The sequence below is a fragment of the Drosophila navojoa genome, chromosome 5 (assembly GCF_054131105.1).
Source record: "Drosophila navojoa isolate 15081-1374.11 chromosome 5, UAZ_NAV_1.0, whole genome shotgun sequence".
Classification (NCBI taxonomy): domain Eukaryota; kingdom Metazoa; phylum Arthropoda; class Insecta; order Diptera; family Drosophilidae; genus Drosophila; species Drosophila navojoa.
In genome coordinates this window covers 26,375,128-26,447,216 of record NC_142893.1, presented here as the reverse complement: position 1 = coordinate 26,447,216, position 72,089 = coordinate 26,375,128, and the positions used below count along the sequence as shown (strand labels likewise).

Genomic DNA, 72,089 nt, shown 5'->3' with positions numbered 1-72,089 from the left:
GCTCTTTCTGAAGCATAACAGAACAAATCAAATCTATTAGCAAATGTTGATAATTTTATTTCTTTTACATATGTATATGTTTCTGACAAACAGCTATCTTTATAAGTATTCAAAATGACATCAAAAATATATAATTAATCAAAGAATATAAACAAGTTACTATTCATTACACAAAACAATAATTATAAGTAATACCTACCTTATATATTACCTTTAATAAGAAAATTAATAACAACACAGAATTCAGGAGAATTCTTATTTAAATGAGGGAGAAGTTATGTATGTAATTATGTAATCGATATAAGCATAATTTTAAGCGATTTGTCATCACTAAGAGAGAAAGTCCATACCTAAATGTTGCATGTTTGTGATGATGAAATGTCTAGCAACATTGTGTAATTAAAATGATGATGAAATGTCTAGCAACATTGTGAAATTAAAATTATGAAGAAATGTCTAGCAACATTGTGAAATTAAAATGATGAAGAAATGTCTAGCAACATTGTGAAATTAAAATTATGATGCTATGTCGCTCGGATAGGCTAGCAGCATTTGAATAAAGTCAGTTCTAATCTGAGACTTAACTGAAGAAGTTGAACCATGTTATTTAATTTCAAAAATAAAGAACTCAAAACAAAATTCGCGCGCTGTTGCTAAGGGCGCATACACTGCAGGTGGGTACTGCTTGCACTTGCACTGCTTTGTTGTTGTATCTGTGCATAGTGCATTGCACATGCACTGGCAGCTAAGTTTTTCGGTGCAGTACTGTACACTGCTTGCTGTCGTACGCGATTTATAGTCTTTCACTATACTTTATATATCTTTAGATACACAAGCACAATAAAACTTAATCACTGAAACAGAACTGTCTTTAGATGTTGAGTGATAGTTCAATAAAAACACACTTAATATCTTTGGTTATTATAATTCTTGCTTTATTAATAATAAGAACTTCTGTTCTGTTCGGAATGAATCTTAAGACTATTTGTTGCTTACATTTATTGTTGCTAGCTGAGCGTTTTCAACGTTTTTCAACGTTATATATATGTATATATACATGTATATAAACATGTATACATGTAAGTATTTGTTACTTACATTTATTGTTGCTAGCTGATCGTTTTCAACGTTTATATATGTACATGTATACATGTATATAAACATGTATACATTTACAAGGTATTTGTTGCTTACATTTATTGTTGCTAGCTGAGCATTTTCGATGGAAGCGTTGGCGAGCATTTTCACTGGAAGCGGTCGCTTACGTCGAAAATGCTTTGCTAATTTGGTTGCATAACTCCTCCCCCTTTTGATGAGGGATTCTCCTGAATTCCTTTTTTACATTTTGTATAGATATACATATGTATGTATGTATATTCCTATGAATGGCTTTAGTGTTTTTTATTTTTTCTAAGAATGTTTTTGTATTATTTTTATAGTAAGTTTAATCAATGGTATATTAAATTATATTATTTTCTGCGTAGCTTATTATTAATGTGCCTTCGTTTGTTAATTGCACCTTAAACTCTACGTGTTCTATCATTTTACAATTTTTCTACAGTTAGAGCTCAATTTCAGTTCATTTATTCTTTTGTGTTCTTCGTATGTGTAAGTTTTGTTTTGGCTTTTTACCACACTTTCGGGACTCATGTCGATTCATTTATTTTTCTGGTTTGTTAGTGGGGTTATCAGAAATATTGTGGTTGTTATGATTTTAGTTGGTATTTTAATTGCAATCATTATGTTATTTTCGTGGATCATAACTCCCATGCGGATTAATTTAATTTTGTTGAAGTCTATGTTGTAGAGTGTGAATACTTCGTTTGTTAATATATAAGGATGAAAGAGGCTGTGTTTAGCTGACGCTATTATGTTTAAGGTGGTAGAATTGTTGACCAGTTCCACTGTGCTCTCCCCTAGTGATACGAAGCCGTTTTCAACCAGGATTGAGGCTATATTGATCATTGCTGCCGACAGCGTTGGCAACAGGATCATGATGATGATTGTTAGTATTACCTGGAAATTTGGTAGGTCTATTAACATTTGTTGTATGGATATTTTGTAAATTTGCTTTTCTGAATTTGGGTTCTTCTTTATGTCTTAGGTTTTTATAATTCTTAATAAATCCCTCTGTTCTATTCTCTATGTAGGTTTCTCTTTTATCATTTAGTTTCGCTATTTTTCTGGATTTTTCCGCTAACATTTTTTCGTACAATTTCAAGTGATCTACTTTGTGATTCTGTACTTCAAATGGCGTGAATTTCGTGGTGGTGTGGTATGTGTTATTGTAAAAGTATACAGCTCTAGCCATTTGTTCGATTATTGGTCTTTTCTCTTCTATGTTTAGTGTGCGAATTTTTTCTGTTAGTGTGTTATTAAGACTTTCGACGTCGCTATTGCCAGTGTGACTGTTTGGTTTAGTTCTTTTTCTAGAAATTCTCTGACATTAAGACTATTAAATTCGTCGTCGAAGACAAATTTATTGACCTTCCCTTTTATTGACAAAAATTGTTGAATGTGTTCTACGATTGTGATGCTATTTCTGTCGTTAAGTGGGAAGCAAATGGCGTGTTTTGAGAATTTGTCGATGAATAATATAAAGGATTGTTTTGAGTTAACGTATGTATCTACGTGTACTATCTCATCGCAAGTTTTTGGTGTTTCTGTAAGATAAAAATTGTTCTTTATAGGTTTTCTATCGTATTTCCCACCACTACAAACGTCACAGTTATTGATTATTCTATGGATATGGGTCTTAAGGTTAGGGTGGTATATTTCGAGTTTAAGCTTCTGATAAGTGGCAACTATTCCGCAATGGCCACTCTCGTTTTTGTGAAATAAGGCTATTTGGGTATGCAGTTCATCTTCAGACTCGATATCTCTAAAGAACTTAGTGCACTTTACAAATTTTATTTTTGGGTTGGAAGTGTATTCCTTCGCTATTATTTTTTGTTATTGGTAGAACTCATGGTCACTTAGGTTTGAAAAAACTCCTATTTTTCCTGTTGTTATTTCTCGTCGGAAGATGTTTATTGCTTGGTTGTCTTCTACGTCTTTCTTGATAATGTAAATTCTCTTTTTGTCGAACACCTGTACGGTGGTTTCGAGTTTCGTTTCTGTAAGAATTAGCTGTACATTGAATCTGTTAACTGCTGTTTCTAGTATAGACATGTCGAAACCCTGATCCTCTTCTTTAGAATGAATCGTTTGAGCTGCTAGAGATCTGTTGTCTTCATCCTTCGTGGATTCAACTTCCATTAGGTTTATTTCGTCCTCTCTAATCCTACTCAAAAAGTCAGCGATGTTATTACATTTCCCTTTTATATATTCTATGTGGAAGTTGTACTCTCCCAGACTGATGAGCCATCTCTGCAATCTTGGGCTTATGTCTTTGCCTGTATATTTAGCCATCGGCCATTTTAATGGTTGGTGATCGCTCTCGAGGTTGAATTCTCTACCATAAACATATGGTCGAAAGTATTTTACGGCCCACACTATGGCTAGGAGCTCTTTCTCTATGGTTGAATAGTTACATTCGTGCTGATTTAACGTTCGGGATGCATATGTGATTGGGTGACTTTCATGAGAAAGGACTGCTCCCATCGCGAAATTGCTGGCATCTGTAGTGATAATGAACTTTTTAGAAAAATTTGGGTATCGTAGGACTGGACTATTGTAACTAATGTTTTTAACTTTTCAAATGCTGCTATGTAGTTTGGGTCGTCGGTGTTGATTGTCATGTTTTTCTTCAGATATCTTGACATAGGGAATGCTATTTTTGCATAATCCTTAACGAATCCCTGTCATTCCTAGGAACGACTTGATCTGCTTTGCAGTTCGGGGTAATTTTAAGTTCTGAATAATGTTTACTTTGTCTGGGTTTGGTTCAATGCCGTGAGTGGTCAAGATATGACCAAGGAATCGTGTTTCTTTCTTCAGAAAGTCACATTTATCTACTTGGATTTTTAAATTGGCATCTTTTAGAGTTTTGAATATTTTTCTTAATGTGGTCATATGTTCTTGAAGGGATGTGCTGAAGTAGTATGTCGTCCATGTAGACGACGCAGTTTTCGCCAATATAGTCTTTCAAGACTTCGTTCATAAGTCTCTGGAATGTCGATGGAGCATTTTTGAGTCCGCACGACATTCTGATGAACTCGTAGTGATCTGACGGTGTTGAAAATGCTGTCTTTGGTCTGTCTTCCTCTTTAACGATAATTTGATGAAAACCTTTCGCTAAGTCGAGGGTTGTAAAATATTGTGATCTACCCAGTTTATCTAGCAAGGAATTAAGATTAGGAATTGGAAATCTGTCGTCGACCGTAAATTCATTCAGTTTACGATAATCGATGACAATTCTGAACTTTTTTGACCCTGAATTATCGAGATTTTTCTCAACAATCCATAAGGGGCTGTTATAGGGGGAATTACTTTCTTTTATAATATTTTGCTTAAGCATTTCTTTTATCTGTCTATTTATTTCTTTTTCGTGGATTTGAGGATATCTATATATTTTAGAATATAAGGGCCTATCCACTGTAGCAATAATTTCCTGGGAGATTTGGTTTGTTGCTGACAAAACGTCCCCTCCCGAAAAAATATATCATTGGATTCCGCAAGTAGAGCTTCGACAGCTTGGCGTTCCTCGTCATTTAAATGTTCGAGGTTGAGACGGTCTCGTATATGATCTATGTTTATAGGTTGCAGAGCACAAGCGTTGTGCATTGATTCTGGATATTCGTAGTCTAAAAAATAGAATTTCTTGTCTAGTAATTGTACGTATCGTTCAGTATTATTTATTTGAGCTTTGAATGCTTTTAGAAAGTTTTTCCCTATTATTGCTGAGAAATTTTCGTTTGGGAAATCTATAAGTTTCCACTAAAGTGTTCCCAAGTAGGGAATTTCTTTGGGGAAAGGTGTGGTTACGGCGTATTTTACAATATTAACACCGTTAAGAGTTTTATAAGAACAAGGTCTGGTGAGTTCAATTTTTGGGTATTGTTGTTCAAGAATTTTTGATTTTAAGATGCTTGTCGTCGCACCAGTATCGACTAAGCATCTGATTTCCTCCTTTCCTATTCTCCACGTTATTATGGGTAAGTTTGCCTTAGGCAAGGTATCTAACAATTTACTTCCTCTGCCTGATTTTCTTCCAAAGTTTCGATTTCCATAGGAGTGAAATCGTTCCCTTTGGTATCAACGCTCATATGAGACATTCTTGTTTGTCTTGAGCCATTGTTTTTATACCCTGAACCCATTGAAAATGGGAAATCAGGGTATAATGGTTTTGTTGAAATTTATGTAACAGGCAGAAGGAGGCGTGGCAGACCCCACAAAGTATATATATTCTTGATCAGGGCGACGAGCTGAGTCGATTTCTTCAATTTTTTTTTAAAATGTCCGTATATATCACGCGCATATCGAGTTTATCACTAAAAAACGATAACTCATTCCGATACTTTTTTATCGATAAAAAAACCTTATCGAAGATCACTTAAAAAATTATATTTCCTACATCTTTCCAGGTAGAGTCTTCAAATTTAAAATGTATATTAAGATTCATTTTAGACAATTTCGGTTTTGTTAAAATTTACCCCCCACCCCTAAATCCACCCCCTCACCCTCATCTTTGTAAAAGTCGTATACTTGTGCTTCGGTATACACATACATTTAAACATCATGATTACGTTCTGAAAGTTTCATTACGATCGTATGTCTAGAAATTAAATTATTCAACAAATAAGTTCTCATAATACTGCCAACACTGCAGCGCATCCCAAGCGCAATCGCCTGTATATGCGTGTGTGAGTGGGTATGCGTATGTTTATTTGTATGTGTATGTGTGTGCGTGTATTTGTTTGTATGCGTGTGTGTGCTAACCATTATTGAAATATCAGTTGCTTGTAGGGTTCAGGGGATCTCGTAGTCGAGCAGTCTCGACTAGAGCTTTCTAACTTGTTATTGTTATAATTTGGTTTAGGATTTTGGTTTTGGTTGGGTTGTGGTCTGTTATCTGGCTGTTGATTTGTTTGGCCAGTGTTTTTGTTGTTATTAGAGGGCTGGCTGTTTTGACTTGGTCTATTGTATGTGGTGTTGGTTTTAGTGTTAGTGTTAATTCTTGTGTTAATATTGGTGTTAGCGTTATTTTGCTTCTGGTGAGTGTTGTTAGTTGCTTTTCTATATCTCTGTGATATAGCCCTGGGATCATCTAGTGCTTTAATGTTTGAATATTTTGTTTGTAGAGCATGCATAGAAATGCCTTGATCGACATGAATTCTGAATGGGGTGTAGTATGTTGTATGACATATAAGCATATGCTCACATATAGTAGTGTATACAATATATGATTTTACATATGCCCGAAGATTATCATGCTCACAACATAGCAACACTTTGTTTGCTTTATTTATATTAAAACATCTATACATAAGTGCCGTAATATGATCGGTCACTTATGTATAGACTGGCCTGCAGCGTGGGATCTGCAACGTAAGCATTGTTACGCCGCAGCTTAAACGCTAAAATGTATATGCCTTCTGCATATACATAAAAACATATATACACACACATACAGCATGCTATATACTCCCATTCTGCCGCTGCTTTTAGCGACAGAATTCTTTATGTAAACTTTATGTATTTAGGCTAAGACGAAACCTTTTATAATTCAATAAAGCATTCGCTCAATGATCACCAAACATATCAGTTCGTTTTATTCTTTTATTATTACAGGGGTGTCTATTTCGTTTATTAATATATTCAACAGATCTCTATCTACTTTATCCTTTTCGTATATTGTAGGTTTTTGTTCATCAAACATGTATATTTTATTTATTTCACATTTTGCTTTTTCAAACTCTAAGAACAGCTCTCTTAAACTATTTACTTTAATGAATCTGCATCTGTCGAATACATCCTCGTAAGTCGTCTTCGGCCGCATTTGTTCCATAAGTTTCGTCTTCATCTGCTCCCAGGTTGGTTCCATCCCCAGTTCCATTCGGCTGCACCAGTTATAGTCTTTCACTATACTTTATATATCTTTAGATACACAAGCACAATAAAACTGTTCATCACTGAAACAGAATTGTCTTTAGATGTTGAGTGATAGTTCAATAAAAACACACTTAATATCTTTGGATATTATAATTCTTGCTTTATTAATAATAAGAACTTCTGTTCTGTTCGGAATGAATCTTAAGACTATTTGCTGCTTACATTTATTGTTGCTAGCTGATCGTTTTCAACGTTTATATACACGTATACATGTATATAAACATGTATACATGTAGGTATTTGTTGCTTACATTTATTGTTGTATACATGTAGGTATTTGTTGCTTACATTTATTGTTGCTAGCTGAGCATTATCGATGGAAGCGTTGGCGAGCATTTTCACTGGAAGCGGTCGCTTACGTCGAAAATGCTTTGCTAATTTGGTTGCATAACTCGCGCGCAGTTCAAACAAATTGTTGCGCACCCAATATACCATAATTTTCCCGATGGCAACTGTAGTTTTCCAGCCACAGATGCATTTCGCAGCCGAAATTATGCACTTTTGAGTAAAACTTTGCTGTGTTTTTTTCTTCTTCTTTCTGCTCTTAAATTAGAAGCAATACACTTCACTGTGTATTCACTCCCTTTTTTTTCGGGAAAAAAAAAACGAAACAACTTTAATGCTTACCCGTGGCTCCTCTCCACGGCTTGAGATATGCCGTCCTGGTCCGCTTATCGGCCTCCGACCTGATCCGGCAGATTACTGGTGACACAAAACTGGCCACTATATAAGGGCCTCCATAGCGTGGTGCCAGTTTTGGTGCAAATCCCTCTGCGGCATTCGACAAGTGGCGTTCCTTTGCCCACACCTTGTCACCTACGGCCGGCTTCCACTGCCGCCTCCGTAGGTTATAATGCCGCGCCTGATCCTGTCCAGCTCTCTCCAGGTTTCGACGCACTATCTCAAACACTTCGCGCATCTTGTTGGCTCTCCCGACTGGGCTCTGTGCCTCCTGCCCTGTGCCGATTTTTTGCGAGTCGAACAGCGATTTGGGCAGCCTTGGCTCTCGTCCTTGGGTGATATGAAGGCGGCCGAATACCCTGTGGATGCTGACACGCTGCTGTTGACCGCCAACGTCAACTCCGGCAATGCGTCGTCCCAGCATCTCTGGTCACCTCCAGCGAACTGCGCAATCATCGTCTTCACTGTTCTGTTGGCCCTCTCAGTGGGATTCTCATGAGGTGTGTATGGTGCTGTCAACTGGTGACGCACCCCAAGCTCCTCCAGAAACACCTTGAATGCACGACGTGCACGGCGTGCCGAACCGCGCCAAGATCCGCTCTCGAAATGCCTTTTGGAGAGCCGCGCTATTCGCGCTCCGCAGCGACACCATCTCCGTCCATTTCGAAAAGCGATCTTTGAAAACCAAAAGCATAGTGTTCCCATGCTTTGATCTCGGCAGAGGGCCAACAAAATCGGCACAAACTGTTGCCCATGGCTCTTCGGGCACCTACGTCAGCATTTGCCCAGCAACTTGCAGCTGACTGGGCTTATATCGCTGACAACCTTCGCAGCGTTGTGCGTATGCTCTCACATCCCGGTACATACCTGGCCAGTAATACCGCGCTGCCACCCGAGCGATCGTTTTTCGGCTCCCAAGGTGGCCAGCGGTGGCTGCGTCGTGGTTCTCCTCCAGAACTTGTTTGCGCCGGTCCGCCGGCACGCACAACTTCCATGCAGCCACATCCTCGTGGCCGGCTTGATGCGGGATGTGCCGATATAAGTTTGCAGACTCTTCCATATAGTCTGGAAACTTATGTGGCGCCTTCTTGATGTCCTGCCGAAGCTTGGTGAGCCAGCGACATCCTGTCCCAGCTGGCATCTCCTTGCTCTTGACCAAACGGCACGCCTCCTCTCCCAGAGGCTGCCGTGAGAGCGCATCTGCTACCACATTCTGCTTGCCCTTCCTGTAGCGAATCTCGAAGTCGTACTGCTGCAACTCCAGTGCCCATCTGGCAATGCTTCCCGTTGGGCTCTCGATCGAATTGAGCCACTTCAGAGCCATATGGTCAGTGACCACTACAAATTTGTAGCCTTCCAGGTATGGTCTGAGCTTCCGTATGCCCCAGATTATAGCCAGACACTCTTTTTCAGTAGCTGAATAGTTCTTTTCAGCACTGTCCAGTGTCCGGCTGGCATACGAAATGACGCGCTCTCCGTCATCCGAGGCCTGCGTCAGGATTGCCCCAAGCCCATAGTTGCTTGCGTCCGTTTGCAAGCAAAACGGCTTCGAGAAATCAGGGCACGCCAGCACCGGTGACTCCGTCAACTTGGCCTTTACCGTCTCGAACGCTCTTTGCCGCTCCTCCGTCCACTCCCACTTCGTGCCCTTTTTGAGCAGTGCATTTAGCGGATGCACTGTGGCTACAAAATCTGGCACGAAGCGGCGGTACCATGCAGCCACGCCCACGTATTGGAGTAACTCTTTTACGTTTGTGGGTGACTTCAGCTCGGCGATAGCGGCCACTTTCTCTGGATCCGTGCAAATGCCATCCTCCGTGACTTTGTGGCCCAGATACTTCAGCTCCTTCTTGAAAAAATCGAACTTGTCCATGTTGATCTTCAAGTTGGCTGCCCGCAGTCGCCGGAACACCTCTCGTAGGTTGTTCATATGCTCCTGCCGCGTTCGGCCGATGACGATGATGTCGTCCAGGTAGGCAAAGGCATGGGGCATCATTTCTGAGCCGATAACTTGGTCCAGCGCTCGCTGAAATGTTGCCGGCGCAGAATGGAGTCCAAACGGCATCACTTTCCACTGATAAAGCCCCTTTCCTGGCACCGTGAATGCCGTCAGTGGTCTGCTGGCCTTTTCCATGGGTATCTGCCAATACCCATCCTTCAAATCCAGGCTGCTGATGTAGCGCGCCCCTCGCAGCTGATCCAAAAGGTGATGCACACGCGGCAAAGGGTATGCATCCTTAATGGATCTGCTGTTCAGCTGTCGAAAATCCACACATAGCCGCCACTTCCCATTCTTCTTGCGAACCATGACAATCGGCGCGCTATGTGGGCTCTTCGAGGGCTCAATGCAGCCTTTGGCCAGCAGCTCATCCACCTGCAGGTTGATCTCCGCCTGCATTTTTGGATTTTTGGGGAAGTAGCGTTGCTTTATGGGCCTGTTGTTCTGCATCCTGATCCATGCTCCGTGATCGTTTCCCGACTGGCAACAGGCAAACGGGCTCACCCCAATGCGCCCGCACTGCCAGCAGAAATCCAGTGCCTTGTTGCAGCACGTAAAAGCGCGGTGCCCCTCCTGGCCACACACTCGGCATGCCCTGGCTGGATTCGGGATGTGTGTCCTTGCTCCGGTTGCGCCTGTCCTTGGCGCAGGTGACAGCTTCGCCTCATCCTCCATGCGGCAATACTCCACATCGCCTCCAGCGTCGTCCATGGCCATAAATTGTGCCTGGCCCAGCCGTGCCAGCTCCTCGAACTCGTCTGCCAGGTGCATCAATTCGACCAGATTATGGAATTGATACAGGCGGGTGTAGGCACGCAGATCAGGCAGACTGTTATTATAGATGCGCTTCATCTCATGGTCTGCTCCATAGCGCAGAGGCTGCATGAGAGGGTGCATCTCCACCATGTAGACCTTGAAGATCTCGTCTACCATCTACCTCCGGCGTTTGACGTCGTCCTCCAGCTTCTCCAGATATCCTCTGGGCAAGAGGAACTTCTTCAAATTATACACCAACGCTCACACCATAGTCACAAATGCTAATTAAACTCTTATCGCAGGGCCCCACGTTGGGCGCCAGTTGTAACGAACCTTCGGTTTATCCCGAGTCTAAACTGGGCTAGTTTCCGGCTGGGAGAGTGTTATGCTAAAAACACGCTAGTTTACCAGGACGATTCGGGAAACGCCAGGACTTCGGTCTGTAAACTCTGGCGGTTCGCTCAGATATGCAGGCCTCTCCTACTATGCCACTCGCTCACAGCACCACACTAGCTTCGTTTTCACTCACAAACACCTCTCTTGCGCACGGCTACGTGAACTTACTCAGATGTGCAGGCCTCGCTTAAGCCGCTGATGTGCACCGATGTCCTGATCGGAGCTGCTGATGATGCTAGTTGCCTCTTTCGTTGTCGCAAAGATTCCCACTGGATGTCCTTGCTGTTCCCACGATGTCCTAGCTGTTCCCACGATGTCTTTGCTGTTCCCCCGATGTCTTTGCTGTCCTTTGAAGTCCTGGGAGTCCTGCTTTACCACTCGCGTTGACTTTCACGGCACTCTGACTTTCACTAATCACTTTTCACTCGCTTGATCGTAGTCTCCTCTCATCTAATCCTCACTTAATCATCCCGTATGGAGCCGCCGGTGGCCTTTTATAGCCCAGCCACAGGCCCTGCTTCGGGTGGTAACGGGGCCTGTTCGGCTCTCGAGCGGGGCCTTTCAGCCGCTCATGCCCATAAAAACGGTAAAGTGGCGTGATCCGCGTGACGCCACTTTCAAGCCAAATTGCGTGGCAGCCTCCCATTGGCCGAAGTACCGTTGGTGCCCTGCGAGTGAAAGTGTCCACTACTATCACCCGGCACGAACGGCACCTCGGCTAACGGTCACTGATGGTCGTCGTGCGTGCGACGCGAACCCATTGCTGAATCTGTAGGAGCGAAAGAGACCGCCTCTAACAGGACTTTGACCCCCTCTCCAGTGCGAGGGTCGCTCCTAAAGTATTCGCGTCGCTGTGTGGAGCAACATGTGTATCACGTATATGCATATAAACGCACCGCATATACGTACTTTCATATACATTAATACGTGCATACCTCTATATTGCTCCTCACAATATTTAATTTTTTTTTGTTTAAGTCTATATCTACATGTTTATTTTTTTTTTTTTTTAGTCTATATCATATATATCATCTGAATCCTGGGAATAAGAATTTCCTCATCTTTAAATTTTCCCTTGAGTATCGACGCGTGAACCACATTGCTCATCAGTTTCTTATCACCAAACGCGTTCCATTGCACAGTTTGGTTGGTTTAAATTTCTAAGCATAATAACTACCGAGCCAACCTTCAGTTGTAAATTGTGCGGTTGTAAACCAGGCACATCCAAGGAGTTCAAAAATTCAGTTGGATAATTAGTGGCTTCTTCTTCGTTTGTTACACAGTCGATAGATTTGAATACAGAGTACCAACGATTTTATTTTGAATTATAAGATAAGGTCATCCACATCTTTATTTTTAGCCGCCAAAATTGCTCGCTCACTTAACCATTTAGTATTTTTGTGGAGAGCAATGATATTCGGAAATACTTTGTTGATAAGCTCATCTTTTAATGAGACGAAATTGCAAAAATTTTGAGTAAATGAAATCAAGCCACTCGATTCGTCAACAGGAATACGGCCATTACCGATATTCAGCAATTGCTTCGAGAAATCATCAGCAGATGATCGTTCAACAATGCACCTCTCATATTTACAGACAGTTGAAGTTTGGTTACATATCGCCACAGATTTGATGCTTTTAGGCAAGCGTTTATTTCGTCGGCAGCAGTAGATCTTGGAATTACTGGTAGTGTTTGTCGGAAATCGCCAGATAATAAAATCATTGAACCACCAAAACATCTCGAGTCATTGCGCAGATCTTTTAATGTTCGGTCTAGTGCTCCCAATGCGCGCTTGTGCGCCATAGTGCATTCGTCCCATATGATAATTTTTGATGCTACTAATACTTTGGCCATTGCAGAGTGTTTTGAAATGTTACATGTCGGTTGTTCAGTAGCTTGAAGATTTAATGGCAATTTTAGCGCTGAGTGAGCCGTACGGCATCCGTCTAACAATGTGGCGATTGCTACCGCAGTTTCGGATCTCGCACGTACAGTTGCCAAAATCAATGACATGAGAAATGTCCTCCCAGTTCCACCGAGGGCATCCAAAAAAACTAAGCCACCATTTCCATCATCAATTGCATTAATCAGTGTATCATAGATTTCCCTCTGTTTAGAATTCAACAGTGGTACATTCGTTTGAACTGATTGCGGCGCCTTTCTCGGGAGATTTCTCGTTCTTCGTCAGATAATTGACTCGCGTTATTCCGTTGCCTAATTGCATTATGGGTCCGCCGGGAAAGATTAGATCTTCTAGGACACGGCATTTTTATTAATAGTCATACTGAATATGCCCTCGCACAAAACCACAAAACAATCGAGATATATAAATATGAACAATTTACACAAATTAATGTCTGAGACAAACAAATTTTTTTTTATAAAATTAGCTTTTTTATGAATAGTCAGGGTCGCCTGAGGCTGTGCCGTAGACTGACTGACTACATTGTTTACTTCTATACTATTGTATAATATGAGAGCAGGACCGAAAACTTTCACTGTTATCAAGCCTACTGAGTATCAATAGAAATTTGAATCTTTATGGAAAAAACCGCGTTTTTCAAGTATTCGTCAAATTTTTTCAGTATTTTTAAGATCTACTATCCTACTCGTAGCGGAGACAAATTCAACAAATCAAAAACCATGAAAATTGGTCCAGCAGATCTCGAGTTATAAGTGGTGGTAAACTTTTCCCTTATATATATACATATATATATATATATATATATATATATATATATATATATATATATATATATATATATATATATATATATATATATATATATATATATATATATATGTATATATATAAGGGAAAAGTTTACCACCACTTATATATATATATGGACTAAAAAAAAAATAAATATATATATATAAAATACGACTTTTACAAAGATGATGGTGACAGGGTGGATTTAGGGGTGGGGCTGTAAATTTTAACAAAAAACGAAATTGTATAAAATGCATCTTAATATACATTTTAAATTTGGAGACTCTAGCTTGAAAGATGTAGGTGATATAAATTTTTAAGAAATCTTCGATAAGGTTTTTTAGTGATAAACTCGATATGCGTGCGCAATATACGGACATTTTAAAGAAAAGTTGAAGTCTCTAGCTCTTATATCGTCAGAGATCGACGCGTTCATACATACGGACGGACGGACGGACAGACAGACGGACAGGGTCAAATCGACTCAGCTTGTCGCCCTGATCAAGAATATATACTTTGTGGGGTCTGCTACGCCTTCTGCCTGTTATATACTTTAAACAAAACCATTATACCCTGATTTCCCATTTTCAATGGGTTCAGGGTATAAAAAAAGGGAGAAAAAATGAAATAAAAGAAAAAAGCAAAATAAGAGGAAATTAAAAAAAACAAGTAAGAACGTTGCAGTCGGGCGCTACCGACTGCGGAATACTCATTCACAGTCCGTATACATGATGCTATGTTTACAAAGGGGCATTTATTCTTATTTCAAATTTAATTTGGCTTTAAAGAAATTGTAGCTTTTGTAGCTTTTCCTTCCGTGCTATCAATGCCTATTAAGCCTATTTGTATATTCATGTACATACATAGATAGCTCAAGCATATAAATGTCGCAATTTGATACTATAAATGTTCTTAGAAAGAGCTAACGGTAATGTAAATGCGAAATTTGAATGCTTACGCTCAAAAAATGTGAAAATTACAGGGTATTTTTTGATATGCCACGCCCCCAAAGAGGCGTGACAATTATTTTTGGGGCATCGATAGAGGAGGTTACCAGTAACTCAACTATCCAAATTTGAAGCTTCTAGCTCTTAAACTGTAGGAGATATAAAGTTTTGCGGTTTGCCACGCCCCTTTGGGCGCACATATGTATATCCACTATAGCTTGTTGGACTTGGGAGGTCAACTCGCGTATATATACCAAATTTCAAGTCTCTGGCTTCAATAGTGCCTAAAATATAGCCAAATTTGAAAAATCACTATATCTTCAGGTCCGATTTGCCACGCCCCTATTAGGCGTAGATATATCCACCATAGCTTTTTGGACTTGGAGGGTCAACGCGGATCTACATAGACTTCATAGCAACCAGTTTTAGAATATAAGCATAATTCAAATTAGTAGGGCGCGCGATCAGCAACCGTGCGGCTCGAAAGATCGCGGGGGTGAAAGTTGCATTGTTGACACCGTAGGGAAATCTGCACAGCGGGAGAAGCGAATTGAAAGCTGCGTGCAGAAAAGAAACAATCTTTGAGCGCTCGAAGCAAACAGCGTGGTAAACTAGACTTGGAATTGGAAATATTGTGTAATAAAGTAAGCATACATGAACATGGTCGTGTACTCATTTACAGTTAACTTGCCTAACCTGCCAACCCTTAATGCTAATCTTAATTAACCGCGTGGTCGCCTAACCTATACTATACTATACATTATACACTATATATACATTATATACTATACACTAACTTATAAATTTCTTGTAAGTTATGGCCCTGGGCAGACTAGGACTCTGACTCCGGCTGGAACATGAATGTAACCTTAAAGTGTGTGCGATTTATTATTGAAATATCAGTTGCTCGAAGGGTTCAGGGGAACTCGTAGTCGAGCAGTCTCGACTAGAGCTTTCTTACTTGTTTTTTTTTTTTTATACCCTGAACTGGGAAATCAGGGTATAATGATTTTGTGAAAAAGTATGTAACAGGCAGAGGGAATCATCGCAGACCCCATAAAGTATATATATTCATGATCCGCACGACGAGCTAAGTCGATATAGCCCAGTCCGTCTGTCCGTCCGTCTGTCCGTCTGTCCGTGAACGCGTCGATCTCAGAAGATGTGAAGATTTCAATTTGTTTTTAAATGTCCGTATATAGCGCGCGCATATCAAGTTTATCACTAAAAAACGATAACTCAATCCGAAATTTTTTAATTGATAAAAAACCTTATCGAAAGCTAGCTATTTAATTATATCCTCTACACCTTTAGAGCTAGAGCTTCCAAATTTTAAATGTAGACTGATGTGTATTTTATATAATTTCGATTTTTGTTAAAATTTACCCCCCACCCCTTAATTCAATACCTCACCCTTATTATTGTAAAAGGCGTATTTCAAGTACTAGAGACTTGTGAATGTACATACATTTAAACATTATGTTTACGTTCTGAAAGTTTCGTTAAGATCGTACGTCTAGAAATTAAATTCTTCAACAAATAAATTCGTATTATATTGCCCACACTGGAGCGCAGCCCAAGCGCAGTCGCTGCTTACTGCGCAGTTAGCAGAGCGCGTTCTAATACGTGCGTGTGTGCCTAAAAAAAATTGCAGAGTGATTAGAATATTAGACTGGAGAGTTCAGAGTATCTCCTAGTCGAGCAGTCTTGCCTAAAGTATTCTTACTTGTTTTGTTGGACAGTGTTGGACGTAGATACAGAACTCTTATCTCCGTATAAGCGCAGTCTATTTCGGCGCTAATGAAGCTAGAGACTTGAAATTTGGAACATATACTCGTGTATATTTCCGATTTATAAAATGTTAAAATTTTCCGGATCCGCCCACTAGGGGCGTAGCAAGTCGGAAAATGCATTTTCCGATAGGCCGGAAATCATGAAGAGCTAGAAAGCTGAAATTTGGTATGTAGATCCGCGCCGACCACCAAGATCAACAGCTATGGCGAATATATATCCACCCATTGGGGGCGTGGCAAATCGGATAAAACTGTATCTCCCAAGGTGGTAAATCTAGAATGCTGAAACGCACATGAGCTAATGTTTCGATTCTTTAAAGAGTGGGTGGAAAAATTATATATCTACGCTTACTAGGGGCGTGGCAAATCGGACCTGAAGATATACTGACTTTTCAAATTCTGCTATATTTTAGGCATTTTTGATGCTAGAGACCTGAAATTTGGTGTATATACGCAGGTTGACCTCCCAAGTCCAACTTCAAATTTGAATAGTTAAGTTACCAGTAACCTCCTCTATCGAGTCCCCAAATAATATTGTTACGTCCCTTTTGGGGCGTGGCATATGAAAAAATACCCAGTAATTTTTTCATTTTTTGAGCGTAAGCATCCCAATTTCGCAGCAAGGGTCTGTTAGCCTGTTGACTAAAAATGAAGTGTCTACGCTTAAAACTGAACTTTCTACAGTATGCTGATGGGGTGTGAATGAGTATTCCGCAGTCGGTAAGCCCCGAATGCAACGTTATTGTTTTTGGTTAATTTTTGTCCAAAAACTCTTAAAATTCATGATTCAAATTTGTCGGAGAGTTTTCAATTCTCGCGTCCTAAATTGAATCATTTTGCCTATTATTAATTAACGGTTTCTGAGACATGATTTGTTTTTTTTTTTTTTCAGCTGGAAAAAAGCTTAATTCTTTGAATGAGAGATTTAAAAATAATCCATCCAAATGAACGGAAGATGGCTGAAAACGCTTCTCTAAAGAGTTCAAAGGTTTTTCTTTTACATTCTCCATAACATTGGAGTCATATATTTAAATTTTACATTTTTTTTAGTTTCACGTACCATAAAGCATATACATATGTGAATTGTTGGCTCTTTTTCACTTGACAATTTTTAATTTGTATTATTCAAATTTAAATGCATAATAAATTGCTTAATTTGCAAGCGTCACAATGTTATCGATGTCGAAAGCAACCTTGTTGCAGGCGAGCTCTGTGTGCTAAAAAATTTATTATGCACTTTAAATTTTAATAAAACAGTAAACATTTGTCCGCCCGCGCCCAGCCCGAAATTAGATTTTTCAGCCTTACTGTCAACAAAACCAGTATATCTTGACTTCCATTAAAATGGGTTCGGGGCGTGGAAAATCGGATCTGAAGATATATGTCCGCCCACAAGGGTTGTGAAAAGCCGCAAAAGTTTACATCTCCTACAGTTTAAGAGCTAGAAGCTTTAAATTTGCTACCTAGTAACCTCATCTATCGATTACTTAAAAATAATTGTTACGCCCGTAGATCCGCATCGACCGTATCGGAAAATGCGTTTTCTGATTTGCCACGCCCCTAGTGGGCGGGTCGAAAAAATTTCGACACTAAAAATCAGAGATATAAACGTGTATGTGTTCCGAATTTCAAGTCTAGCTTCAATAGTGCCGAAATAAATTGTGTTCATACGGACAGACGGATATTGCACAAAACCAATATACTAATAATAATAATTCAATTTCGTGAATAAGTATAAAAAGGGGAGATAGGCGAATAGCTTTGCGTATAGGTGCACATGAGTAGGCTCAGTTTCAAGCAGGCGGATGAGCTTGTGCATAAAGAGACGAAGTTAATCAAGAACGCAAGCAAGGTGGCTGTGCGCAAAGATTAACTACACAAAGTTGCTGGTGAGATTCGCCGTTGGACGCAGTCGATCGAGAGCGCAAGCCAGGTTGCTGTGCGTTAAGATCGATACAGAACTTGGCGCCAAGCCGATCAGCAACGCAAGCAAAGTGGCCGTGCGTTAGGACGAAGTACGTCGAGGCAGTCTTAGTGAAGTTAGAAAATTGTCTTAGTTTAAGTAGATCTAAAGTCATAGCAACGAGCAATTGTAAGCGAGCAAAGTTATAAGTGTTAATTAACAGAACATAACATAACATTTAAGTGTTATCACTGACCAGACAACACATAGACTAGATTCTTAGTTGAGGTAGACATATAGAACAAACTTTTCTACAGCTCGAAACTGTTAAGTTGACGTACCATTATACTTCGTATTTGCTCGGCTCGGCCGCTGAGAGCGCTCAATCGAAATGGCCCCGATTCTGTATGAAGCATAGATATGTGCCACTCACTCGCTCTCTATGGTCTCTCCTTTTGAGCGAAGGGTATACCGAAATTTGTAAAGCGTTTGCCACGTTCATACAAAATTCTAGTTTTTTCATGATTATTTCTAAAAAGGGTATGAAAGCGTTGATGCTCATAATGAAAATGTGTGTGCTTGTGTTTCTTTTTTTAATGCTTATGTGTGTGTGCGTGTGTATGTGCGAATAATTGAAATATCAGTTGCCCGAAGGGTTCAGGGGATCTCGTAGTCGAGCTGTCTCGACTAGAGCTTTCTTACTTATTTATATTCCTATTTATATTTCATAAAAATGTTTTTTCCGCATTATGAATATTTTTTAAGCTTATTTATTATGATGGCTCACGCCCCTAGCGGCCGTAGAATCCTCATTTTTAGGCAGCTCATGGAACAAGCTAACCGTAACCTAGCTGCAAAATGTGGATGCTTAAGTTCAAAAAATGAAAAAATTACAGGGTATTTTTTGATATGCCACGCCCCTAATGAGGCGTAACAATATTATTTAAACAATCTATAGAGGAGGTTACTGATAACTTAATTATCCAAATTTCAAGCTTCTAGCGCCTATACTTTAGGAGATATAAACTTATGCGGTTACCCACGCCCCTTTTGGGCGGAGATAAATCCGTCATAGCTCGTTGGACTTGGGAGGTCAACCTGCGTATATACACCAAATTTCAGGTCTCTAGAATCAATAGTGCCTAAAATATAGCAGAATTTGAAAAATCACGTTATCTTCAGGTCCGATTTGCCACGACCCTAGTAAGCGTAGATATATAATTTTTCCAGCTATCTTTAAAGAATCGAAACATTAGCTCACGTGCAAAATTTCAGCATTATAGATTTACAACTTTGGGAGGTACAGTTTTATCCGATTTGCCACGCCTCAAAGGGCGGATATGTATCCGCCATAGTTGTTGTGCTCTACATACCAAATTTCAGCTTTCTAGCTCTTCAACTAAGATGATTTCTGGCATATTGGAAAATGCATTTTCCGATTTGCCACGCCCTAAGTGGGCGGATCCGGAAAACTTTAACATTTTATAAATCGGAGATATACACGAGTATATGTTCCAAATTTGAAGTCTCTGGCTTCAACAGCGTCGAAATAGAATAAATAGGTGAACAAGCGCAAATGTTGAAATGCTCTTTTTTACATAAAAACATGTAATATTCATGTAAATATTGTAATTTCAAAGAATTAAATTTTTTGAGAAAAAAAATTTGTTGTAATTTTTGAGAATTAAATTGTTCATTTGGGGATATGAAATTTTTGTTGCTTTTGGGTACGGGTAAAATTTTGAACTTCTGACCGTGGGCGGATAGGGCCGGGAGCAAAAAAGTCGGCCCGTGCCCACCTCTCATCTGGACGACGAGCTCAGTGGATTTAGCCCTGTCCGTCTAAACGCTTAATATCAGAAGATAAGAGCTAGAAACTTGAAATTTGTTTCAAAACATCCGTATATGTATATATATATATATATATAGTACACATATCGAGTTAATCTGCAAAAATATAAGCCTATCCCGGTTTTTTGTTATCGATTATTAAAAACCATATCAAAAATCAGTTAAACAAATATGGGCAATTCTCTAGTGGCGAATGTGGCATTCGTACGCATTTGAGTTTAAAAAAAACGAATGCGAAAACATTTTTTTATTTTGACGAATAGTGAATCTGTTAACTCTTGATTAGCTCTATAATTGGTGGTAAATCTGATTTTAGGAAAATGTTAGTTTTCAAGATAATCACAAAAAACCAAGAAATTCGCAGGCTACAAAAAACGTAAGTCGCTTTTTAAATGAACAGTTCAACCTGAGATTTTAGCGAAATCTTAAGTGACAATTTATTACGAGTAATTTTAAATTACTACAAATTGGCACATCTTTACAATGTTTTTTATTTGATTCAAAAATATTGAGTATTTTTTTTTATTTTTTAGATTTAATCAGGGTCGAAGGTGACGTGACGAATGAGCCATTTTTTACACCACACGTTTTTTTATTTTTATTTTTTTTTTTAATTTTTTAGTAGTTGTACATGAAAAAAAGCATTAGAAATGATTTTCAATATATTTAATTTATTAAATTTTTGAAAAACGTAACAAAATATACTCAATGAAGAAAAAAAAATGGGTATATTCTTCTGAAATAAGTAAAACAAAAAAGAAAATCTAAATTAACTTAAAACCTAACTTTAATTACATTATTTATAGAGTATGCAGTCCTAGCTGCTTGCAGCTGTTGGCTATTACAACAAAACGCGTGAAATTGTGATATATGCGGGATGTTCGTAACATCGTTCCATTTTTGATCCAGTTTATAATGTAGACGTAGCCTTTCGATTTGAACTAATGGCAAAAAGTAATGCCATTATTATTTTTTGCACATTCATAAAAAGAAAATGCATTGGGTAAAATAAGGCTCTGAGATTTAGTTACTCCATCAACGGCACCCTTTCCATGAGAAATGGCAAAAAAATTCCATTTAACATAACATCCTATTTCTTTTATGATGTCATTTAAACTAGTTAAGATGTACTTATTTTTAAATTGAGCGCAACTTCCATCGGAAAAAATTTTCATCATTCTTTACTTTCTCTCTCCACCGTTTGCACTTTTTGCGGTTTTTTGTACTCATCTACTATCATAAAATACATTTAAAATTTCATTATTTCCAACCTAAATTTAAAATTCACTTCGTTTTATTTACATTTTTTATTTACCTTTTTACGGTGTCGAAAGCTACTTTAAATAAAACACTATGATCAAACTTAATATTTTCGTGTGAAATTTTTTTAAATAAATTTGCAATGTAAAACTATGTTTGCTAATAAATTTTGATGCTAGTTGCGCAAATACATTTGACTTACTGACCATAAAACCTATTTTTCGAGGTCGCAGGTGACATCCAAACATACGGTGGAACAGAAGAAAAAATTTACCGAATAGTCAATTGCATCGTACGTTTTATATTTTTCTTGTACTCTTTATGCATAAACGAAGATTTGAAATATCATATTTCATTACATAGCGGTCTCTCTTTAAGAACGGTAATAAAAACAAAATGTTCAATAGAAATGCTCAAAGCAGAACTTTGGCAATTGCTCGGCTTTGTGTGTCAATATTTCGAGATGTGCTATGAATAAATAAAAAATTAGTTTATATTAGTTAAATTTAATCGATTAGCTATAAAAAATGTTATCAGAACATGCATTCATTGACTTTGAATTTATTGGCTGTGGTTGACCTTTCTGGAGAAATGGCCATATATCTTCTACATCTTTAAGACTAGAGTCTCCAACTTTTGAATATATATTGAGATAAATTTTATAGAATTTCGGTTTTTGTTAAAATTTACCCCCACCGATATACACCTACATTTGTATATTACAAATACTATACACGATTCGTGCATGCGTATGCTTGGGTGTGTGTGCACTTGTGAATAATTATTGAAATATCATTTGCTCGAAAGGCTCATGGCATTTCGTAGTAGAGCCGTCTCGACTAGTGCTTTCTTACGTGTTGATGTTGAAATCGTAAATGTTTAGTTCGGGATATTCGCTATTTAAACTGTCGACAGCTAGTTGTTAACCTTTGCATTCATTGTTGATGTTGAAATCGTAAATGTTTTTTTTAGTTTGGGATTTTCGCTATTTAAACAGTTGACAGTTGTTAACCTTTGCATTAAGTGTTGCTATCTGCTTCTTCTAAAATAGCAAACCGATTTTTACGTGTAATTGAAGATAGTTTCAATGTGTACTCATCCGGGAAATACCGGCAGAGTTAAAAAGTCGACTTCCATCAGTGTACACACTTCATCAAATGCTACAAGCGGAAATAAATATAACAAATTTGAAAGCTTAGAATCGTTCAATCAGTCATAAATTAAAGTTAAAATTCTCAAACCTATTCAAGTGAGCCAAAAAGTGTTACATTTTCGACTTGTTTTGGAGAGGAAAAAAAATCTTTTGTTTTATTAATTTTATATAATGTAGGGCGTGTATAAGTTTATTGTACGTTGTGCAATTTACATGAACCCATTATCGTGTGTTTCAATTAAATACGCAATATTTCGTATAAAATAAAGTTAATTGCATAATAACTAACAATAAGTTGTTTTAAATTATTAAATGTCTCTAAACGGAATTTACATATTTATTTTATATCAAACTTATTTCACCTTATAGCCACTACAGGGTACTTCTTAGTAAAGCAAAAATAACTACAAGTAGTTATGTCGTATAATATATAAGGATATGTTAACACAAACGCTGTCAATTCAATTGGGCATTGGCGTTGCAAAAGAAATAGGTGTGAATCTTAATTTGTGTGTTTAACACGAATATAATAAACTTATGTGTAAGCCGATTTATATATAATATATACTGTTTGTGGAGCAGTCAGATTAACGTAAGTCCACCGCATGAGGAAAAGCTCGCTAAAAAGATATAAATAATATAATTGGAGAGTAATAAATAATAAAAATTTTATGTTTTCAATCCAATTACACAATTTACTTAGTTATATACGTTTTTATCTTCGTCTTGCTTCTCAGTTGGGGTTTTAGCTGGATGTAAGGGATCATCTCGTTGCTCGTTGGAATTGCCCGGAGATCGCAGGTTACGGTCAATATTTTGTGTACTGCATGCAGGTTCTGTAATATGTGATTCCGTATGTAATGGAACATCTCGTGATTCCATATTATTGTCGTCGGTCGATGCAAAAGGTAAAGGTGTTGCTGTCGGTGTTACAGATGTATTAGATATTATATCAATACTATCATCGAATTCTGTGTCAGCCGCCTGCAAAATGGTTAAAATATCGGTTGGAGTTTCCTTAGGTAAAAAAATTACAAAAATTAATTATTTTATAACTAGCTAAAATAGAATAATCTTATTTAAATATTAATAAGACTAAAAACTAAATTCTTTATAGGCAACTTAGTAAAATATAGCAAATCACATTACCTTTACTACAGCAACTCGCTGACTTTCATGCATGGCGCTTAAGAGTTCGCGTAAGTGCTGATTTTCCTTACGCAAACGTTCCCGCTCAATATCACGTTCATTTATTTTGGGCTGAAATAATATAATGTATTGCTATTTAAAAACTTTAAAAGATGAGGATTTATGTTTACCAATAACAGAGAAATTTGCTCATTCAACAAATTTACGATGCTGCTAAGAACATGACAGGGTACGCTTGGCTCTAATGAATTAGCGTGCTGAATGCGGTTTAGCCTGCATAAGTTCCCTACTGGATTGGTAGGCGATGAACTTGTTCCTTTTTCATTTTTAATTGGAGAGATTGGCTGAGCTATTGTTGACGAGTTCTTGATTATCGATTTTACTACATGAGCCGTCTTAGATGAAGCCTAAAACAAAAATGGTTACAAACTATATAAAATTTAAAATATTAGCATTTATATTGAACTGACCAAATTATCGTACACGTCATTTATTTCATCGTGGACATTTCTCTTTGCAAATTCTATACTTTGCAGCGCATCAGCGGAAAAGCACTTATCTAGCTGTTGTCGGGCCTGACTTGATGTTTTGTTTTTTTCATTTGGATCCATATCGGTATGTTCAGATAAAGCCATATTTTCCATTTGTGTTTCTTCCATTAATTTTGGAGCTTTAAGGGTTGGTGCTTCTGACTTAGTTGCATTAAAGCTCAGACTTGAATTAATGTTGTCAGTACATTTTTCAGAAGGGACGTCTACGGTATCGCCGTTTTTTCGTTTAACTATATCAGTATTTTTGCTTGATGAAGGTAAGTTCAAATTACATTCAGTAGCTGATCCAAAATTAAATGGAGCTAGGGGAGTTGACGAATCTGGTGACTTTGTATGGATTGCAGGCAAACGTAATTCGTCAATTTCACAATATCCGTCGTCATCTTCATGTATTGCAACCTCCTCTGCAACACGAGTTTTATGTTTTGCTGTTCTATTTAACTGTGGTGTTTGCTGTTGAGCTTGTTGTTTTTTTGGTTTCGGTAACGGGGGAGATGTGCTTGCAAAATGTAATTCTTTTTCGCGACAATGATCACATACTGCTGTCGATACGGCTGATATTTCCATCTCAGATGACACATGCATGTAGTCATTTAAAATTCCTGTTAACATCTGGACTTGATCGTAGGCAGCTAGTGCAATATCAGCGCTGTCTTTGGGTGCTTCTGGCATCATAGCAATATCGACAATCTCATTAAAGTGCTCAACTGGCAAACGAAAAATATCACAAATAATTCTCTGTTTTTCTAGTAACCTCTCCCGAATAGAGGCATCTAGACGACGTAGTCTTTCTCCTGGCGTCAACACCGGTTCTGCGGTGTGAGCAGGATTTATACTAATTTGAATAGCTGTAGGTTCAACCAAGGGTGATTGCATAAGTAATGTGCGTGTATTATTAGAATTATTCGAGCAGACAATGCTTGCACTATCTCGCTTTGACTGCCCTCCTACTAAGCCATAGATCATTCCACGATCTTCACCATTGGCCTCACGTGCTGATTGGGTGTGACGCAAATTTACGGAATTGATGTCTTGACTAGTCGTAGAAAGGTTATTGTTTGACTCTCCGCAACTACGAGTAGACATGGTTCGATTTATTGGAGTGACTGGCTCATTTTGGCTGAAGCGTCGCTTGGCCATAATATTGTAATAGCATTCACTATCAGTAGGCAAACTTTCGCGGCGGCAAATACTTTGCTGATCACAGCTGTCACTGTTAATACTAGCTGTAGGCGCTGGTGACATAGTGGAGATTGGGAGCAGCGGTGCCAAAGGCGTTGTAGAAGAAATTCCGGTAGGGTTTGTGGGTTGTGAATGGTCAGGTGGTTGGTCCATAGACTCCCTGTTGAGTATTTGCGATGTGGTGGAGATAACGGAATCATCGCCAGATGCATCTTGACTGTTAGAATTTTTAGCTCGGGGCTTATTTTGATATGCAGCAGCATCAGATATGTGTTTAAACCAGCTGGATTTTTATATAATATAATATGTTTGTGTTATTTTATGTTTAGGTAGGTTTGTTAGGTATTTATAATACATTATTTTATTTATTAACAAGTAAGCAAGTTCTAGTCGCCACTGTTCGACTACGAGATCCGCTGAACCATTCGAGGAACTGATATTTTAATAATTTTGCATTTTACTGACACTCAGAGATACACACTCATAAACACACACGGGCTGCAGGGCGGGCTGGCTATAGAAACTTCATTGCTAACAATTTTTCTGGTAAGTGGACTTCCTTTATGAAACTTTTAGATTGTGAGTGTAATATTAAATTACGTATATTTACCAAAGCACAAGTCTCAAGTACACTATTCGGCATATGTAATAATTTTGCCGAAATCGTGCTGTGAACATAGCTTGCAAATAACTTTTGACCATGTCTTCAAATAAGTGCCTTACACTCACAGTTTGAAAACAGACTGAGCAACCGATTGAATCCGCCTATTTCGATTTCGATTTTGCTGTGGTGTGTATGCAATTTTTCGCTTGTTTTCCAAACGAAAGGAATAAAAAGGTCAGCATTTATTTGCAAATTATGGCTGTGACCAGTGTTGCCAGATCTGACTTATTTTCAAGTGCAATTACGGAAAAAATTAGTGAATTGCAGATAGCGGAAAATCTGGCTTATTTAAGAATCAAAACAGATTCTTGATATTTTTTTTTTATCTGATTTTAGTTATCACAAGAAAGTTTCTCAATAACCGATTAATTGAGGAACTAACAACCTGGCAACTACTAGTCTCACACTAGTTATGCAATAACATATACTGGAGAAATAGATTCGCTGGTTTTAAAAATGCCTAAAGATAATTATAAACTAAAAGTTAGAAACGCCTGGCTAACAGATTTGAAGAGGGCTTGACGAGCTTGTACGTAAATATAATGAATTGTCGCTAGTCCCTTGAGGAACAAAAACTGAAGATTCCATCAAATTATTATTAGTTATTTTCGTTACGTTTTAAGAATATGATATTTTTAGTTCCAATATTTTTACGTATATCGGTAATAACAAAAAAAAGAAAAAAATAAATAAATAAATAAAATTCTAATATGTTAACTAATTTTTCAGTTATTTGTTTCTTGGATTCTGCTTGTTGTTTCCTATTTTTTGTCCTAATTCAGCTGGTTTTGCTTGGGAAAAACGGCAACACTGGCTGTGAGTATTAAACCTGGCATTGCTTAGTACCGTTACATAAATGAGCGACTTTCAATAACAGCCAATTTTAATTTTCAATTTTTCATAAAACGCACTGCAAATGAATTTCAATTGTCGCCAAGCTCTGTTCTATCAAATTAACATGTTCAAAAAACCAATTTAGTTAAGGAACACTTCTTTTATAGATAATATTTTGCTAAATTTCGTGGATTCAGGTCCGCGGGCGAACCAAAATTTTACTAAAGGCTAAACATATACCCTGAATTCCCATTTTCAATGGGTTCAGGGTATAAAAAGTCTGACACGCCTCCTTCTGCGTGTTACATACTTGGTAACAAAACCATTTTACCTTCATTTCCCATTGCAAATGGAATCAGCGTATAAAAATTCGAGTTGTATACTAACAGACTTACGTTTTACATTCAGAGCTGCTAGGAGCACGAAGCTCTAACATTTGTGATGTTTTGGTCTTAATTAAGAAAAACGAATTCTTATCAGCGGCTTCCTGACGCACTAATGTTTCTGAGTCAATATTCATAATAGGGCTTACAGGCTTGTTGCTGACTGCTAGGGGAGTATGAAGATTCTTTAGTAAATATTTATCGTCCTAAAAAAAAAAAAAACAACAGAAAAGTAAGCTTATGTTTCACGCATAATACAAAAGAGACAAAAAATAATAAAAGATAATACCTTACCTGCTTTGTAAGTAAAACTATCATATTTTCAAAAAGCAGCCCATGAAGCTGTATACTTGGATTCTTTTTCATCGTTAAGTTTCCATCGTGTACCAGACGGTGTTGTGTCAAATCTAACTTCTTAAACTCATCTTTGTCATACGATGATTTGTCTAATTTGCGTTGAATGTTTTGTAGCCTTGAAATAAAGTTTTTTTCGAAAAATAATATTTTATTTTAAGCGTTTAAATCAACTTACTTGTGAGCATCCTCAGCTGCTTTAACAGCTTTATTCACTTCAACAAGAATATTTTTTGAGGATTCTACAGCTCGCTGTATAGCATCTGCTTCCGTGGTATTTTCGGGTAGCACTCGAATAGTCACCTTATAAAGGTTCTCAAACAGAAGAGGATACTTCGTGAGTCGCTGTAATACCGTAGGCAACAGGTCCTTAAGCTCTAGTCGGCGACACGCTTTATGTGACTCTGACTTTTTAAGCAACTTTTGCAACTGCTCATCCTTATTTCGCTTTTCTTTTAACGCTTCAAGTGCGATTTGCTGACGAGCACAAAACTGAGCAGCGTGGTCACACAGCACTTCCCCCGATTTCCCGTCAAACATATCCGAAAGCAAATCACCAATATGTTTTACAACGTGATTATGTTCAATGCGACGTTGTTTAAGTTTTTGTTCGAAGGCACCATGAATATCCCGCAGGGATATAAGTGCGGGAGGAAATAATAACTGTAAGTGATCATGGGAAAGCAATCCACTGTCGAAAAGAGGCAAAAAGAACAAGCGATCCAACAATCTGAGAGTGCGTACGTGATTGCGTTCCGTTTGATAAATTTCTGTGCAAAACAAAACAAAATTCAAATAAATCGGCAACATAATATTTGGATCATTCAGGTTTACCATTTATAATTTCCTGCCGCTTTTTTTCAGCATCTGTTAGCGCGGCTAGCATCTCGACTGGAACTATCGAGCTCCAGTCGGCTTCATTTAAATCTTCATCATCACTTTCAAAATTCCATTGACGTTGCAGAGGCTGTCCGACACTCCAGAAGTTCGTATTACTGACACTACTGCAACTTCCTATGGTACCTTGAGAAGATTCTTGCTGACTGTGTTGATTTGCTTGTTGTTGCACAAGCTTATTAGGATGCTGATGAGAATTAGCAGCATTTGAATGGGTGTTGGTTCCAATAGTTGATAGAGCAACACAACTCGTGACCTGTTCCATTGATGTGCCTGAACTATCAAAGCCACCTCCAGATGACAGACTAGAACTTGAGCTTCCTGTATAGTTTGCAGTTGACAGGCCCAGCTCTCCTGGATCCTCACTGTGAATTCCATATTTTTTGTATTTATAATTTCACGGAAATTAACATACAATGGAGGACAAAAGTATTTTGACAACACATCGCAAAAACATCAACCGCTTATTTCTGCATGCTGGGTGAAATAACGGTGCCAATTATATTTTTCAGAGAAAGCACATATAAAAAGCTATAACTGTCCAAAATATTGCATTGATAACATGACTCATTCTTTTTCTATAATTATTTGCATGGCAGATTGTCATTTTTTGGCTGGACAAAAGTATTTCGACATTAATTTTAATCAATAAAGTGAGACAAAAGCTTAACAATGGTGAAAGTAAAAAACAATATTAATAAGAATTAAACCCTCCCTTAACATCTGCGAGCGTCTAACCAAATTTTGTAATGTTTCTATTGAAACATCCTGCTGTTGAGATCAGGACTCTAAGGTGGCTAATCTAACGCATCCCCCAAAATTCAATTATAATATGGACCTTGTGGCATAGAGCATTGTCCTGCTGCGGCGTACATGATTTTCCAATGAGCCGGTAACCAGAATTCGATGCGTTATTATTCAAGACACATAATTAATTATCCTCCTTCATTTTTCCACGTGACACCTATTCGCACATAGGCCTCTTTTTTTTTGCGAATATTCTTAGCTATAAATCGCTTATCTATCGTCCATCCATGCTACCTTTCCCCAGAATAAATGCGTCTTGCCTATGAACGCTTTAGCAAATTTTTTTCATTTTCTTTAAGATTTGTCAATATGATGCGGTCTTTTATAGGTTTTTTGAATGATTTTCCCGATCTGGCCGTTTTGTTTGGGTTCAGTTTTCTATTTTTTATTAATTTGCTAAAAAATTGCTCATAGATGTGCATTATAAAGGCTGTAAGGGTTTTCACGGAAATACCTGCATTATTCTTCGTGACCGACTGATTTTTTTAAGATTCACGTTGTTTGCAAATAATTTATCGAAAACTTTGATCAAATAATGGCTATTATTATTTAGTATTTTATATTACAAGCCAATTACCGAAAATGAATTTTAGAATATATGACTTCAGAAAACTTACTTATCACAATCAAGGTCAATCATATCTCTAAAACTTTTACTAAGTCTTAAAAACACATTAAATTTTCATTGTATGTTTATATTACAGTGTGCTTTGTGTGCGTCGCTACAGCTCCGTTCTAATTGAATTGAGCTCGAATACTAAACATACATATATGAAGCACAAAGGTGCAGCAAGTCAATAAGTGTAATCCGTAATGTAGACTTTAAGTTGGGGATTGTCCTTTTAAACGGACATTAAGCGAGACAGTTTAATAAAGAAACGGAAGTAAACGGATAACATTTAGACGTGACCCACTTTTGCCGTCATACATTATAAAAAATGACCGTTGCCCTTCAAAACATAAGTGTTAATTCTGCTTTCTGAACTTAAATAGGTAGGGTTCCAGTTTATTTTATTTTGCTTACTTGGTACGAGAGGATAAACTTGGATCCGAAGTTTTTCGGCGACTATTACGGATACGTTTATTTGATAAGCGTTCCTTGTACGACTCCGAACGGTTCACTGAGACTTGTGCATTCTTGTGTTGTTGGCAATATCTGCAAATATGGGTTTTAATATTCTTGTTTAGTTTATGTTCTATAAATACATACGTTTCCCTTCTTATATCCTTACTTTCAAGCGATTCAGTAGTATTTAAATCACTTTGAGAAGTCATACCGACTGTGCTTGTCAAGCAACTAGATAAAGTCACGGATCCTGCACTTGTGGTGAGCTCTGAAATACCTAGAAAACCACCACTACTGGTAGCACTTTCGTTGGGATTGTTAGCAGCGTGAAATGAATTCTGCAAATCGCTACTATTAAGCACAGAGGTGCTACTAGATGTATTGCCATTAGATCGAAAGGATACGTTACCATCAAGCCTGCGGTCTGATGGTTGACGAACTATTGATGCTGAGTGGACGCGATCTAAAAGAAAATAATAATATACAAATATAAAGTATATAAAGATTAACAATACTAAAATGAAGCCTATAATTAAGTGAACAAAATATAGAAAAGTTGTTGCACAGGCATTGGTGTAGGTAGCAATATCTTACTACAACAAACTTCAATTTTTTTATTTTTTTTTTATTTTAAAGAGAAATAGATGTTGTATAATATAAACAAAATTTTAGATGGAGCTTCGATGGCTTAGATTTTATTTAGCATTGAGGTTGAGTGTAAGCGCGCAGTGTATAAGTATATATCAATTTATTAATATTTACTTACTAACATACTGGCAACACATAATGTCTATGTAAACAATTATACATTTATATTTTCGAAGATGCACATTTTCGTATGTACCTTAGTTCAGAAGCCGCTCTCATAAATCTATTTATAAAGCATTGCAAACGAATTGTTCATTGAATAAATAAACAGTTAATATATGTGAGTACAAAAATAGACTACTCTGGAAAGAGGTGACTCGAAGATACCTGGTGTCCCTAGCCGATATGTATTTAAAGACGACCCGACGAACCGTATTGGAGCGATCTCGTAAATAATTTATAGCTAGGGCATTAAAATTTTAAATGAATATCATATAATATCGCAGGTTTCACAAAGTCCGAGAGTAGACGTTTATCACTCACACATTGAGAAACAATTCTGAATGCGACGGTTTCGCAACAGACTGTTTACCAGATCCACCGCGCTTGCTAAACACATAATCAGCATAATCAGACACATAATCGCTTACACAAAGACGAAAACGGAAAAACACGAATGCTCTTGCACAGATCGTAATTCCGTTTGTCTTAGAAGCATTTTATATTCAAATCAGAATTTTGTTTTATCGATTCAAAATGATTATAACTATAACGTCGCTCTACCCATATATGTAAGTTTACGTATGTATATAAGTTTGCCTTGGGACTTTTTTTTTTCGCAATATCCATACGGACACTAAAAACGGAGTCAGTTAAACTGAATTCTTCTGTATATAAAATACTTCAAATTCCATATATGGCCATTTTACTTAAATGCGTTAACTCACAGAATTTATAAACGAATAAATGAGACGGCTTTAGTCGAGACTGCTCAACTAGGAGATACCATGAAACCTCCAAGCTGATACTCTAATCATTCTGCAATTCTTTTATGCACACATTCATAAACATGCATCTACACGCACACAGAACCACACGCTCTGCTGACTACGCATTAAGCAACGACTGCGCTTGGGCTGCGCTGCAGTGTGGGCAATATTATACGAAATTATTTTTTGAATAATTTAATTTCTAATGAATGAAAGTTTTAGGTAAAAAATTGTTGAAAGCTATGTTGCTCAGGTTGGGAAACACTCTGATTTATTTATTAATCGGATTTTCATTCAAGCTCCTTGTTGTAAACGACATTCTTTGTTTTTTGGTTAGGTGCAAGAACAAATAATGCGGATGGTTTGCCAACACGTGAGCATGCCACGTACGATTGCCCATGAGAAAACACGCATTTTCTAGATTGAGGCCACAAATAGTCAAAGATTGGCCCTGTGATTTGTTGATCGTCCTGGCGAAGGCAAGACGAATCGGGAATTGAATTCGTTTAAACTCAAAGGGCATATCTGTTGGGATCATCGGAATCCTAGGAATAAGAACTTCAACTTTAAATTTTCCTCGACGCGTGAGTTACATCAGTTTTCTTATCACCAAACGCGTTCCATTGCACAGTTTGGTTGGTTTAAATTTCTAAGCATAATAACTACCGAGCCAACCTTCAGTTGTAAATTGTGCGGTTGTAAACCAGGCACATCCAAGGAGTTCAAAAATTCAGTTGGATAATTAGTGGCTTCTTCTTCGTTTGTTACACAGTCGATAGATTTGAATACAGAGTACCAACGATTTTATTTTGAATTATAAGATAAGGTCATCCACATCTTTATTTTTAGCCGCCAAAATTGCTCGCTCACTTAACCATTTAGTATTTTTGTGGAGAGCAATGATATTCGGAAATACTTTGTTGATAAGCTCATCTTTTAATGAGACGAAATTGCAAAAATTTTGAGTAAATGAAATCAAGCCACTCGATTCGTCAACAGGAATACGGCCATTACCGATATTCAGCAATTGCTTCGAGAAATCATCAGCAGATGATCGTTCAACAATGCACCTCTCATATTTACAGACAGTTGAAGTTTGGTTACATATCGCCACAGATTTGATGCTTTTAGGCAAGCGTTTATTTCGTCGGCAGCAGTAGATCTTGGAATTACTGGTAGTGTTTGTCGGAAATCGCCAGATAATAAAATCATTGAACCGTTTCTTATTGCCGTTTCACGGGCTTCCTCTCTTTGAGAAGCACGAATTAAGGCCCTTCCTTGCTGGGAACTAACGTGGCGCCTTTCTCGGGCGATATCTCCTTCTTCGTCAGATAATTGACTAGTTATTCCGTTGCCTAGTTGCATTATGGGTTCGCCGGGAAAAATTAGATCTTCTAGGACACAGCATTTTTATTAATAGTCATACTGAATATGCCCTCGCACAAAACCACAAAACAATCGAGATATATAAATATGAACAATTTAGACAAATTAATGTCTGAGACAAACAAATTTTTTTTTTATAAAATTAGCTTTTTTATGAATAGTCAGGTTTGCCTGAGGCTGTGCCGTAGACTGACTGACAACATTTGTTTATTTACTTCTATACTATTGTATAATATGAGAGCAGGACCGAAAACTGTCACTGTTAAAAAGCCTACTGAGTATCAATGGAAATTTGAATCTTTAGGAAAAAACCGCGTTTTTCAAGTATTCGTGAAATTTTTTCAGTATTTTTAAGATCTGCTATCCTACTCGTAGCAGAGACAAATCCAACAAATCCAAAACCATGAAAATTACTTCAGCAGATTTCGAGTTATAAGTGCTGGAAAACTTTTCACAACTCTCTTTTATATATATAGACATATTGAGCTGCGAAGCTCTCCTAGGTACATTTATCAATGTATTGATCTACATTTTGCTTAATATATAAGCAGAAAACATTTAGTTTTTGCAACAAACAAAAATTTTCACAAAAATATTCATCGTTTTTATATATTTCAAAAATGACAAAAAAGATATCATCTTTACTAATAAGATTTTACGTTCATATATATATTTTGATAAGTTAATTTACAAAATTTTTAAAAATCTGAAAAAAAAAAAAAAAAAAAAAAAAAAAAATGAGTCGTGGAAAGCATTGAACTACTGAACAAAGAAAACTCATCAAGAAGTTATTTTGGGCAATAAATTCTCACGGTCGGTTAATGGGTTATTCAAATAAAATCCATAAAAAAGTAGTGAAAAGCGCGGACGGCGTTTAGTTCTGACCCAATATCATGTCTCGAGAGAAAAAAGGATCCTTTTAAGTCGGCTATATATACACAATGAATCCAGGTAATAGTAATTTATCGATTATTCTCGATAAAAAGATATCGTAATACGAATAATAATACGTATAAGAGCTAGAGATGAAGCTTCGTATGCATACTCGTGTATAATGGTATACGAAATTTAATCTCTCTAGCTCTTACATCTGAGATCGACGCACTCATATGAGGGCTAAAGACTGGCATTTTTTTTTATATAGTGCGGATATCGAGTTTATCTCCAAAAAACAATAACTCTTCTCATTATATGTTCGATTTTAGTTGAAATTTACCCTCAATCATATACCCATCCCCTCACCATCACTCTTTAAAAGGCGTATATCAAATACTAGAGACTTCTGCTTTGGCAAATGCATGCATATTCATGTTATAAGCATAATCTAAATGTTTCATGAGGAAAGTACAACCAAAAGAAAAGCTATTAAACAATGTGTTTTGTGTGTTTATTCCTAATTTAAGCAGAAAGGCGCAAAGAATTTTCGAAATATCAGTTGTTCGAAGAGTTCGGGTATGTTTTATTTTCTTATTGCATGTTGGTATACATGCGTTTAAATTAAAATTGAATTTTTGGCGAAACTACGTGAGACAGATGATTTCTAACCGTTTTGCATTAAAATCCCAATTTCGCAAAAAAACAGCGCACGATTCATTATTGACGGCACAATGGACAGATTCCTGCATAAGCAAATATTGTTATGCTGACAACAGGATAACGACTCTAACCACTGCTCCTAAGTAGCATAGGATTAGTTGCATAGTTAACGTTATTGAGTGGCCAAATCAGTCGCCAGATCTCAATCCGATATGAGAACCTTTGGGGACACATTGAATAGAACCCAATCATGGGAATATATATATATATAAGTTAACGACAGACCCTACAAAAGGGCATTGCACCGGCCCAATTATATCACGGCTCCAGTGCATGCACTTTTGACACGTGCGCTTTGTCAGCAGAATGCAACAGCAACGCAACCGCAACCGTGGGAGCCTATCGTCAGCAATAATAATAAGATCAATGCACTTGGCCAAAACACATTCTGGTCAACGTGTGCATTTCCGCCACGAGCGCCGAGTCAGCGCACCGATCAGCACCACCGTGAGAGCCATCGTGTCACAAGACACCTAACAGCAGCAACAGCAGTGACCACGGCAGCAGCGACGCCAATAGCAGCAGCGGCAGCAGCGGCAGCTTTCATATAAATATTACTTGTATAATTATTCTTAAGTTTAGTTCTAATCCAACTCCGAAAGTGAATAAATGTTTTTTTAATCCAAAAACCGCTTTCGCATATTTAATTGGCGCCCGAGCAGGGACTCGCGATTGTTATCCTAGAAAGTTTACGCGTCGAAAAACATAGTATCAACTATTGTTCGCGAGAGCACCTATAACGAAATATAGCTGCTAGTGAACGCGACGAAAAATCGTTAGTGCCTAATCCGCAACTATCGAAACGTTAGTACCTAATCCGTAGCTAACGGGAGCATTCGAACGATCCGTAATAGTGCCTAATCCGCAGCTACACCGTGTTCGTGAAAGAGTGACTCTAAATACGTAAACGAGGTACGGTCGTGGGTCAAAAACATTGTTGCCACCCTATAAGTGTCTGCCCGTAGGGTACCGCGTAATCAGTGTGCGTCGCAGGATCGTTAGTAACGGACACACCACTAATACTGGAATCTGACAAAAGAGAGCAATCCGGACCATCATCGCGGGAGTCAACGATGCTGAAAATTATATTGTAAGCATAGTGAATAAGATAAGGAAAAAAAAAAGAAATAAGCAACAAAAATATTAAACAATTCACCTAGAAATTAAGGAAAACACAAGAAATATTGAACTCTAAAACTTAGTATTTAAGAAAACTCTAAAATTGTACTACTGGTATAGCGTATGGCCCGTGAAGCCATACAATAATAGCCAGGAAGATCACTGCGTTGATCGCGTAGGAATTTACTAACATAAATTAAGATTCCAAGAACATATTCAGAAAACAAACCACCACCATTTTCCGATTCGATAAATTTGAATCTGTCCGTAACCATTGACGAACTAACGACCGCATTCTCTAAAATAAACATGCCACCACCAGAAAATTCACTCCCATCCACTAGTACAGGTGCCATAAAACCAACTTACTTGACCGAACCAATTGAGAGTACGATAGAGAGATACCTTAGGAAGATATTGTCTGAGAAAGGTGACGAGTTACTTAACCCAGCTACGACCGTCCCAGTCGAGCAAGATCAGACGATTCTCCCAGAATATATGGGACGAATCAACGAATTAGACAAGTTACCAGACGTTGTAAGAGTTTTAAAAGACTTTTCTGGGAATAGAGCAGAATTCACTTCATGGCGCAAAAGTGTAGACAGGATATTTGAGGCTACTCTACTGTACAGGGAACACCAAAGCATTATGGTATCTTAATGGTAGTAAGAAGTAAAGTAGTTGGCGAAGCCGATGCTGTGTTAGAAGCATATATTACCCCACTAAATTGGAAAGCCATATCCCAATGTCTCACTGACCATTTCGCAGATCGCAGAGATCTTAAGACACTGGAGTACCAACTCTATACTCTTAGGCAAAATGGGCGATCAATAGACGAATTTTACCAAGCCGTTTATTATCATCTGTCTCTAATATTGAATCAGATAAATAACCATGATTCATCTGCAGAAACAGTAAGAGCTATTACCAAGATTTATAGGGACAAAGCATTAGATACGTTTATCAGAGGTCTCAACGGAGACTTACCAAGGTTATTAGCCATCGAAGAGCCAGCCGACCTTAAACATGCTCTTCACTTGTGCCGACTGATTGAGAACCAGTCGATTAGGAATTCCGTTAACCCTATAAGAGCCCCTTCGCTTCCTCCGAGGAACAATCATCAAAATAGAATTACTCAATCTTCATTTCGATACAATAGCCCACATGTCTTAAATCGAACCAACTTTAATCCGAATCTGTATTATCCACCTAAGCCTAAGTTTAACCCCCAGAATTCAGGTTTCATACCAAGACCCATACACCAACAACCACTACAGTCAACGCGCCACCAAGACCAATAGCCCCAAAACCACAACCGGCTCCACAACCAATGGAATTCGACTCGTCTATCAGAACCAGGAATGTGAATTATATGAATAGGCCAAATAATAACCAATTCACTGGGAAGAGACCCTTATCTTCTAGGGCAGAAAACCCATTCACACAACAGCGACAATTTCACATCAATACTGGGGAAACCCAAGCGCAGAACGTAGATGATGAAGCTAACGCTTACGCAAATGCATATGCAAACGCATTCGCCACCGAAGCTTATGCCGAGGCATACGAACAGTGTATGAGTGAACAGGCCTACTATGCTGCTGCAGAGGAGCAAGGTATCGTCGAAACACCATACGAGAACGAAGCAACCACAGAAATTGCTGATATGTCTGATGTCAATTTATTAGCTTAAATCGTTCCTCGTTACCTTACTTCCAATGCAAAACGAGGGACGGACAGGTACTGAACTTCCTCATTGATACAGGTTCCAATCAGAATTACATACAATCTTCCCTAGTAACCAACGCAAAAGAGAACAAAGAAGCTTTTTTCGCTAATTCTATAGACGGGAAAATAGCCATAACTCATCATATATTGCTCAATCTTTTTAACCTCAACACTCCAATCAGATATTTCGTATTGCCCACTCTAAAAACATTTCATGGCATTCTAGGCAATGATGCAATGAAACAACTCAATGTTGTTCCTAATGTTTTATCCTAATAGTAAATGGTAGTAATAAATTCCGAATCGAGCAGTTAACAATATAAAGGTCCGAACAAATCATATGTCCAATAGCCAGAGCAAAAATTAACCTACACGACTAAAGTAGTAGGAGAGATCCGAACCAATACCGACACTCCGGTTTACAGCAGGCATTACCCTTATCCTATTGCTCTAAAGCAAGAAGTCGAAAAGCAGATATCAGAAATGCTTGACGACGGAGTCATTAGACCCTCTAGATCACCGTATAACGTTCCACTATGGATCGTACCAAAGAAAACTGATGCCTCAGGAAAAAAGAAATACCGACTTGTAATTGATTATCGCAAGCTAAATCTGGTCACAATCTCCGATCGATACCCCATGCCAGAAATAGGGGACATCAAGTGGTTTCCACCAAATTCCTTTGAAGGAGGCAGACATAGAAAAGACAGCATTTTCTGTTAACGGAGGGAAGTACGAATTTACAAGACTACCTTTTGGTCTCAAGAATTCCCCTTAAATATTCCAAAGAGCCTTAGATGATATTCTAAGGGATCATGTTGGAAAAATCTGCTATGTCTACATTGATGACATCATTGTTTTCAGCAAAACTGAAAACGAACATTCTCATCACCTAAAACAAGTCTTCACGACTTTACTTAACGCTAATATGAAAATCCAAATGGACAAGTGTGAATTTTTCTAAAAGGAAGTAAATTTCCTAGGATTCACCATTTCAGACAGTGGCGTTAAGACAAATCCAGAAAAGGTTGAAGCGATTTCCAGATTCCCCATACCCAAAACTCTTAAAGAACTACGATCGTTCTTAGGCCTCTCCGGCTACTACCGCAGATTCATAAAAGATTATGCAAAACTAGCTAAACCCCTTACTACTCACCTCAGAGGTGAAGATGGCCGTATATCAGCAAAAGCATCAGATAAAGTACAGATAAAGCTAGATAACAAGGCAATAGAAACATTCAATAAAATAAAGCAAACTCTTTGTTCTAATGACGTAATTTTAAAATATCCAGACTTCTCCAAAGAATTCCACTTAACAACCGATGCTTCGAACTACGCAATCGGTGCAGTCCTTGAACAAGGCAGACCCATTACTTTTATATCACGAACATTGTCAAAAACAGAGGAGAACTATGCAACAAACGAAAAGAAAATGCTAGCCATAGTTTGGGCATTGCAAAACCTTCGAATTTATTTGTATGGAACTGCCAAAGTTATTATATTCACAGACCACCAACCAATAACCTTTGCTCTAAGTATTAAAAATCACAACGGAAAACTAAAACGTTGGAAGAGTTACTTAGAAGAGTTCAATTACGAGTTAAAGTATAAGCCAGGAACCACTAACGTAGTAGCAGACGCTTTATCAAGGAACCCAATAAACGAGGTCAATAGTACAGAAACCACAATTATGAGTGATGAAAGTTCATCAGACAACCTCATCCCCAGAATAGAAACACCTATTAATGTTTTCAAGAATCAGCTATTCATAGTAATCGGCAAAAAGTACGATTATAAATTCGAAATTCCCTTCCCTACATACCATAGGCATACAGTAACACAACCCCACTTTACTGAAGACGAATTAATTGACATTTTTAAGAAACGACTTGACCCAAGACTCATTAACGGTTTATTTACTCCAGAACATATAATGGTCAAAATACAGGAATTCTACCCACTTCACTTCTCCAATTATAAAATAAGATACACTCAAAGAAAGGTAGAAAACATTACGAGCGTCGATGAACAGTATAAAATTATAACACAAGAGCATAGACGAGCACACAGAAATGCATCGGAAAATAAAGCCCAAATTCTAGAAAAAATTTTGTTCCCACAACTACACAAACAAGTTAAAGAAATTGCAAAATCATGCTTAACATGCAGAGAGTCAAAATATGATAGACACCCTCCACATCCCGCAATTCAAGCAACACCAATTCCCAAATTTCCAGGCGAAATCATTCATATAGATATTTATATAACAGAAAATAAGACTATTTTAACTAGCATCGATAAATTTTCAAAATACGTTCAAGTTAAGATTCTAAATTCAAGATCTGCAGAGGATATAAAAATCCTATTAAGAGAAATCCTAATTGCATTCGGCATGCCCAGAACCGTAGTAATCGACAACGAGCGAGCTTTAAATTCAGCCTCTATAAAGTTCTTGCTGCAAGACCAACTAGGTATCGAAGTTTATACTACCCCTCCCTATAACTCAACAAGTAACGGTAAAATAGAGAGATTTCACTCCACTCTGTCAGAGATAATGACTTGCCTAAGACAAGACAATAAAGATATGAGTTTCACAGATACACTCTTTAAAGCAGTACAGGAATATAACGACTCCTACCATTCAGTTACTAAAAGAAAACCAATAGAGATATTTTTCGGCACAACAGTTCAGGATAACCCAGAAAAAACAGAAGAGAATAGGAAAATAATATCCAACACACTACTAGATAAACAAAAATATGACTTAAATTACCACAATAAAGAGAGACAGGAAACCAAAACTTACGAACAAGGGGAGATAGTCTATGTAAAAGTAAACAAGCGCCTAGGTTCAAATCTCACACCCAAATACTAAGAGGAAATAGTAGCAGAAAACAGAAATTCAACCATTAGAACAGTTTCAGGAAAAATTATCCACAAAAATAACATTCGAACGTAACTTACAGGATATTCGCACCGCTATGTCTGGGTATAACCACAAACCTCAAAAAACATAATGAAAATTGTAAAAGATCATTCAATCACGCTTTTTAAATACAAGCTCAAAATCTTTAAAGACGAATTAACTAATTTAATTCATGCCATAGACTGGGCAAAAACAAATAAAATAAACTCAATAATATTGTCAGAATCTGAAGTCAACATAATAGAGCAGATAATAGAAAGAGAAAAAATCATGTTTTTAAATGCAGAATTGTTAGAATTTAGCCAAATAAAAATTGCAAGTAATGGAAAAAATATACTCTATATAATCAACATACCTTTAATCTCAAATGAAGTTTGTACAACCATGTTAATTAAGCCAATTAAAAGAAAAAACTATATCAATGAAATAAAATTCGAAAATATTGTAAAATGCGAAAACGCAATCTATGCTATAAGATACTCATGTGAGTCGCATAATGAAAAAACAATTTGTAATAAAAATAAGTTAGTCGACTTAAGAAATGATACTTGTACTTTGTCACTATTAAAAAGCCAACCTCCAAACTGCCGTGCTATCAACAATCAACTCGTACCCAATCACGAACAGCTGTTTGTCGGAACAATATTGCTCAACGATTTCAATGGACCAATCAAGATCGACGAAGAGGAAGTAGAACTCCATGGTACTTTCCTGGTACAATTCGAAAACTCCACGATACGCATCGAAGATGACGTATACGAATCAAAAGTAATGTCCTTTGCAGAAGCCACACCACCGCTATTTCAAATCATGGCGGAAACAAACAAGATCGATGAAGTCCTCTCATTGCAAATGCTCAAGGAAATAAATCTAAACAACACAAGAAAATTAGAAACCCTAAAGAGCAGCAACGATACAAGAGCAGCAATCAATATAACACTCTCTGGAACTCTACTGTTAATTATGGCAGTAGTTGGATAATTGCTGAAACGGAAGACCCCAGCCACCACAGGCCAAGTCACAACATCCGAAGCAGAAAAGAGAGAAAATACTCAAGTTTTCTATATTGCGACCGAGGACGTCCGCATCTAAGGGGGGAAGAGTTAACGACAGACCCTACAAAAGGGCATTGCACCGGCCCAATTATATCACGGCTCCAGTGCATGCACTTTTGACACGTGCGCTTTGTCAGCAGAATGCAACAGCAACGCAACCGCAACCGTGGGAGCCTATCGTCAGCAATAATAATAAGATCAATGCACTTGGCCAAAACACATTCTGGTCAACGTGTGCATTTCCGCCACGAGCGCCGAGTCAGCGCACCGATCAGCACCACCGTGAGAACCATCGTGTCACAAGACACCTAACAGCAGCAACAGCAGTGACCACGGCAGCAGCGACGCCAATAGCAGCAGCGGCAGCAGCGGCAGCTTTCATATAAATATTACTTGTATAATTTTTCTTAAGTTTATTTCTAATCCAACTCCGAAAGTGAATAAATGTTTTTTTAATCCAAAAACCGCTTTCGCATATTTAATTTATATATATAAAAGATCGCCAAAGTCATTGCGAATAAAGGCAGCCATACAGGGTATTAACCATGTACATTTAAATATATTTTAAGTATTCTAGAATATTTCGGAAACTAAAGTTTTTTATTTGCTAGGCATACCTGGGCAAGCAAAATTTGGAGTATTTTGTGAAGTATGCTAAACATTATGTTAAACATTGTTATTTTTTATAGTTTTCTGTTGTTATAATTCTTAAATAAGTGTTAAGGCATTTGGATATATGCCCTCTGCTTTATTATTGTATAGATTAAGAAATATAAGTATTTAATAATGAAGTTAAACCACTGCACTGTTGTTGTTGCTCTCCCGCTACTTGCAGTTAGATGCGAATAGGGGCGCTCTCTACTGTGCAAGCTGCGCTTGCGTTCATGTTAAATAATAATAATAACTGGTGGCAGCACTGGCCTCCTTATTCTGGAGAGGCCGCAAGATGCATTATATACTATGGACCTTTTTGATTGATCAGACTCCATATCACAGGACATTTTTAGCGCCCCCGGGTCGACTCTTTAGGATTGGAAGGACACTTTGAAATTAAAGGGGTTTCCAATAGATCATATAAATGACCAAGTAATGCAAGCGATAAATAAATAAATGCATTACTTGAGACATACAGAGTTTTATTGTATGAAAAATGTAAATTGTGTTGAGCTTATTTAAAGTGAAAATGAACAAGTAAGAAAGCTCTAGTCGAGACTGCTCGACTACGAGATCCCCTGAACCCTACAAGCAACTGATATTTTAATAATAATTGGCACACACACACGCATAGAAACTCACATATACAGGCGATTGCGCTTGGGCTGCGATGCAGTGCTGGCAATATTATGAGAACTTATTTGTTGAATAATTTAATTTCTAGACGTACGATCGTAATGAAACTTTCAGAACGTAATCATAATGCTTGAATGTATGTGTATACCGAAGCACAAGTCTCTAGTATTTGATATACGACTTGTACAAAGATGATGGTGAGGGGGTATATATAGGGGTGGGGGTTAATTTTAACAAAACCGAAATTATTTAAAATGCGTCTTAATATGTATTTAAAATTTGGAGACTTAAGCTTTAAAGACGTGGGAGATATAATTTTTAACTGATTTTCGATTAGGGTTTTATCGATAACAAAATAACGCGATGAGTTATCTATTTTTAGTGATAAACTCGATATGCGCGCACTATGTACGGACATTTTAGAAAAATTTGTCTCTAGCTCTTATATCTTCTGAAATCAAACATACGGACTGACAGACAGGGCCAAATCGACTCAGCTCGTCGCCCTGATCAAGAATATATATACTTTGTGGGGGTCTGCCACGCCTCCTTCTGCCTGTTACATACATTTTAACAAAACCATTATACTCTGAGATCCCATTTTCAATGGGTTCAGGGTATAATAAAGAATAAGGTTCATATTGTAATTGACCTTTTATCTGCGAATAATTCAATCTTTATTGCCTCGCATAATCCAAGCTTTCTTTGGCACAGTTACAATTTTTGCTCACTTTCGTCTCTCACTTTCGCTTTGCCATCTCATATCGTTTGCACCCTCGCTTGCACACACAGTAGCGCTCTCACTACTTGCTCTACTTGCTTTATTATCGCTCAAAACTTGCACTCTCGGCTTGCGCTCATTGTATGAGCTCGATCTGCACTAATCTTTTGGCATTCTAGCTTGCAATATCGTTGCGTTCTCACTTGCACTCAAAATTCTTGTTGTTGTCTTCGCTATATCGTTAACAGCTGTCTGTAACAGTCACTCAAGTATAGTTTAACACTGCCAGTGTAATATATATTGAGATTTATTACGATGTTGTCATACATTAAGTGAACTATTATTGTTTCGATTGCAATCGGTTTCAACTGAGCATCACTTATAGCATCACGACTGGCAAGCGAGGAAAGAATCGGTCTATGGACGAGTCATCATCGCAACGTGTCGAAACTCTATTGGCTGTATACAAACGATATAACCCGCATAAACAAATCATTGAAAGACTGCACTAAAACAGTAGAGCCATTTGAAATTGAATGTCGACTTGAGATATTTAACCGATACATACAAAAAGCCTTTAAAACCAACAAGAGTTGGATGACATTAATGCAGATTTAGTGCCTCGGTCAATGTTGGAGGATTTGAGTGTGTCAATCAAAGCACTTCTCATGAAGCGAGGTTGTGATATCCTGCCTAAAAGTAGAGTGTCCCGCTAGCTCTACAATGATTAGTTCCGCGTCACACTCTAGAAATCCAAAGAATATACAATTGCCAAAATTTAGCGGAGAATATTCGGAATATAAGAATTTTATTGGATTTTTTGAGAAATCAGCCAACTGTCATCTGTGCTCTAAGCCTCACTATACCATACTGCATAGATACAGCCCTGAGGCGGCTCAAAGTAGCTCAGCATCAGCATTTCATCTGTAAATCACGCACGGATAGCCTTTGATCAAAGTTATTTTAGCAACTGCAGTTGTGAAGATAAAAGATCAATCTGATCTGCTCCCCAGTTCCACAAGCCGCAACATATTGATTTGTTGCTTGGTGCTGATATCTTTTTTGATACATTAAGAGAAGGCAAAATAAAGGGACACAGCAACAACTGTACGAGAAGTCATTTGTAGAGACTAAACTTCGAGTAGTGTTTGATGCCCATAGCAAGTCCTCCTCTCAGTTGTCGCTGAATGATCTACTCATGGTGGGTCCGACCATCCAGCCGCAATTATGGGAGACTTTGTTAAGATTTCGACTTGGTCCTTGGGCTGCTACAGCAGACATCGCTAAAATATACCGTAAAATTGAACTTGACGAGTCCCACTGCAAATTTCAACTTATTGTGTGGGGAAACGCCCACTAAGCCGTTACAAACCTTTCGATTAAATACAGTAACGTATGAGACTGCAACTGCTCCATTCTTAGCAATTCAATGCTTAAAACAGCTAAGCGACTAGCATGCTTCCACTCATTCAGCTGCTGCAAGATCGTTAGCCTAAGATTTCTATGTTAAAGACTTGTTGACAGGAGCAGATAGCGTTGAAGAATTGTACTTGTCGCATCGAAAGTTAATAGCAATTCTTCAAGCGTTTAGGTTTGCTCTCACAAAATGGTCGTCCAATTGTAAACAACTCGCAGAACAACCAGCAAGATATAGTTATTGGTCATCAAGAGGACACAAACACATTAGGATTAATTTGGAATCCAATAAATGACATTTTTAGATACTGCATGAGCTGTTCAGTAGAAGTAAAATTAGCTTTGTTAATTCCGATCGTGACTCGTGCGAAAGTCCTTCTGCAAGAAATGTGGTTGCACAAACTTGGATGGGAGACCGATTGCCTGTCCAAATGAGGCAAGAATTTGAGGCAGTAACGAGCTGTTTCTCAAATTTAAATTCGTTGCATATACATACCTCGTTACGTAGGTACACTTAAATCGAAGGGATGCCAACCCCATGGATGTGCACATGCCTCAACTAGAGCTTACGGTTGTTGTCTATACGTAAGAATGCAAACAGATGAGGGTATCACTACCAGGCTGCTATTCGCCAAATCTAAGGTAGCGCCCTTGAAAACAAAATCTGTTCCGCTGCTGGAGTTATGTGCTGCAGAATTGTTAGCTACTGCTCAGGCATAAACATATGAATATACGATGATCGTATACATGCCTCCGACGCACTCAACGACTAGCAGGTAGTGCGCTGTGCAAATATAAGGGTCACATGTACTGACTGTATAAATAGAGAAATGAAGACCAACCCTTGCAACCCCAGAGTCAGATTACGAAGGAGACGTGCGGTGAGCCTTACAAACACAGCGATAGGATAAGAATAGCTAATAGACCATCGCGGAGTCTTACACACTCAGCGATAAGATAAGAATATGTAATAGCCCAATGCTGAGCCTTACACACTCAGCAATAGATACATTAGATTTAAGGGTTGAAATTATGCATGAGTCTGGGTATATAAACCCGGGCTCAGAAAAATAAAGATCAATACGAAACTAAACACCATCATAGTCAAGTGTATTCGTTCAGCTACCTTGTTGGTTGCAGTAATGAAACTACTTAATTGTCCTATTGATCAAGTAACCTTTTGGTCGAACTCGGAGGTTGTGCTTCATTGGCTGCGAATGCATTCATCTAGCTTGAATACATTCGTTGCTAATCGCTTTAAACATGACTGTGGTTTTGCCGACCAGGAATTTTAAAGCTTTCTGACAAGTAGTGGCCAGCCAACCCACAAATCACATTATCAAATGTTTAAAGCTGCTAGAGAAGCGTAGAACTGCAATTACTATGATCGCGGTCAATGCGGTAACAAATCCCGTCGTACAACTTGTTGAAGCAATTTACTCATTCTATAAATTAATTCGCATAGTTGTATATATTCAGTTTTATCAATGGAAAACAAGAGAATAACTGATTCTTACAGCGTCTGAATAAGGTTTCGCATTTCTTGCAGTCATATCCATAATTCAACCGCAAGCGTCGATTTGGGATAGACTGGTCAAGGGACTATCTGCTCAGCCTCCCGCAGAAGTTGGAGTGGAACAAGGAGAGTCAAAACGGGGAGGTTGAAACAGTCGTCCTCGTAAGACACTCCTCCGAAACTATGGATATTAGGCGTAGTGATGGAATCCATAGCCAGCGGAGATGGTAGGGTGCGATTGGTTGCCTTAAATACCAAATTCGGCACCTACAAAAGGGCAATCCACCACTGCCACTTAACTAATATACTCCTGCGGCCTTTCAAATTGGCCGATGTTAAGGCATTTGGATATATGCCCTCTGCTTCATTATTGTATGGTTATTTATTATTGTATGGTTAAGTATTTGATGATGAAGTTAAACCACTGTACAGAGTAGTTGTTGTTGCTCTCCCGCTGCTTGAGCTTAGATGCGCATAGGTTCGCTCTCTACTGTGCAAGCTGCGCTTGCGTTGATGTTAAACACTGGCCTTCTTATTCTGGAGAGGCCGCAAGTTGTTTTTTATACTCTGGACCTTTTTTACGGACCAGACTCTTTATCACAGAACAACATGCCTATTTTTTAATGCAAGTGTTTTAAGTTGCATGAGAAAATATAAATGTCATTATCATAAAAAAAAAAACATTCACACACATTAATTTGGCCAATGTATATATATTAAAAGAAAGATATGTGATGGCCACACACACTTACCGTTGTCTGTAATATCAATGTCTGTGTCTTCCTGGCGAGCGCGCTTTTCATCTAAAATAAATAAAATTAGCGAAGTTTCCAGACAAATTTTTTTTGTATCAACTCACTTGCTATAAAATCGCTTGTCCGTGGCCTTATTTTACCCATAAATTTACTAATTTTATTGTCGTTATGCGGGTGTCGTTTTGCTTGAGGAAGAGGTCCCGGACAGCTTTCTTCTAAAACCTTTGAGCATAGTCTATGTATATTCAATTTACAATCTGCAAAAAAAAAATAACATTGTAATACTCGGCGCATACGAAAAGGAGAAAATATTACCTGTGCAATGATAACCTTGGGGACTCACACCCCAAATGATCGTTTGGCAATGATTACAATGCGTTACTTCGTAATATTGCCGTAATACTAACGGATGACCTCGTGCTATCATCTAGTCAAATTATATAGAAATGCTTATGAGAAATATGTTTCAAGGCAGAAAGGGATTTAAAGAGGATAATAGCAAATTGACTTCAATTATATCAAATATAACTGGTCGAACGTGACAGTATTTTTCTGAGTTCAAATTAACAAACCTTTCTATTTTTACCCATTAATCGTGATTTAAAACTTTTTTCACGACTAACAAAATGATGAACACGATCCGCTATAGTGCTTGGATGCGAGCGTGTTGTAAATATGCGATGTATAACCGTGGAAAGAGCAGAACACAAGGCTAATTTTCGAGAATCTTCTTGAGGCAAATCCTTTTCAAACTCTTCACTATAGTTGGGTAAATTACACCTTGGATTAATCAAAATAATAGAGTAATATTTCATGCTTACATTAACAATTGAAGATTAGGCATAAGATATTTATCAATAATTTGTTCCTTCTGTTTGTCGGCCTTTGCTTCAGCGAGCTTATCATCGGTAGGTCCATATATTGTACCTAGACCAGCTGTACGCTTTTGCTGAAATTCTCGCAACTGTTCGCTAATAAGGTCCTTGGCGCGTTTTCGACTACGTAAGAACACAGTACTCAGTATTTCCACTTTGTCAAATTCCGATTGTAACACATTGTCCACTTCTCTAGCTAAAGACTCATCTTGCCGATACCATGAAAGCGGTGCACGTGGTACAAGAAAGGTTGAATGTATTTCATATGCCCATTTTCGCATGTCTTTGGAAGTACCTTCCTTATAAAGTTCAGTAATTAAGTAAAAAAGAAGTGGCGCTGGTTCGGAGTTTGATAAAACATAGTTAAGGAAAACAGCTAGAAAAACTACATTTTCTGGCTCAAGCAGCCGTGTTAAGTTATTGAATGGACCATTCTCATCAATAAATGGTTCTTCTTGATCGGACGAATTTTCATCTTCCATTGAAATAATTTTTTTTTGAGTGTCAGATGATTGGGCTGCATGTAAACGGCTAGAATGAAGAGCCGAAGATGAAGTTGCCCCTGCCATAGGAGTAAAGTGATGCGATTCTATACATATTCCTGCTCCTCCACTACAGTTTTCATTGGGCTCTTCTGGTACAGACATGTGTGAATTGGTTAAGTAAGGCGGCGGTGGAGTACCTGGTGGTGTTATCTCATTATCTTTTTCCACAATTTCCCAAGAACCAGAGATGGTTTTTGCCAATCGATCTGTCAGATATAAGCAAAATAAAGAATTATTGTGCTTTTAAGCTTTCAGGTAATTAAATCAGGGACCACAAATAAGAGTTATGAATTTGAAAAAAATTGAGGCTCAAAATAAGCCCCAAAAAGAGAGGGGAAAACACATACAAGTTTATTTTTACGGGAAATCAAAACAAAGGATAAACTTTTGTTAGCAATTTTTAGTAATATCATTTTTAATTGTTATAAATAATTTTTATCATACAAATAAAAAATCAGTATTTCAGATCAATTTTTATATAAATATCACATCATAACTTTATATATATATATACATATATATATATACATATACATATACAGTCATTATCAGATTTATACCTCACTTATAAATGCAATCAAACGAATTGGCTGGAAGTTTTTCGCTAATGACGTATACCTCAAAATCTTGAAAAATCAGTAGTTTAATATTTCAATTATTAATGACAAACTTTTAGAGGCTTTGCCATTCATTTAAAATTTGGGTTTTAAGATATCCAACTGTCTCAAATTGGCCGTCTTGCAAGAATACCCCAGACATTTTTTATCAGGACAACAAGCTGCACAGTTAAGGACACCAAGATGACATTCCTCTAAATACTCCTTTGTACTTCTGCTCACATGGATTCTGGCATTATCCCGTTGGAAAACCATGGATCTCTCACAAAATTCTGTTAAATATGGAATGAGACTACTATCAAGAGTATGAATATACTTTTCACTCTTCATTCGGCTCGTTCCAAGATACCAAATGAACAAAATCTACCCCAAATCAAGCTAGGATCCTTTCTCAAATTATGCTTATAAGAATTAAATCCATTTGGACCATCCAAGTTAAACTGCTTCCCATCAAAAAATACGACCTGTTAGGGTAAAAATCAATATGTATCAATATGTAAGCCGAAAGACGATGATTCAAACGCGCGTATGTCAGATCCGTCACTACTACAGTCACGACTACTTTTCAAGTTTCGTGAAATACTCGAAATAGACTCTCCTGACTCCAAAAGGGAAAAAATACGGCGCTTTTCCTAATCAGATAATTGTTTTCCAAGCGGCATCTATTAAAAAATATGTAAATTTACTTACCTATAATGTCTGTAAATCCAAGTCTACTCTGTACTTAACAAACTTGCTACTGTGGTTCTTTCTTAGTTTTCTATGAATAAAACACAAATTGCGGTAGCCGCAAGGTGGGTTATAATTATGATAAGCACTGTACATATAAATTTAATTATTAAGCAAGTAACGTGAGGGGGAGACAGATACAAAATAAGCACAAGTAAGAACCTTGCAGTCAGGCGATAACGACTGCGGAATACTCATTCACATCACATAAGCAATTTAGTAGCCAAGTTTAGCTCTAATACTGTGAAAGCTACTAAAAACTTAATTATCCAAATTTGAAGCTTCTAGCTCTTATACTTTAGGAGATATAAACTTTTGCAGTTTGCCATGCCCCCTATGGGAGGATATATTTCCACCAAAAATGTTTGGTCTTGGGAGGTCAGCCCGAGCCTATATAGCAAATTTGAGGTCTCTAGCATCAATAGTATCCAAAATATAGCAGAATTTCCAAAATCACTATATCTCATAACATTAGCTCACGTGCAAAATTTTAACGTCCTATCCGATTTGCCACGCCCCAAAGGGCGTATATATATCCAACATAGCACGTGATCTTGGGTGGTCGATGCCGATCTACATTCCAAGTTTCAGCTTTCTAGCATTTTCCGATTTGCCACGCTTCTAGTGGTTAACACTTTATGAATCGGAGAGATACACGAGTATTCGTTCCAAATTTCAAGTCCCTAACTTCAATAGAGCCGAAATGAACTGCGTTCATACGGACAGACGGACGGACAGCAAGACGGACACTGCACAAAACCAATATACACATTTCACTTTCGTGAATGAGTATAATAATCACTGTATATATAGTTATATGTTTATATATATACACTATATGTATTATTGTCATATTTTCCGGTACCCAAGGATATAACACTTCATATACGTTTTATATTTATTTAGTTTTAATAACATCATTTTTGCACAGTCTGCAACTAGGTTGGACATAAAATCTGTCTTACAAGCCTAAGAGCCGGAAATGCCCTTTCCACCGAAACCTGAACTACCTTGACAATACGGTACAAACGTGGACATGTGAACTTTTTTTTTTCCAAATAGCACATAATGTCCACATTTAAGTGTATAGGCTTTGACGAATATCCGTAAATCTCGGCTATGGTCATTTATCGAACTCTTTAAAATCAGACGGAACAGCACTCCATTGATGCAACGCCCAGCTACAGCCGGACGAGGTCGAGTGGAGGACGCCAACCACGTCTTATTCGAATGTGGACGCTTCCTAGAGGAGAGGCCTTGTCTGGAAGAAGCATTGGGCTGCTTCATTAGAGCAGACAACATGGTCAACGTGATGTTGGAATCGGAGACATCTTGGAAACTTATAAGCACCTTCGCGACCACAATCATGATGGAGCTTCGCAGAATCGAGCGAAGTTGATCTGTCCCAAGCTAAGGGAGTGCAAAGCGCTTGCGAAACTCATATTGTAAAAGTTGTTAATAAACGAATATAAACAAAAATAACAAGTAAGAAGACTCTAGTCGAGACTGCTCGACTAGGAGATACTCTGAACTCTCCAAGCTGATATTCTTATCATTCTGCACTACTTTTATGCGCGCACACATACATACACATGCATCCACCCTCACGCGCCTGTGCTCTGCTGACTGCGCAGTAAGCAGCGACTGCGCTTGGGCTGCGTTGCAGTGTGGGCAATAGTATGAGAATTTATTTGATGAATAACTTTTTTTGTAGACATGCAATCTTAATGAAATTTTCAGAGCGTAATCATATGGTCAAAATGTGTGTACATTCCAAAGGACAAGTCTCTAGTACTTTAAATACGTTTTTTACAAATTGGGGGCGAAGGGGGCGTGGTATCCAAAATCTGTTGATTACAAAATGTTTGTATTCATCATATGTATATACACAGTAAATATGAAGTCTCCACGTCTAATAGTACTCCGATGAGGCTCAAAAAACAAAATCAATTTTTCGATTATTCTCGATAAAAAAAGTTATCGGATGAGTTATCGTGCATACACGAGTATGCACACAAAATTTCAGCTCTCTAGCTCTCATATCTTCTGAGATCTCGGCGTTCATACGGACAGACGGACGGACGGACGGACAGGGCTATATCAACTCAGCTCGTCGTGCTGATCAAGAATATATATACTTTATGGGGTCTGCGATGATTCCTTCTGCCTGTTACATACTTTTTCACAAAAACATTATACCCTGATTTCCCATTTTCAATGGGTTCAGGGTATAAAAATAAGTAAGAAAGCTCTAGTCGAGACTGCTCGACTACGAGATCCCCTGAACCCTACAAGCAACTGATATTTCAATAATAATTCTGACACACACACGCATACAACCAAACACATGCACACACATACACATACAAACAAACACACACACTCACATATACAGGCGATTGCGCTTGGGTTGCGCCTCATTGTTGATTAATTTCATTTCTAGACGTACGATCATAATGAAACTTTCAGAACGTAATTATAATGTTTAAATGTATGTGTATACCGAAGCACAAGTCTCTAGTATTTGATATACGAATTTTACAAACATGAGGGTGAGGGGGTGAATATAGCGGTAAGTTTTAACAAAATCCGAAAATGTATAAAATGCGTCTTAATATATATTTAAAGTTTGGACACTCTAGCTTTAAAGATATGGGACTCGATATGCGCGCGCTATAGACGGTTAATTTGAAAAAAATTGAAGTCTCTAGCTCTTATATCTTCTGAGATCGACGCGTTCATACATACGGACAGACGGACGGACGGACGAACAGGGCCAAATCGACTGAGCTCATCGGCCTGACCATGACCAGGGTATAAAAAGAAAACTTGACGAACCTGACAAAATGCAATTGACTTAAAAATAGATAAATATTATGCCTCACGCTTTAATTCAAACTTGTTGATCTTAGACTTTTGGCAGGAGGCAAACGAGCGAGTATTCTTCTTTTGTCGAAAAATTTTAAATGAAACTCTTGATATGCTCATGTAATATTTCTGTAAAAAATATTGTATTTCTTAAGAATTAAATTGTTGGTATTCTTAAGAAAAACAAAATTGTAATTTTTGAGAGTTGAATTTTTTGTAATTGTTTCGGGCGAGCGGGTTGGGTGCGGGTATGCAATTTTTTTTTGCTTTCGGATTTAGATAAAATTTTGAACTTTTGACCGTAGGCGGATCGGGCACATCTATATGTACAAACACATGTACATATTTTCATATATATTATATATCAAATGAAAGTTACTAATGCGCAGATCATATATATATATGTATATAAAATTTAAAATAAGAGCTATGACTTGATTTTTATATAAAAATTGATCTGTAATAAATATTTTTTGTTTGTATCATATAATGATTAAAAATAATTTTTTTTCATTATTCAAATTAAAATTCTTATTTTTTAATTTTTCGCTATAAAAATTAAAATTTGTGTGTGTACATTTTTGAATAGAGTTATTCTCATTTAAATGTTACAATAGAAACTGTATTTTAAAATCCATTTAATGTCCATAAGAGGATATCTAAGAATTGCAATTGAAACTAGTCGAGCTGATGTCGTAAATTACAATTACCACATTTATTGTCTGAATATGAAAGTAAGGTTTACATAAAAATATGTATTAATAAATGTTTATACGACTTATATACATTTTCCGATTTCACTAGTCCATTTATTCAGATTAGTCATATTAAAAATCTTACCTGGGTGTCTTGGATGAATGTTGTCCGGTGAAGATCCGACGCGTCGATGTTTCATTTGATTTAGCGGGGGCGTTTGACCTAAGACCTAGTAATTATTATAGAAGTATTTTCATTTAAGTTTTAAGCAAAAAAGATTGACCCAGCCGGACATTCTCGACCGCATAGCACTTATTCACGGTTGGCCGTTCTCCGTTTATGTCTAATAATGTTTAATATTTTATGTATTATTTGGGATATGGTCCTTAAAGCTGTTAATTATTGAGCTAAGTCTTAAAATAAAACTAAAACAAATTAGAAAGCTCCAGTCGAGACTGCTCGTCTACGAAATTCTCTGAACCGTTCTACGAATTGATATTTCAATACTTCTTCGCGTCTTTCTGCCTACACAAAAAAACATACACATACATACATACATACAGATAGGCATGCACGCATAAACACGCATGGACTGTTACAGTTTGGATTACTATGGGAAATTAATTTTTTTGAAACTTGTAGATCGTGACCATAAGATTAAAATGCATGCCAATGCACAAGTCTCTAGTATTTGAAAGACGCCTTTCACAAACATAGGGGTGAGGGTTGGATACAGGAGTGGTGGTTAGGTTACAAAGAATATGAAAATTATATACAATACATATAATTCTAAATTTGAAATTTGTAGACTAGCTCTAAAAAAAAAAAAAATAAAATTAAATTAAAATGTAAGACTGCTTTAATCGGGAGATACCAACTGCCCCATACTCATTCAGGGTTAAGTTATAACTTTCTTCCTATTTATTCCAGAATGGCTTATTTGAAATTAGTTTCTAGCTGCAACTACAAAATGTCTATAGTAACACAGGGCTCCACAATCGTGCAAATTACAAGGTATTTTCACATATTATGCTCTTTTCTAAGATTTGCTACGCTCGCTTTTTGAAATACCTACAGTGGCTCACGCCTTATTTCGTGCAGCAGAATAGTAAAACTTTGAAACCGTATTCCCGCTAAACCAGTAAAGATATCAAAAAAATTTAAATGAGGTCTTATTTATTGGTTATTCATTATGTATTAACACTTTCAATTATTTTTCTATTATAATTAATAAGATTTAAAACTAAAGAAAACTAAAAAAAAAAAAAAAAACAGCCCTTTTCCATGTCACAGCTTAATTCGTGCACTTCACTTTCAATGACTTTATTGTCCAAAAACTCAACTCATTTTTGTTTAATCGCCTCTTTGAATCGTGATTCCATCGAGTTTACTCATTTTCGGGTGATTCCGCTGGAGATTTTTGGCCAATCCTCCAACACGGCCGTTTTGAGGTCATTTTCATTGAATATTGACCATTTCCGAATGGCCACGCCCAATTTTGCCCACAAATTTTCTAAAACGTTTAGTTATAATCACTGGGCCAGCGGATTTACCACATTTGGAGTGTTCCAGATCAGCCAGGACCAGTCGATACCCGGTTTATTGTTTTGGTCATTTGCCTGATGCAATCGGGATCGGCCTTCTAGACCCAGTTTTTGTGCATTTTGGAGCAAATTTTAATTCAAAAAGGATAGGTACATGTTATTGTTCATATTACCATCAATGAAAGCTAAGTATCCAACTCCCAAACCCGACTTGCAGGCCCAACCATGCAACAGCCACTGCCATAGCTCATATTTGATTTTAGGTGCTGATCTTGGAGTTTTTGGACAATAAAGTCATTGAAAGTGAAGTGCACGAATTAAGCTGTGACATGGAAAAGGGCTGTTTTTTTTTTTTAGTTTTCTTTAGTTTTAAATCTTATTAATTATAATAGAAAAATAATTGAAAGTGTTAATACATAATGAATAACCAATAAATAAGACCTCATTTAAATTTTTTTGATATCTTTACTGGTTTAGCGGGAATACGGTTTCAAAGTTCTACTATGCTGCTGAACGAAATAAGGTGTGAGCCACTGTACCTACCAAATCCTAACATTTTATAAGATAAGAGGATGACTATTGATACAGAGTCGCTCAGCTGAATGCGGTATAAAAACAGCGAATTTTATGATAATTGTTAAAACTTTCAATCAAATTGCAAGAAATATTTTGCACGATTTATTCTGAATAACCGGTAAATTCTTTTGAGTTTTGGTAGAAAACATATTCTGATTGCTTTCGATGGCCCGTACATGAAAGTAAGAGCCCTTTAGTCGAGACTGCTCGTCTGGGAGATATCCCGAATCCTGCGAAGATATGATATTCGAATCATTCTGCACTTCTTTTATACACACATACAAAAACACACATATTCACACGCACGCGCTCAAGAATGTATATTACTTATGAGGTTTGCCACATTTTTAATGGGTTCAGGGTATAAAACTTCCAATTCTTTAGGTCTCATATATTCAGAGATCAATGCGTCGATATATACGGATGGATGAACAGTTCCGACTCAGTGAATATATATACTTTATTGGATCTGACACGCCTCCTTCTGCCCGTCACATACTTTTAACAAAATCACTATACACGAGTCGGGCGCTACCGACTGCGGAATACTCATTCACATCCAATCAGCAATATATTGACTAAGTGGGCGGAAGCTTTTTGGTCTTGGGTGGTCAGCCCGAGCATATGAATGTACCAAATGAGGTCTCTAGCATCAATAGTGTCCAAAATATACCATAATCATCTATCATATAGAATAATAACATTAGCTTACATGCAAAATTTCAGCATTCTAGCTGTAAAACTCTTGGAGATACAGTTTTATCCGATTTGCCACGCCCCTAATGGCCATAAATATATCCGCCAGAGCCCGTGATCTTGGGTGGTCGACGCGGATCTATATTCAAAATTCAGCTTTCTTCAACTAATATGGCATATCGGAAAATGGATTTACCACGCTCTAGATCAGATCGGGAAATTTGAACACTTTATATGTCGGAGATATACACGAGTATGTGTTCAAAATTTCAAGTCTCTAGCTTCAATAGCGGCGAAAAAATTGCGTTCATGCGGAACAAACGGACCGACGGACAGACATTGCTCTGGATGAGTTTAAGGGATCTTGAACTTATTAAGTTTCTATTATTCATATACAACAGATACATATTTTGTCATATCGACTGTAGTTTGCGCTCATACCACTTGTTATTCTTAAAAAAAAATGAAAATAATAATATATAATATATATTATATATAATATTGCGAAATAAAATATTTATACTTAAATATATTAGATTTTATTTCTACTGTTTAATACTTATAGTTTTTAAGTTTTTCTTAGGCGAAAAAACCAATGTTTTTTTATGTTAGAGTTTGTACTATGAAGTGCAGATATGCTATTAAAAATTTAAAAGCAGACATGATTTGTACCAATGTAAGCGTTAGAAAATGATTAAGCAAAATAAATCCTGTTCCTGTTCAAGCAATCATTAACAAAGAAATGATAATATTCAATTATGATCAGGGGCATAAATATAATAATAAAAAAAAAAAAACTATTAAGGATACAATGAAATTACAATAAGATAATAGTAGCGTAATACTTATGGATATGATCTCCAAGTACTTACTGCAGTCGACAGACAGCCGGGTGGCTGTTGTTGGGTTTGTTGTAATTTTTGAACAATGTTTGGGCGTTGCGATAGTGGAAAAGCAACCTTTATATTGTCGCCTTGAACTGCAGTACAGGTTGAAACCAGTGGATAATTGTAGCCAGCACTTAAAGAATTTGGCTGTGCAAGGCTCTGACAGCTACCACGATTAATCTCTTCCGTCAGCATTCCCGGCTGCCGTGGAGGCAATGGAGGTGGACAAGAGTCAACTTCAAGTGTTTTACTAGTACCCACATCTTCTGTTGCCGTAGGCCTACTAGAAGTTTCCATTTGCAAAAACATTTGTGTAGTCATTTTTGGATCCGATAAAGCTTTAGCCTTAATTTTAGATCGCTTTGACTTTGTAGTGTTGTTATTGTTATTAAATAAAAGACCACTGACATCATTATTAATGGCTATTAGCTTCGGTGATGTTCGTTGCGGACTGCCAGAACGGTCCGAATCAGAAATTGGAGAAAACTGGTGGATACTGTTTTGATTAGCCAAATCTAAAGCAAGTTGCCTTGTTGGATTTCTTTGTGGTAGAGGCGGTGGTATGTCTTCCTCAATCAAACTCTTAGATATTGTAAAAACATTTTTACTTTTTGATCCCGCACTTAGTTTCAAAGTTTCCTTAGACCTTTGCTGTTGCTGATTAACGCATTGCTGTTGCAAATTTCGCTGAGTATTCTGTTGAGGGCTTAGCATATTTGCTTTTATGTGGTGGTAAAGTGACTGCGACATTGGATTAAAAGCTTCTTGACCTCTTGGCTGAGGTAATACGTCCGTTGTATTGTTTAGTGTTGAGGTTAGCAATTCTTTGTCAGTTTTATTCTTTCGCGTACCCAAAGACAGGGACGAAAGTGAACGTGGCAGTAGCGATAGGAATGCGGGTGAAGTGTGTTGAGTTGCTTGCGACTGTTGGGTGCTAACCTGTTGCTGATGATGATTGTTGTTGTGAAGATTGTGATGAGGAGTAGCGACAGACAAATTTTGAATTGGATTGTGCATTAGTATATCAGTATTTTTCTCGCCTGCTTGACACTTAATATTTGGCGTATCCTGAAGTTAATGATTTGAAGTTGTTAATATATTCAGACATTTTTTTATAAGTATTTTTTATACAAGAAATGCATGTTTATATAAATGTACACATATACATAAAGCCGTGCCAGTGAATATGCATAAATGATCGATTCGTATTACAAGACAAATTAAATTAAATTTTGTTTTTAGATTTATTACGAAATTACAGAAAAATGGCTATTGCATATTATAACAGCTTTTACAACACATATTTAAGTTTTCAGATTCGCGATAAAAATAAACAATTGTATACACGTAAATACTATAGAATGTTCCGCACTATTGAAAACTTGTATCTTACGTAAAGTATTTGTTATTTATGTTACTATACAAGTATTTTTTATACCAGACGAATGACGAAAATACGTAACAATATAATATATAGATAATACGTATATGACTAATTATGCATATATGTACACTAATAGGAACAAGTGCTTTAAAAACAAGATATATTGACTCACCTCTGCTCCCACTTGGCGTAATTGTTCGCGCAGTTTTCGTATGTTTGCCTCCGACAGTTTATAGCTGGGATTATTTGTGTCGCCTTTAAGACGATCTAAATTTAATTTTTCTTGTTCTAACATCTTTTGTAATGTTTGAATCTTATATGTTTCCATTTCCCGTCGCTTTATGCTCTGCAATCAATTAAAATTCAATATTCGAATTTTATGATTCATATCGTCTAATTACGTACGTCAACAGGCTGTGGACCTGTGATGGAGGCAGTGCGATCCCGTCCTGATAGTATTGGTGTAGTTGGAACGACACCCACAGAGCTGGGCCTAGAAGACTTTTGACTGCGTTTTACAGCCAGTTCAACGATTGTAGAAGCTTTAAAACAAAAAATTTTAAGAGTTGGTGATTAAAGAATTAGATTAAAAGACTTTCTCATTTCATGTTTTATTTTCACAATGAATCTTTTAAATTCCTCAATATTTAAATAGCACATATCAATATCAATAAATTCGACAATAATTCCTGTAATTCTGTAAATTTTGATAATAGTAATGAAGTGATATGCAATTGAAAGACTGAACGCCAAATATTACTTTTAGGCTTTTTTAAAAAGTGAGAAGTAGGCCAAACAAATTTTTCCAAAAGGAATATAGTTTTTATTGGGAAAACTATTTAAAATTTGTTGTTTGCAATTAAAAATATTTGGCAATATACGCAATTATGATGATCATTATAAAATTGGCTCTTGTTGCTGGCACAGTTTGGTTAACCAAAGAAATAGGTGTTTGGGATAATCCTGATACTACAGCTGCAATATATAAGGATATTAAATGTCAACTAAGTCCTTACGTTGATGACTTGAAGGAAAAGTACTGCTATAATTATTGTAAGACAAGCGAGACGAACACAATGTTATGGCGTGAATCATTTGTCGAAGCCTGGAATGCCAGTATTAAAAAAGGATTTCTAGTAGTCAACAGATTTCCAAAATACTGTCATCGGTTTACAGATGACGTAAATAAGACAATCAATCAGTTATTCAACGGAATTTCACGCGAGTAGGCGATTCTAAAACTGGCAAATCTAAAATAAATTAAAAGTTGTCTTTTTCATAATACATCTGAAAATTAAACTAACTTGTTCAAATATATGTCTATTATGACATATAGATTTCTGAGACGTTTGGGATTTCTCACAGGAGTTTTCCTCTATACCACGCATATTGGAGATTTAGCGGTGTCGGAAGTGACATATTAGTATTAGCTAAACCTATAACAGGAAGTTCACAAAAAATATCAAATAGCTCAGCTTATGATAACTGCTTTGTTGCTCAACGACAATATAATAACGCAAATAAACGAAGTATTTACTTTCGTTATCGCATACCCGACTGGTCGACTCAATTTGCCACACATACAAAAAACATACTGACAGAAAATATACCTGAAAGAATCGCCAATCGATTAACGGAAAGTCAGTCTTGGCTGTTCCCTGAGCCTAGTAATAAAGTTCATAATATTGCTGTTAAACGAAACCTTGCCGTATATGCATCGGTCAACATCATATCGAATCAGCCTCTGAAGATCAAGGATGACATTACCTGTCGCAAACGTGAATTTGCTTAGGTGGCTGAATATGTATTCTGTCAAAATATAAATTATATACACATATCAGGTCAATCATCTTTGGCTTTAAAAAAAATTTTTTTTTTTTCAAAATATTCTCACATAAAATGATTTTAGATTTAGCATTGCGCACGGGAATCGTTGTTGCCGTAATTATGGCTACAAAACGCTATAATATTTGGGATTCATCGGATGAAACGCAAGAGGTTTATCATTCTACAATCAGGTGGATCAGTCCGTATGGTAAACAAACTTGTGATTACCTAAACATACAATTACCAGCACTACCTCCTCAAAGAGAAAAATCCTATCTTGGTGTTTACTATTATAATCAAACAGTTAAGACGTTGGTCGAATTACTCAACATGCTTCCTACATACATATATGCTATCTTAGAACGAATACCTAGCGTGGCAAGCGATGTAGGAAACCTTATTCGAGAACAATACCATAAGTATCAAAAAGAAAGTGAGAAAAATAAAGCATTAGAAAAAGATAAGAATGAGCGAAAAATTCGAATTGACGAAAGGGCGCTTGTGCAGACTATTGAACCATACCCAGATGTGGACTCTAAATGTCAAAAAAAAAAACATACGGATCCTAAAGATACACCCATTACCTCGTCTATTAAAAAGACTTGTCCGAGAAATAAGCCTACAGATCCCGCTACTACTTATAGAGAACAAACTTGCCCTAAAACTTCAGTTGTTCCCCCTTGTGATCAACAAAAACAAAACAGCTTCAACGTATTGGATAAAAACTGCAAATGTCCCAAATGCACAATCAGAGAATCAACTAGCTGGTCGGATAATAAGCCCAAGTGCCCAAACCGTAACTCCACGTAAGTGTTCCTCGAAATGAATGTATTAAATAAACCACATAATTGCCAGGCTTATTGCAGCATACCAACCGAACAAAACGAGGTCAAACGAGAGGTTTCCAAAAAAACAGAACCCTAATGAATGATTCATTGACATGAAAAGAACTTGCATAACCCTAGCGCAGTGCAGGGATAAGAGTCCAACAAGAGAGTCGCCCTAACTTCCAGGAAAAATTATAATCAAGCTATATACAAACCTTTGATATAGCTAACAACAGTCGGGTGTTTCTCTTGTCGCACTTCTTGCCCATTTACCTAAAAGATAAAATAACAGAAATATTTCAAAATTTTGTAAGAAAATTCATTTTATGGAATAGTTCGAGTACAAGCCTTTAAAATCATATCTCCGGCCACTAAACCAGCAATTTGTGCAGCTCCACCAGGCTTGACACTTTCCACAAAAACGGGATTGTCGCCAGACACCTAAAATAATATAATGTTAATATAGTATAAAAAAAATTACTTTACTTACTTTCATTCCATAGCCATTGTCATCTTTTCGAACAGTCAGAGTTAAATACTGAAAATTTTTGGGTGAAGCTGGGCTTGGAGTGGGTGGTTTCTGCACTTGAGTGATTGCAGATGATTGTATCTGGGAGCGCGAACCCGATGTACAGGGATAATCTTGGGCAGTTCCCAAATTAGTGCCACTGTCACTCTCAGTTACAAGGGCACAAGTATCCGTTAGATTGCTGTCGCTGTTGGAAGATCCTTTGCAGTCAAGATCAGGAATCACATGTGTAGTCACTGTAGGTGTTGCACTTGCAACACCTTTTTTTTCTACCCCATTCATAAGTTTCACCTTAATTTTATTCGCCTTTTGATAACTGGTTGGCAATGGGGGCGTTTGTGGTGGAACACTATTATTGTTGTTATTGATACCACTAATACTGCTCGCTAAATTGCTTAAGCTGCTCGCCAGAGACGGAGATCGTGGTATTTTAGATTTATTCGCAGATTTCTGTTTCTGTTTGTTCTTTGAATTTTTTACAGATTTTTGCTTTGGCGGTGGAAGTTCTGGTGGTGAGTCCTCAGCTGTTCCTCCAGCAGCGGCAACAGTGCTTGGGCCAGGGTTGTCGTCAATACTGCTATTGTGTGACTGCGATGTTGACTGTAGCAGCTGATCGTTCGATTCTTTGGGTAGATCTTGCACCTCATCGTAATCATGGTCGTCAGTACCAAAATCAATCAACCTTGAAAATTAATTGGGATAGTGTTAACGCAAATCACTTGCAATATACTCTCTGCATCGAGTATACTTCTATCTATATTTGGATAAAATAATCGTTCAGTTTCATCAAACATTTCAATTCATAAATACGGTTCGTCTGATTGCTGATTATCTCTCATCGAACAATTCACTAACAAACCTCATCGCAGTCAAGTACTTATACTACTGTTAAGCCGAAAACAACACTCAATCGATATTTTTTGATGGTTGTTTTAGTAAGGCTAGTAGTCGCAGTTTTAGTTGTGTTGAATAGGCATAGGCAGACCTAACAATCAAATAAATCATGACGTAACAAGTGCCATTGCCAAAGCCACGAGATCAACTCACCAAACAAAATGACCACTGTTTGACCTTTTTAATTGAGCATAAATTAAAATAGCCATAAAATAGATACGATTTAATTTCTGTACTTGTTTGTTGCGAAAAATTAGTTCTAATACATATAAGCTTAAATAAAAAAAAAATCAATAATTAATAACTATTTATTGGAATATTGATTTATCAAAATTATTCTTGCTTTAAATACAATATTAGGCTGGTAAAAAAAAAAAGACGCTTACCTTTTCTTGATTGATGGGTCATCCATAGATAGTTTTATTTCTGAAATTTGCAAATAATGCAGCGTATTGTGATATATACTTGTATGACGCAAAGAGTCCGTTTTTGTAAAAGTATATTATTGTTTATTTTATAATTTCCAATAATAACATCATAGGTGTCTCGGAATCATAAAAGGCACTGAGGGCGCTTAAACACATTGAATATCCGAACGTAAATAAAAATTAGGTATTAAAATTTAGATTATAATAATGAATTAGATATTACAATGTTAACTATTTTACATATATTTTTACAATTCTTTACAAGTTTCTTTCAAACATCGAATTCAATTATATATTTTCTAATATATACGCGCACTCTAGTCAGAATCACTCAAAAATATAAATATAAAAAAAAAAAAAAACATACTCTATACGCAAAAAAAATATGTTATATTCGCATTTTAAACAGCAACAAAAAAAAAAAAAAAAAAAAAAAAAGTAATTGCTGCACTGACGAAGACCAAATATATTTACGTAGACAATGTATTTTAATATCGCTCAAAAGTAAGTCATTGTAATGGAACATTCATAAAAATACGTAAAAGATACCCTATCCCTTTCATTATTATTTTTTATTTATATATTTATATATATATATATATAAATTTAATTTATATATAAAAGAAAAAAAAAATATATATATATATATCGCAAGAGTATAAATTTTGAACTAGAATTTTTTTCGAGCCTTAAGTAAAATAGATACAACAATCTTCGATCTGTATATTTAATACGCTCTAGCATCCAACAAGTGGCTTTGGCAGCCATATTGTTTTGCTCCGTGGTGTTGCTAAATCCAGAGGTGCGGGTGTAACGAATATTTTAATCCGGGATAACAAATCAACAAATTATTATTGACAACACATGTAATAAACCGTGGGAGCCCAATAAAATCTTTCCAACCATTTATTAACTGTATTCATACTTTTGCAAACAACAATATACGATAAGTTTAAGTGATATTCATTTTGCATTAGTATACACATATACGCATATTGTCACAAATACAAGCAAAAAAAGCCCGACACGAACGCACCTCTGGTTGGATCATCACACTCGCCAAGTAAATATGTATACACATATACAGATTTAACTCATATGCTAGCTTATATACACTCACACACACACTCGTCTGTTGCCTCTTTTACAGGGCTCGGCTAACTACCTAGCGCACTGCGCATCATTATTTCACACGTTGAGAAATAGTAGAACAGCTATCTATGTTCTAATAAAGTCAAAAATTTATACAAATATTTTGTTTAAAATTACGTTTTTAATATTGTAATTAAACGAGTGCTGAAATTCGTTTCTCCTTTTGTCACACAAACTATACGCAATAAATGCTAAATTGATTCTATGTTATACTCAGAATGGACACTGTTAATAAAGGTGTCGATATATCGATAAATCTAATATATCGCAACCGATTTCGATAGCCATTTCTAATTACAATTCGTATGTAAAGATTTTGTATATGGGCACATTGATTGCTTTAAATCCATATATCTATAGAATCTTGGGTCACGGATAGAATGGGCGCTCTGGTAATCACTATTAATAGAGCAGTCCATACCGTTGTGTCCGTTCGTCTTATAAAACAAAAATTTTCCAAACAGAATAGGATATTTCTTAAATGAAAACAATTTCGAATTTTTTCTATTGTGGATATCGAATCAAAATTTTTAAAAACTTCGTCCATGCAAATATGGACATACACACATACATATGTACATACATAAATTCACTGACCAAACAACACAGGTTTGGTACATGTAGAATAGACTTGTTCAACGCCGAAAAAAAGTGTGTAAGAGACTGTTTCACTTCATGTCTCGGCTCAGTCTCTAGCAGTGTTGCCAACTTTAGTTGAGCAAAAAAAGCTGTTTTTAGTGGGAAGATGCTTAAAAAAGGCCGAAAATTTGTTTTAAAAAATCGGACAAAAAAAACTGATGTTATTATACCCTGAACCCCTTGAAAATGGGAAACCAGGTTATAATGGTTTTGTTAAAAGTATGTAACAGCACTGACCAGAAAACACATAGATGAGACATGAAGAACAAATTTTTCTACAGCTCGAAACTGTTAAGTTGGTCGACCACTATACTTCGTATTTGCTCGGCTCGGTCGCAGTGAAAATACTGCACGACAAAAACTGCGCTGTGGGCGCTCATTCGAAATGGTCCCAATTCCGTATGAAGCACAGCTGTGAGCCTTTTTATACTCTCTCTCTCTCAGTCCCTCTCTCTCGCTCTCTATGGTCGCTGAAATCCTCACTCTCAGCCGCGCACAAAAATTGAAATTTTTGTTCGCGACGATCCCAGCTCTTTCCTTTTAAGTGAAGGGTATACCGAAATTTGTAAAGCGTTTGCCACGTTCATACAAAATGCTAGCTTTTTCATGATAATTTCTAAAAAGGGTATGCATGCGTTGATGCTCATAATGAAAATGTTTCCGCAATGAGCATGCACACACACACTCTCCCTCGCTACATGTACTATGAGCATTGGTATGCCTGTGTGCCTCTTGCAGCCTGTAGCAATTTTAAGTCCCCAGCATTTGCATTTGGTTGATCTTGTGAAGTGCTCACATACATATATACATATGTATGTATGTATATATATACATTTGATTGTGTGTACGAATAGGATCTGAATCGAACAATTATGGGATATCACTTGTAGAAGTATTTGTAAGCCTATGTGCTTTTACATGTGCGTGTGTGTATGTGCCTGTGTGTATGCATGGGACGTGAACATTGGCTGCCTACCTCAACTAAGAATTGTCTGAATGACTTTGGTTATATGTATGTATTTATGTAAGTAGCTGATTAACTAAAGTGACAAGTGCAAGAGCTTCGCACACAGGCATACCAATGCTCATAGTACATGTAGCAAGCGAGAGTGTGTGTGTGTGCATACTCATCGCGGAAACATTTTCATTATGAGCATCAACGCTTTCATACCCTTTTTAGAAATTATCATGAAAAAGCTAGAATTTTGTATGAACGTGGCAAACGCTTTACAAATTTCGGTATACCCTTCACTCAAAAGGAAAGAGCTGGGATCGTCGCGAACAAAAATATAAATTTTTGTTCGCGGCTAAGAGTGAAGATTTCAGAGACCATAGAGAGCGAGAGAGAGGGACTGAGAGAAAGAGAGTAGGACTAATGGCACATAGCTGTGCTTCATACGGAATCGGGGCCATTTCGATTGAGTGCTCACAGCGCACTGTTTGTGTCGTGCAGCATTTACACTGCTTGAACCTCCAGCGACCGAGCCGAGCAAATACGAAGTATAGTGGTACGTCAATTTAACAGTGTCGAGCTGTAGAAAAATTTTTTCTACATGTCTAGTCTATGTGTTCTCTGGTCAGTGGCTTAACTTAAATTACATTTACATTTCACTAAAGTTAACAAGTAAGAAGGCTCTAGTCGAGACTGCTCGAGTAAGAGATACGCTGAACCCTCCAATCTGATATTCTTATCATTCTGTACTTCTCTTAGCACATATGCATACATACACATGCACGTATAAAAACGAGCTCAGCTAACTGCGCAGTAAGCAGCGACTGCGCTTGTGTTTCGCTGCAGTGTGGGCAATATTAGGAGAAATTTTTAGTTGAATTTCTAGACGTACAATTTTAATGAAACCTTCAGAACGTAATCATAATCTTCAAATGTATGTACATTCCAAAGCACAAGTCTCTGGTATTTGAAATGGTATTTACAAATTGGAAGGGAAGGGGGCGTGGTATCCAAAATCTGTAAATTACAAAATGTTTGTATTCATCATATGTATATACACAGTTAATCCGCAGCTTTCAGGTCTAAAAATGTTCAAATGAGGCTGAAAAAACAAAATCAATTTTCGATTATTCTCGATAAAAAAGTTATCGGATGATTTATCGAAAAAATAAAGCAAACTTGGACTGTTGTAGTGTGTCGGTTTTAAAAATTATATATTTTTTTGAACGGGTCGCGCAAGATGGCGTATATTCACAAGTAAGGAAAACTTCAAAGTAAAAGTGGAAAATCAGTAGATGGCGGAGTTCCAAGTACCGGGCTATGTGGGGGAGGAGCATGCCTGTTAATGGGATCTGGCATTAACATACTCCCCTCTTGCAAGGATTGCAAACGCGGAAGTTGGATTTCACGAGCAGGAACCCGAAAAGATGACGTGAGGATACACGTCAGCTCCCAGCACCACGAACACCGAACTTGGTTGAGCAGAATAGCTGTCGGCGAGCATGATCCCAGCCGGACTGGCTGCACGCTCGATCGGCCGAATTGGCGCCCTGAGGAGTGCTTCGTGAGAGATGTTTTAGCGCGGATGAACGCCGTGCAGACCTCTTCCGGACTCACGCTAGTGACGGAGAGACCCATGGTCCTTGCCAATGACGCCTGGATCCGAGTGGTAGGGCTGCACGGATCAATCAGCGCCTTAACATCGAAGTCCTTGGTTTCCATCTGCAACGTGATGATCGCCGTCGGAAGGATGCTGACGGCCTTGTACTGCATCACCGTGCTCAGCGGCGGCGTGGTCTCCCTCGTGGACCTGGATACTGCCCGATGTCATCGTCCTTTGCGGGATCCCTTTTGTTGCGTAGATGTCCCAGCGAGGGCGGATGAGGAGGGCCCGCTGACAGGGGCTGCAGCGGGATGACGTCGCTGTCGGCGACGAGCTCCAGGCAGGTGCAACAGGGTGTGATGGCTTTGGCCACACGTCTTGCACCCTGCCTTGCTGTGGCAGGATTGCCCGGAGATGCGCCAGACAATTAGCGCAGTATTTATTGATTAATACTGCACGAAGACGTTTTTCAGCCGGAAGGCCCAGGAAACGCTTGCACTTTCACAGAGCGTGGACCCCTCTACACACGCGGCATCGGAAAGAATTGATGCCGAGTGTCTCCACGAAATGAGTGGCTGATGGCATAGCTGAAAAGGAAAGATGTGCCGGGCGTGAGTGATGGAAATCGATGCACATACAGGGTTAGTTGGACAGCACATGGTTATTGCCCTCCGTTGGTAGGATAACCAACTTATGGACGGGTTTACGGATGATGCCCCGGGAAGTGAGAACGTCCGCCACTCGGACCTTCCCATCATCTTTTGGGTGGGTGAGGTGGACACGGCCAAGTCGCCATTCGTTGATGGCGACGTTGTCGTCCTTGACAACGACTATGTCACCGGCCTTCAAGTCGCGTTGGGCGCACTACCATTTATTACGTTTATGCAGCTCCTTAAGGTACTCTTCCTTCCAACGGAACCAAAATTGTTGGTGAAGAGCCTTAAGTCGCTGCCAGCGATTTAGAATAGACATCGCGTCTTCCGTAATTCTTCCGTAAGTAATTGAGAGAAGAGGCCCACCGACTAGGAAATGACCCGGAGTAAGGGCTAGTAGGCCGGTGGAATCCTCGGACATGGGTGCTAGGGGTCTTGAGTTGAGACAGGCTTCTATTCTCGCCAAGAGGGTCGAAAGCTCTTCGAAAGTGTAGTTCTTCACATCGAAGGGGCCTGCAAAGTCGACGCCTACGAATTTGAAGGGCCTGGAGAAGGTTGTCCGTTCAGCTGGCAGGTCGCTCATCATTTGCGTTTGGAGACGATTGCGATAAACTACGCAGGACTTGCATGAGTTTATGACAGATTTGATGAGGACCTTCAGTTTGGGGATCCAGAATTGTGAACGGATGAGTCGCATAGTTAGCTGGTTTCCACCATGCAAGGATATGCGATGGGTAAAGTGGACCAAAAGCCTTGCAAAGGAGCAGCCATATGGTACGATGATTGGATGTCGTTCATCGTAGGTTAAGGAGGCGGAAGCTCTTCTACGTCCGCATGCTCTCAAGACTCCCTCCTTATACAGAAAAGGATTGAGGTTGCGGATTGAACTAGAGACCGGAAGTTGTTGCTTATGTCGCAGACAGTTGATCTCTTTGGAGTATTTCGTCTGTTGGCTCAAAATGATGAGACGGGTTTGAACTTTATTCAATTCGTTAGCGCTGAGCTCTGATGGCGAAGGCACGGGAGTTTTCTTGCATCGATTAAAAAATCGGAAGATCCATGCAGTCAGGCTAAGGCGATGGTCGAGTCGGTCTAGTAAAAAGACTGAAAACTGGTTGCCGGGAGCAGTACGGAACATAGGTCATTTAGAAGAACAGCGCCACAGAGCTTCAAACGGGGTATTGAAAGTGATTTGATCGGAGCGACTCTTGTTTTGGCCGAGAGCAGATTGACAAAGATCTGATTGCCATATTCAACACGCAGATAGACAGCCGCTCCGTAAGCACGCTCAGACGCGTCCCAAAATCCGTGATATTGGATAGTGGCTTGAGGTTGGAAATGTACCCACCGAGGCACACGAATCTCCCGTGGAGAAACTCTTGCCATTGGGTGAGGAGATCATCCGACAGAGGTTGGTCCCATTCTAAACCTCTTATCCAAAGCGCTTGCATGAGGATTTTGGCACGAATGACAAAGGGTGGCAGCCACCCGGCAGGGTCGAACAACTTGGCGATCTGTGACAGAACCGCCCTTTTTGTGTAGGACTCCCGGAGAGGAATATCAGGTAGCGAGAATAAGAAACTATCGGCTTGCGTTTGCCAACGTAGGCCTAGAGTCTTTGCTGTGCTGGTACCTTAGGCTCTAAGAAGTCCTCACAAAGCCGGTGACTCTTTGGGATAGCCTTCAGACAATCCATGGAGTTGGATGTCCACTTCCTTAAAGGAAACCCCGCACTCTCCAGAGCTTCTATGAGTTCTGCGATAGTTGCGGTCACGTTTTCCTTGGAGTGCTCCTGCAATCGGAGATGACCTTGCTGGCGAGAGGCAAACGGGATCTTACGTCACTTGCGAGCTGTTTGAGAACTCTCAGCGCCAGGAAGGGAGCACAGTTTACTCCTAAAGTGACGGTGCTTAGCTCGAAGTCACCGATGTTGCCGTCTGGCTTGCGGAAAAGGATCCTTTGGAATGGAGTGTGTTTAGGATCAACACGAATTTGGCGATACATCTTTATGATATCGGCATTGAACACGTTTCTATAGTATAGCCATTGGAGGCTTTGCATCGTGAGGTCGGACTGAAGGACCGGGCCGGGATGAAGAATATCATTCAAGCTCTTACCATTGGAAGATGGGCACGAAGTATTGAACACCACCCTCACTTTGGTGGTGGTGCTGTCGGGCTTGAAGACAGCATGGTGAGGCAAATAAAATTTACTAATTGCAGGATTGCAATGTGTAGATACTGGCTTCATATGACCCAAGTCGAGATACTCTTGCAGGATAGCTTCGTATTCGGCCTTGAGTGTCGGGTTCTTTGACAATCTACTCTTGAGAAACTGCCCAAGCGCGATGTATCGCGAATGACCTAAGTCAGGATGGTCCGGATTTTTGAACGGAAGAGTCGCGACGTAAGAGCCAGACTTGTCTGTCCGTGTGGTTCCTCGCACGCAGAGTCTGGCTCACTGGCTACCTTGGGGGGATTCTCCACCTCCCGAAATTTGGAGATGAGGTGGTCGAGTTTTTCTTCGTTGAGAAAGGTAACTCTAGTTGTGAATGCTGAAACCAACTCTTGAGGCTTCTTTGTGACTGGACCCGTGAGAATCTAGCCTAGGAGAACGTCAATTTGAGCGCTCTTGAAGAAGAGTGGATCGGCTAATGGGATGTCGGGGTGATTGTCTAAGAGCTGTTGCGGAATGTGGTACGATGGCAGATTGCCGGAGAGTCTTGGGATGACCAGGGCTGAGGCCTGAATGCGGAGTCTCGTTTTCGTCGGAGTGCCGATATGGGAGTCACAAAGCTTTTTCGACTGTGCTGCCACAGAATGACCTAGACCGGACACCTGTTTTGCGCGGGTCGAAAAGGTAACTTCATTAAGCGGAACAAACGTTCGGAAATAAACGTCGCCTCAGACTCCGAATCAATTAGAGCCCTGTGACCCCCAAGTGACACACGCCAATTACGGCCGTACCGAGCAGGACCCCTTGAGTATTGGCCGTGAAATATGACTGGACCAAATGTTGTAGTGTGGGCTCCAGATAAATGAAAAAGGGTATGTAGTAGGTTTTAAAAATTCTATTTTATTTGAACGGGTCGCGCAAGATGGCGTATATTCACAAGTAAGGAAAACTTCAAAGTAAAAGTGGAAAATCAGTAGATGGCGGAGGGCCAAGTACCGAGGGTAGGCGGTTATGCTATTAACATCATATGTTAATAGCATAACCGGGCTATGTGGGGGAGGAGCAATCCTGTTAATGGGGTCTAGCATTAACACGTACTGCATATGGTATACACGTATGCATGCCAAGCTTCAGCTTTCTAGCTTTTGTTATGAGTTATGAAGACAGGCACCTTAATATAGTATAGTAAAGCTGCAAGTGTGTGTGTGCATGCTCGTCGCGAAAGCATATTTTTTGTGCGCATCAAAAATGTCCTACCCTTCCCAAAAATAATCAATACAACTATTAGCGTTTTTTGGCATAAGCGTGGCAAACGTTTTTAAGATTTCGGTATACCGTTCACTCAAAAGGAACAAGCTGGGATCTTCGCGATGATTTGAGAGCCCATCGAGAGAGAGAGAGAGAGAGGAAGAGAAACAGTCTGAGAGACAGTAGGTGAAAAAACGCGAAGCCATAGAGCAAGAACATTTCGTTTGCGTGCTTGGAGCGCACTGATTTCCTCGTGCTATCTTTCAT

At 38.0% G+C, this 72,089-nt stretch overlaps 4 protein-coding genes across 5 annotated transcripts; 3 read left to right on the top strand and 1 right to left on the bottom strand.

Moving 5' to 3' along the window:
• Nucleotides 1-22,654: 22,654 nt before the first annotated feature.
• RhoGEF2 (Rho guanine nucleotide exchange factor 2) lies at nt 22,655-64,753 on the bottom strand. 2 transcript variants are annotated; one of them, XM_089261061.1, is made up of 23 exons: nt 63,359-63,545; nt 62,040-62,760; nt 61,898-61,990; nt 61,765-61,822; nt 59,301-59,437; nt 59,068-59,241; nt 53,953-54,037; nt 48,300-49,104; nt 48,051-48,237; nt 47,794-47,905; nt 47,583-47,735; nt 47,476-47,526; nt 30,538-30,856; nt 30,352-30,483; nt 28,458-28,885; nt 27,802-28,393; nt 27,564-27,741; nt 27,282-27,475; nt 24,126-25,671; nt 23,826-24,062; nt 23,656-23,766; nt 23,206-23,523; nt 22,655-23,126 (listed from the first exon to the last, which is right to left on the bottom strand). In XM_089261061.1, the coding sequence occupies exons 1-22, from the start codon at nt 63,382-63,384 to the stop codon at nt 23,206-23,208; spliced, it is 6,657 nt and encodes a 2,218-aa protein (XP_089117187.1). In that variant the 5' UTR covers nt 63,385-63,545; the 3' UTR covers nt 22,655-23,126. The 2 variants fall into 2 exon arrangements, 1 of the variants encoding a protein (XP_089117187.1); XR_016196943.1 differs by lacking the exons at nt 22,655-23,126; nt 23,206-23,523; nt 23,656-23,766; ... (12 more) ...; nt 48,300-49,104; nt 53,953-54,037 and adding an exon at nt 64,670-64,753 and having other exon boundaries at nt 59,080-59,241; nt 61,765-61,990.
• Nucleotides 40,798-42,140, top strand: LOC149091269 (uncharacterized; the record flags this gene model as incomplete). The annotated part of the gene is made up of 2 exons (XM_089261980.1): nt 40,798-41,383; nt 41,777-42,140. Coding segments are annotated over 2 exons (627 nt in total), but the record flags the coding sequence as incomplete, so codon positions are not given.
• Nucleotides 59,703-60,505, top strand: LOC149091268 (MICOS complex subunit MIC13 homolog QIL1). The gene has a single exon (XM_089261125.1). The coding sequence runs from the start codon at nt 59,783-59,785 to the stop codon at nt 60,122-60,124; it is 342 nt and encodes a 113-aa protein (XP_089117251.1). The 5' UTR covers nt 59,703-59,782; the 3' UTR covers nt 60,125-60,505.
• LOC149091267 (uncharacterized) lies at nt 60,634-61,885 on the top strand. The gene is made up of 2 exons (XM_089261119.1): nt 60,634-61,528; nt 61,589-61,885. Exons 1-2 carry the CDS (start codon nt 60,795-60,797, stop codon nt 61,644-61,646), a joined length of 792 nt encoding a protein of 263 aa, XP_089117245.1. The 5' UTR covers nt 60,634-60,794; the 3' UTR covers nt 61,647-61,885.
• Nucleotides 64,754-72,089: the final 7,336 nt, after the last annotated feature.

Excerpts from the sequence above, each read along its gene's own strand:
- RhoGEF2 (XM_089261061.1), bottom strand. The coding sequence starts at position 63,384 with ATGGATGACCCATCAATCAAGAAAAG. Across the intron at positions 61,823-61,897 it reads CCGGAGATATGATTTTAAAG|GTAAATGGGCAAGAAGTGCG; the intron begins GCTTGTACTCGA and ends TTTATCTTTTAG. Across the intron at positions 27,476-27,563 it reads TAGTTTTACTTACAAAGCAG|GACGATAAATATTTACTAAA; the intron begins GTAAGGTATTAT and ends TTTTTTTTTTAG.
- LOC149091268 (XM_089261125.1), top strand. The coding sequence starts at position 59,783 with ATGATGATCATTATAAAATTGGCTCTTGTTGCTGGCACAGTTTGGTTA.
- LOC149091267 (XM_089261119.1), top strand. The coding sequence starts at position 60,795 with ATGATTTTAGATTTAGCATTGCGCACGGGAATCGTTGTTGCCGTAATT. Across the intron at positions 61,529-61,588 it reads TGCCCAAACCGTAACTCCAC|CATACCAACCGAACAAAACG; the intron begins GTAAGTGTTCCT and ends GGCTTATTGCAG.